This window comes from Kogia breviceps, chromosome 17, assembly GCF_026419965.1.
Source record: "Kogia breviceps isolate mKogBre1 chromosome 17, mKogBre1 haplotype 1, whole genome shotgun sequence".
Lineage (NCBI taxonomy): Eukaryota > Metazoa > Chordata > Mammalia > Artiodactyla > Physeteridae > Kogia > Kogia breviceps.
Genome location: NC_081326.1, coordinates 38,905,956 through 38,978,044, shown reverse-complemented (window position 1 = coordinate 38,978,044; position 72,089 = coordinate 38,905,956). Strand labels below are relative to the sequence as shown.

The 72,089-nt window shown below is 40.5% G+C and overlaps 1 protein-coding gene and 1 non-coding gene across 8 annotated transcripts; both read right to left on the bottom strand.

Moving 5' to 3' along the window:
- Positions 1–26,870: 26,870 nt before the first annotated feature.
- Positions 26,871–58,487, bottom strand: NDUFAF6 (NADH:ubiquinone oxidoreductase complex assembly factor 6). 7 transcript variants are annotated; one of them, XM_067017062.1, is made up of 9 exons: positions 58,393–58,487; positions 52,650–52,749; positions 46,481–46,603; positions 42,101–42,157; positions 38,041–38,143; positions 36,108–36,241; positions 34,963–35,064; positions 32,446–32,502; positions 26,871–28,283 (listed from the first exon to the last, which is right to left on the bottom strand). In XM_067017062.1, the coding sequence occupies exons 3-9, from the start codon at positions 46,565–46,567 to the stop codon at positions 28,155–28,157; spliced, it is 669 nt and encodes a 222-aa protein (XP_066873163.1). In that variant the 5' UTR covers positions 46,568–46,603; positions 52,650–52,749; positions 58,393–58,487; the 3' UTR covers positions 26,871–28,154. The 7 variants fall into 7 exon arrangements, with proteins under 7 accessions (XP_066873163.1, XP_066873162.1, XP_058898884.1 ...); XM_067017061.1 differs by having other exon boundaries at positions 52,646–52,749; positions 58,393–58,466; XM_059042901.2 differs by having other exon boundaries at positions 58,085–58,426.
- LOC131744309 (small nucleolar RNA SNORA14) lies at positions 34,288–34,359 on the bottom strand. The gene has a single exon (XR_009332096.1). It is a non-coding gene; the product is annotated as a small nucleolar RNA SNORA14 (small nucleolar RNA).
- Positions 58,488–72,089: the final 13,602 nt, after the last annotated feature.

Genomic DNA, 72,089 nt, shown 5'->3' with positions numbered 1-72,089 from the left:
AGCAGTCACCCTCCCCCAGGGATTTACCTGCCTTGGGCTAGAGCCTGGGACAGTCTCGGTGGACTGACTTTCTTTCCTATGCCCTACCTGCTCTGGCGCTCCACCCTGGGGATCAAAGGTCAATTGCAGTTAGATTGTCACTTTGTTAAGAGAAGGAGGCCATGGGAGTGGCTGTGGGTTACTGACCCCGATCCCTTTCCCCATCAGGATGACCCATGTCCCACCCAACCCTGATATCCTTCTTGCTCTGGCAGCACAAAGGAGACAGACAGTCTTCTCGTGGATCTCTGCCCTAAGTCTCTGGGTTTGCCCAAATCACCGGACTCTCCTCATTCAGCCACTGAGGCATACTTTGTAAATTAAACATAGATGCCTGCATGCAAGATGGAGAGAACCCTCTACCATCAAGGGTCAAACTCAGACACGTGAAGTCATATATTTTTCTTTTTTCTTCCCCCGCAACCCGACTCTAATTGTCACCTGTCAGGTGCAAACACACTTGAGAGAGAGAGAAGTCGTAGAAAGATGTGGAAAAAGTAGGGACAGCGTGGCCAGAAGGAAGTGGAGGGGGAAGGGGAGAAAAAAGGTATTTCTTTAAGGTCTAAAGAAGGACTTGATGAAGGGAAAACAAAAGAGAATAGCTTAGACTAATTAAGAGAGGGAAGAACCGTGAGTAGACTCTGAAGGGAAGGTGCTTGGCACTAAAAACTCTAGCTAAGATTTACTGAGCACTTACTATGTGTTAAGAATTGTTTTAAGGACTTTGCATCTTATCTCATTTAAGCCTCCCAACAACCGCAAAAGATAGGTTATTTGGGGGTTTTGCTGATGAGGAAACGGAGGCATAGATGAAGTCAGTTGTTCAAGGTCCCGGTGGGGTCAGGATACAAGCCCACCAAGGCTGACTAGAACCTGAGCCACATCTGTCCTCCATACTCCCCCCTCCCCACGCTTCCAGTTGGCTGTTCCAGGGATAAGGAAAGCTACCCAGTGAGAAGCACAGGGTGGGCACCATGGTCATGAACTTATTTAGAAGAAACTCAGTAAACTCAACATGTTTTCTATCATTCAGATTCTTTAAGGGCAAATGTTCTCATGAAAGTGCAGATTAGCAGAGAAAATGGATTTATTCTGGATACTATTTCTGCATGTAAGAATGGATACAGGAGACTTTGCTATTTACTGAAAAGGCTTCCTGAGGTATTAAATAACCCTAATAAAAGATGCTGACCAGTTTGGGGCCTGGCCCGGAGATGATTAGTATGGAATCAAATTATGTCAAAGGGACACTTGGGGCTGACCACATTCCAGACAATTCCATTTAGAGACAGCGGAAGGGGCTTCCCTGGTGGCACAGTGGTTGGGAGTCCGCCTGCCGATGCAGGGGACACGGGTTTGATCCCTGGTCTGGGAAGATCCCACATGCTATGGAGCAACTAAGCCCGTGAGCCACAACTACTGAGCCTGCATGCCACAACTACTGAAGCCTGCATTCCTAGAGCCCATGCTCGGCAACAAGAGAAGCCACTGCAATGAGAAGTTCGTGCTCCACAACGAAGAGTCACCCCCTCTCGTTACAACTAGAGAAAGCCCACGCGCAGCAACAGACTCAACACAGCCAAAAATAAATAAATAAGTAAATAAACAAATTTATGAAAAAAAACGATAGAGAAGTGGAAGACACGCCAGTGTGATTCAAAACTCTTGAGTGCTGTATGAAGGTAGGAACACCGGCCCAGGTGCAGTTAGGCAAACTGCCCAAGAGCATTACATAATAGGAAGGAGACGGGCAGAGTCAGGCTTGCTTTAAGGGCGTACAAAAGAAAGTGGAAGAGGAACCAAGGAGTTATTTTCATTTGTCTGAAGAATGCAAGGAAGAGGTTTTCTTGGGGGGGCGGGAGGGGTAAGTAAGATAAAGGGAGGTTTTCTGGAAGAGCTTCCGGGGGAAAATGAAGAAGATATATTTCAGCCTGTGGTGGGTATTTGGAGATGAAACAGATGACTTTCGTAATATTAAGCAATGAACCGGAGTGGCAGTAAGAAATAGCGAGTGGAGAAAATAGCTCTTGACAGGAAATGAGAGGACCATGACTAAAGTTTGTCTCAAGCCTGCAGAAGAGGAGGAGGGGAGGAGGGGAGGAATTAATAGGAGAAGGTGAGGGAGGAGAAGAGTCAGAGCTTCACTGTAGGAATCTCAAGTCGCCAAGAAAAGAGGTGTTAGACCAAGAGCTGGAGACACCAGTAGAACCCGAAATAAAGGCAGAACAGGATAAGCCAAATACAGGAGGAGAAGAGAAATCCAGAGCATGAACTAAAGAACAAAGTAAATACAATCACACAGATATTAACATTATAACACCTAGGTAGCAAGCGTACCACGTGTAGGAAAGAAAAATTCTAGAGAGGGAGCTTCAAGAGGGGAGAACTCCGATGCCATACAAAGAGGCCACAGAGAGGCAGCTGAGGGGTTCTCCCCACAATGGGAGGCCTCACAGCACTAAAGCTCTGAGGTTTAAGAGAATAGTTGGAGATAAAAATTGTGGAGGGAAAGATTCTGTTACGAAATGTAAAAAGTAAGAACACGGAGAACTCCCCCCTTCCTTTTCCCCCTAAATACTGTATTTACATTTCTTCTATATAAAGTGATACCAGAAGGGAATTTCAAAGGGATCATTAGGAAAGTGATTCGGCTGAAAATAACCTAAAGCTGACTTCTGAAGCCAAGCCTTAAGTCATAATGTGAGAACACAGGGCCCATATCAGAGGGAAAGTGGCAGAGAGGAGCTGCCCCTGCAGGCCCATCCTGCTGGGGTTACAGAGTGTGGGAGACTGCCCGTGGAGCAGGTGTGTTTCAGGGGTGGGAATAAGTGAAGTCGGGGTGGAAAGGTTCAGAGACCAGCCAGAGGAAGCACAGTGGAAGAATACTCACTCTTGCACAGCTTGGGGGTGGTAACGACTTTGATCCCACCAGTTCCAGTTTCCAGAGGGGATCTGGAAAGAACCTGGAGTGGGCAAGGGCAGCCTCACGTTAGGACCCATGTGGTGGGCATGCCTGTCTCTCTCCTGCCGGGGCACTGGAGGTCCAAGACGGGCGAGTGTTGCAACAGAGGTGGGAGAAGCAGTCGCATCTGCGACGCTGTCAACCCAGGTGGGCGGCCTGGACTCTAGCATCCTTGCAGCAATGAGGGCTGCAGGTGGCACTGCAGATGGCAGGGCCCCAAGAGCAGGCACCTGAGTGGAGACCCCTTGCTGGTGGATGGCAGCTGGCCCGAGGCACCTGCAGGGTTAGCTGCTCAGCGCTGCCAGGGAGAGTTGACGAGCACTGCCCTCTGCTTCCAAAGCCGCTGCCAACCATGCAGGTGAAGGCTGAGGTTTCCAGTTAACCGGGGGGAGGGGCGTCTTAAGAAACAGTGAGTTTGGGCTTCCCTGGTGGCGCAGTGGTTGAGAGTCCGCCTGCAGATACAGGAGACACGGGTTCGTGCCCCGGTCCGGGAAGATCCCACATGCCGTGGAGCGGCTGGGCCCGTGAGCCATGGCCGCTGAGCCTGCGCGTCCGGAGCCTGTGCTCCGCAATGGGAGAGGCCACAACAGTGAGAGGCCCAGGTACCGCAAAAAAAAAAAAAAAAAAGAAACAGTGAGTTTTGTTGTAATTGTGCATGTGCCACTCCCCAGCCCTGAATCGAATGTGAAAGAAAGACTGGAGGTTGTGAAATGCAACTCAGAAGTCACTGCCTGCAGTTCTGTGTTAAGAGTGGAAATGAAGGTCTCAAAAGCCAGGTGAGGGGCCAGCGTTGTGGAGCACTTAGCAACTGCGTGTTAGAAATGCAAAGTAAAATAAAAGGACAAGGGAAGGAATTGGGGATCTCTTTTCAAGGAGGCACAGAATGGTGAGAAATATTCCCCTTCCCCCCCCCCCCCCCGGTACGCGGGCCTCTCACTGTTGTGGCCTCTCCCGTTGCGGAGCACAGGCTCTGGACGCACAGGCCCAGCGGCCATGGCTCACGGGCCCAGCCGCTCCGCGGCACGTGGGATCTTCCCGGACCGGAGCACGAACCCGTGTCCCCTGCATCGGCAGGCGGATTCTCAACCACTGCGCCACCAGGGAAGCCCGAGAAATATTCTTTAAATGTTTTAAAATAAAAGTGCTAAGAAAAGGAGAAAGTTTTTAAACAGTAAATAGATTTCTGGCTGCACGGAACTTTAAATGGAAGCATGGGTCAAGGAAACAAAGGTAGAGAAATGAAAGGGCAGCTAGAAAATGTAAAGAACAGCTGTCAGAGCCAAATGATGAGCCAAGACAAAGGTCCAGGTAACTTTAGCGGAAAGGTGAAGGGGAACAAAGTGTCTTACTCCAAGAAAGAAAAATGTACAAAGAATCACAGAGATGGGGAAGAAGAAATGTGGACTCCTATAAATGTATAAGCAGCAGCCAGAAATAGAAAAAAAAAAAAAATATATATATATATATATATATATATGAAGGACAAAGGTGAACATTTAAGAATGAAAAGTTTTATTTGGCTCCTGGTAACTCCTCTAATCTGCTGCTGGCACACCCCTCCCTCAGGTAATGACAGCCACCACCCCACAGCCATAGAGTTCATTTGAGGACTTTAGAATGTATTGCCTGCTGATTGCATGCAGGGAGGGCACTACAAAGGAGCTGAGGACTGAGTACAGAGGGAAGCATCTTTTGTCAGCCTTGCATTCCCACCAAAGGATTCTGAGGAGGGTCTAAGGGAAGGGACCATTTCCGGATTGGTTGCCATTTCTTAGGCAGGATTAGGAGAAGCAGGGTTTAACTAAGGATTGAGCGCTATTTGTGGCTAAGCAATGGGCTATCCATGGCAATAAGTGAAAATAGGAAACTGGGTCTGGGGGTGTCATTGATACAAGTCAATCACTCCAAGAGGGGGTTATTATGGCATTTTGCATCCTTGAGAACAAAAGATGTTTTCTGCTCATTGCAGTTTGCTTTATCCGTCTCTGCCCTCCCAGCCCGGTTAAAGGCAGGGCTGTTTTTTGCTTTCTCAGTTTGAGCTGATTTTTATTCTTTCATTATTGGTTAGGTTTTTCTCTTTCAATCTTGTCTTGGCCAAGGGTAAACAATGTCAGCCCTTAGGACATTAATCTGTGAAATCCAGATCTTCCTCATAATCTGGGTCAACCTAAAGGCAGTTCAGAGAACCTCCTGTATGGTCAGATAAAAGAAAGCTCATTCCTTCCATTGTCCAATAAACTGTGGATCATCTCATAGGACAATGGCTGTGCGTTAGCATTTGAATTCTGGAGGCCACACATTTGAATACTGCAACACAGACGACACTAGCAGAATAGATTATGATCGGGGTGTATAATCTATTTCTTAACCAAGAGCCAAATTTACTCAGAATTGTATCAAGAACAGGTACCGTCCCCATTTTGCTGAGCCTGTAGAACCAAACACAGGGGTATTAGCTAAAGGGAGCTGAGTATGAACTCATGTTTAGCTTAATGCAAATACAGAAGGTTACGTGTAGAAATATTTACATAAATATTTTACATACTTGGCTAATTATACACATTTTTCTTTGCTCTGTCAGCTGAGGAGACCTAGAATCAACACTCCACTAACCATGAGTACACCTGTTGCCCAGATTTGGGTTTCTGATAAAAGAAATCAGGCGTCTTTGGAGAAATAGCTGATTCTAGGACTGGGGCAAGGAAATACAAGATAAACCTGGAACAGCTTGCAGTGCCAGAAAGTAAATAGGTGTTCCAGAAGGAAATAAGGAAGGAGAGAGGGAGGAAGAGAGAGAGAAAGAAAACACACATGTGCACACAAAGAAGGGACACAAGTCAACTGTAAACTTTGGGCATTTGGGCAAGTTCCAGCTTTCCCGATGGCCAAAGCTGGAAACATTTGATCAAGAAAATAAGGTACTGTTGGATTATAACTCAAAGTATAAAATAAATATCTATGAGTCTATGCTGATATAAATAAATGATTGAATAAATGAAAAAATGGGAGAGAAAAGACAAATCTCCCATGCAGAAGGATTTCAAAGCATTTATGTAGATACTTTCCCTCAAGAAGTGGAACATAATGCTCCGTCCTGAAATGTGAGCTGCACATGGTGACTTCCTTTCAAAGAACACAGTGAAAAGACAGGGGCAGAAAGTCACTTTACAGTGGAGAAACATGACAAAACTATCTCAGCCAGTTAATCAAGATTTACATCAGCAGTGGTAAGCCTTGTTGATGGTACCCTTGATAAGATGTGATGAGAATGGCACTTTACTCCTTTGATCTTCCTCCAGAAAACCCATAACCCTAATCTAATCATGAGAAAAACATCAGACAACTATCACTTGAGGGACATTCTACAAAGTACTGATAAAAGTCAACAAAATACAGCACTCCTCCAAACTTTCAAGGTCACCAAGGACAGGGGAAGTCAGATATTGTCAAGAGGAGCCTAAGGAGATGTGATGACTAAATGTATTTAATATGGTATCTGGATGGGATCCTGGAACAGAAAAAAGACATCAGGTAAAAACTAAGGAAATCTGAATCAACTATGGACTTTAGTTAATAATAATGTAATTAGAAGTTTATTTTTAAAACGGGGTGTGTGTTTCTACCCCTCCCCTCCAAAAAAAAAAAAAAAAAAGACTAAAAACCCCTGTATACTTCATTACCACAGGGACTTTTAGGGACAGTTTTCTCTTGATTAATTTCAATTTCATTTTCTTTTAGGGCATATATTTAAACTGTCAAAGCTTTACATTGTCATTTGTTAAAAATTAAGTACTGCTTTTGCCACAAATGGGCCCCCCCACCTCCATCTGTCAGCTAATTACTTTAATCATAATATATTCCATCCTCTTGAGAAAAGACCCATTGGAGGGTTTTGGTTTGGGTGTGTGTGTGTGTGTGTGTGTGTGTGTGTGTCCGTGTGTTTGCCTAAGTGCTGGTTCAGTAGCTTTCATCTGACTTTCCCTTCAGGTCACTTGTTAGATATGTGACTTTGAGCAAATTACCTAACTTCCCTTATATGCATGATTGGAATCTAGTCCTTCACTCAGTGAATATGTTCTGAGAACCCACTGTGTACCAGGCACTGTGCTAAGTCATGGGAAGACAGACAAGTACAAAATGGCCTCTGTCCTCCATGGAGTTTATGGTCCACGATAATTAATATTACTAATAATGAATCAAGTTATAAGCAAAAGCAAACTAATCACAACTGCAATACACACTACCAAGGTACAAGGGAGAGGATGTGCAGCCCTGGGGGAAGTGAGGCTCTGGAGAGATCCAAGGGACGAGATGGGACAGAAAGACCTGCCAGGCAGAGCCCAGGGAGCGTGGTGAGCAAATGCCCTGGCCTCCGCCTCCCCTTCATCTCTCCGGGCATCTAGCCAGTCCGTCCAATGTGCTGAGTCTGGGACGAAGGACACAAAAAAGGGCAAGTGTCTCAAACTTAACTAGCCACACTTGAAGTCCTCTCCCTACCACTGAGGAAAAGAAGCAAAGACTCCAAACAGGCTTCTCAGTGGCAGAGCCAGCCTCAGAGGCGGGCACTGGTCCCAGCAGGAGGCCTCACAGCCCTGCCCTGGGCTCCAGCAGCCCCAGGGTGCCTGCGGCTGCATTTCCACCTCTCAGTCTCTCTGCGGCTCCTTCGGCCCCCGTTTACTGCTTTTCTGACCTCTGCTGCGCCGCGTGGCTTTGCTTTATGAGTGGCCTCTGCTGGCTGCTGGCTGCTGGCTGCTGCCATCTTTCTGAGGCTCTCAGCTGCTTCTGCCCTGTTGGCCCCCCCACCTGTTGAGGGAGATGCACTTGGCTCAGCGGATCGCTGTCCATAAGCGCCCTCCCATGGGTGCACGTCTGCACCCATGGCCTGGCTGGAGCCGCTGCATTTAGGTCGGTGGGAGCAGGAAAAATGAGACAGGCATAAACACCTCTCGCGTCTGAGGGCCTGCCTCTGGCCACCCCCGCTCCTTTGGCGAGGCAGGCACTTCTCAGGAGTTTCACAACCCAAGGTAACTCCCCTTCACCTCCCACAATCGGGGTCATGGCACTCACAAGGCTATATTCTATTTGCTTCTTTTCTCATTTGTCTCCCTCCCTGGAGTGTGTTAGTTTGATAGGGTGGCCCTAACAAAGTATCACAGACTGGGTGACTTAAACAACACACATTTGCTTTCCCGCCGTTTTGGAGGCTAAGAAGTCCAAGATCAAGGCATGGGCAGGAAGCATGTCCTCTGAGGCCTCTCTCCTTGGCTTATACGTGGCTGTCTTCCTCAGGTATCCTCACATGGTCATCTCTCTGTGCAGTGTCTGTGTCCTAACCTCCCCTTCTTATAAGGACACCAGTCATATCGGATTAAGGCCCACCCACAGGAGCTCACTGGAGGCTCTGTCTCCAAATACAGACTCATCCTGAGGTACTCGGGGTTAGGACGTCCGCGTGTGAATTTGTGGCAAATGTGATTCAGCCCCAAATACCTCTCAAGGACAAAACCATATGCTGTAAGTCATTTTATACCCAGCCCTCAGGACTACCTTACACACAGTGCACTCAATTTTTCTGAAGGCAGGAAAAGAGACTAAGATGAAGAACAAAGAGCACGTGTAGGAGTGACGGCTCAGAGTCGGCAGCTTAACCCAAGGCGTGGAAAAAAGTGAGACGGCCAGCGTGAGGCAATAGAGAGAATGGCACGACCAAGACAAATGTTCATTCTGTTGAGCTGTGGGAAACGAACCTGAAGGTTAGGCCCAATTCTTGAAGTCCTGAGTGGCCAGATGAGGCACTTGGAATTTACACTGCGAGCAACATAGCTGCCCTGAGAGGTCATGAGCGAGGAATAACTTGAGGGAAATGGCATTTGAACGTTAGTGGAAATCTGGCATTTTGGAGAGCTTCTGCATAGAGGCATGCAATTTTTATTAAGAATTCCAGAAAATCGTGAACAGTGCAAGGAAAAAACAAAAACCAAACCCTGCCTCTTTCTGGTCAAAGGTTGATTTTTCTAATAATAAAGCATTAGGTAACAGGGCCATTAAGACCTCATTTAAAAATTGATCTTTTTAATGATATAACCAGGTCAATTTCTAGAGGGGTGGATCACCACCCTTGTTTAGAGCTTTCAAAGGGTTGGGTTCATTCCACTGGCCCTCTGGGAGATCCCAGCAAGTGGCTCTGTCTTCTTTTATTGGTTTGATTTTATATGGTTACCTTGCCCTGCTCAGCAGACCACTGATCTGTGTTTGACAAAGATTCTGTCATGGTAATTGACCAAAACCTCCCTGGAGCTAGTAAGGCAGAAAGATTTCTAGGCTTAAGTAACTGGTGAGATAGGGGTGCAGCTGGCCTCAGGCATGCCTGCAACCAGGAACTTTGGTCCTTCAAATCTCTCTTGTGCTGGCTTCATTCTCTCCGGCTGGCTGGCCGTACAAGGCTCACAACCTAAATGGCTACATCATTAACTTCCTTCCCTTCCTCACCAGAGGAAAATGTAAGAGTCTATCAACCAACCCCAACCTGTGGTCTAATTTGAATCCCAGTTCAAATAAACTGTGTTTTAAAAAATGAAAATTTGCACCTGACTTGGTATTGGATAATGTAAGAAATCGTTGTTAATTTTTAAGGCAGGGTGAGAGTATTTTATTGTGCTTATTTTTTTGAAAGAGTCCTTATCTTTTGAAATTCATACTGAAATGTTTATTGTGAAAGCTACGATATTGGGCATCTGCTCCTAAATAATAATGCAGGGAGAAGTGGGTGAGGGTTGGGTGAAACAAGATTAAAGAGGACCCTTCTTCACCAGAACCAACTGGAAAATTCCAGAGAAACACTGATTAGGTCATGTACCCACGCCTGCCCAAAAAGATGCTTATGGTTGACCTGGGGAGGAGAAAAATCCCTCCTCAAAAAAGGGGGTTGCTAACCTAGACTGATAAAATAATAAATGTCTGTTTTGGGGCCTCAAAGAAATTATTTATATTTTCAAGCATTTTGAGGCTGCATGTTTGGTCCTGGTGATCTGATAGGTTAAATTTTCCAAGACAGTCTCAACTTCATTTAATGTAATTTTTTTCTCAATAAAGTGTATAACTACATATGATTTGTTTGTGTACACCTTTGTACAATTTCGTATGAATTAGTTGAGTGACTAAATCTGAAAGTCATTTGTCACATCTGGTGTCCTTGGTTTCAAAAAACTGGGTGGGTTGCTCTACTGTTGAGCATACTGGCAAAATCAGCAAGAATCTCATGATCTTTCTTCTTTACTTCTGTCATTTGATCTCTTTGGGGTTTGCAGAGTCCAAATCATGATAACCCCTCTTAGGCTGCAACTAAATACAAGGCTCTTGATCTAACGGTGTCTCTAGTGGTTGGTGGCAGGGAGGAATGGCTGGAAGGAGGACAGTAAGGGCAGGAACTGGGCAAGGAAGTTCACGCACACAGGGGAAAACCACAGCTGGCATGAGACAATAGGTGTGAGAGTGGAAAGGAAGAGACAAGTCTGAGAAACGGTGAAAGAAGAATCTGTAGAACTTGGTGACTAAGTGGACCTCCAGAGAGAAGAGGAAGGGAGAGTCAGAGACCGCTAGATGGCTTTAATCTGTGATAGAGGCAAAGGAAATGCTCAACCTTTAACAGAAATGGAGAAGCTGGGAGTGAGAGCACGGCACTGTACAGTTTTAGACATACTGAGATCGGACGAGACAGAAAACCATCTCAGGTGGTTGGAAACCCAGCATCACTTGTTAATATTCAGGAGGGGAAGTGCAGAGAGGTGGAAACCTCAGCACCAGGTCAAAGACCAACCCAGTTAGGGGTCAGAGGGCACCAGAGGGGCCACACAAGTCAGTGACAAAAAGGATTCCCAGGTGATCTTCACATACTTGTACGTGGCCCTGAAAATGTTGCGATTAATCAGCTGGAATAGGTCTATTTTTATTCTCCTTTTCTCTTTCTTTTATTTTTTTAACTTCTTATTATGGAACGCTTTTAAAATAAACAAAAGTAGGAATAATATAATGAACCTCCATGTCCCTATCACACAGCCTCAATAATGATCAGGTTGTGTTTAATCTTTTTCATCCCAACTCTCAACCACTTCTCCCTGAATTATTATTTTGGAGCAAGTTCCAGACATCATAGCTTTCACAATAAATATTTCAGTATGAATTACAAAAGATAAGGACTCTTTAAAAAAAAAAAACCAAAAAACATAAGCACAATACCATTATCATGCCTTAAAAATTAGCAATGCTTTCTTATATTACCAAATACCAAGTCAGGTTAAAATTTTCATTTTTTAAAAAAAGTTTATTTCAATTGGGATTCAAATTAGTCTACAGATTGGGACTGGTTGAGAGGCTCTTAAGTCTCTTTTACACTATGGATTCTCTCTCCCCCAATATCCTCATTCCTCACCCCACCCCCACTCCCTACCCCCCTTCCAATTTATTTGTGAAGAAATGAATTTGTTTGCCCATAGGATTTCCCACACTCTGGACTTTGCTGGTTGCATTCCCTTGGTGTATGTTGGCATGTTCCTCTGTCTCGCTATGTCCTATAAGTTGGAAGCCTTGATCAGATTCAGACCCACTTTAATTTCAAATGTTATGCAAAAAGACGCCCAGTGAAGGTGTTGGAGGGAGAGCCACTGGCAGCAGGTGGGATCAGCGGGAAATAGTGTAAGGCGGGAGGGTTCTGAGAACCCCTGCGGCCCCTTAGGGAGAGCGACATTTAAGGGGCAGGCAGAGGAGGAGACTTCGGGTAAGGGGGGGCAGAGGCGCAGCCGGGCCAAGGCTGAGGTAGGACCTTGAGGCTCAGACCCGGTGGTAGAGCGCGCAGCTGTCTTCACCCCAGACCTGGCCAGTGGCAGAGCTGCTTACCCCTCTTTACCTGCAGTAGAAAGTAACCTTTCTTCTGCAGGGGCTTCTGGTGGCTCCAGAGAGAAAACAGGCAGAACACTGCCGGATGCATGGGCAACACGAGCCTCGGGGACAGGGCTAAGAACCAAACACGCACAGCTCCTGGCTTTGATCCGGCACCCGGGGGGTGGGAAGGGGAGGAGGCTCGCTGCCGGATGCCCCGCCATATGACGGGGCCAGGCGGTGTCCTCCTGGCCCTCAGTGTGGCCATCTCTTGCAACAGTCCCTGCATCTGCCTTTGCAATTACACCCTCGCCCACTGGCCGGCCTGGCGCCTCCCTGCAGAGGGCTCCTCCTTCTCCAGCTGGTGCCAGGCCTTCTCCTTCAGGTGCTAGAGAGATCCTAGCGATTGGCCTGCTTTCCCTCACTACTCAGGGACCCTGCTCTTCTTCAAGGTGTCCACTATGCAGTATCCTCACTGCCGTGTACCACTTTCTTGCTGCCTATGGCAGTATTTAAAGTCACCTTTGTGCTAGGCTTTCTGCGGGAGTCCAGCTCCTGCAGGTCCAGGAATATCCGAGGGATGGACAGCGTCGGCGAGGGGAAGTTAAATAAATCAATAACACTGTGTATGTACAAGCATGATCTCTCTATCTTTATTTTCTCACAGTCAGATTTATATACCCTAAGTGATTACATCATCAGGTGTTTAACTAAAACCTCAGAAGATATTCACAATAGATTGTACCTAATATTTCTAGATGTACTTTTAAAGTAATTCTAAAGGTTCTCAAAACATCATTGTATGGATGGATGACCAAATTTTGTTGAAAGTTGTGAAGTAAAGATCAGTTTTAAAATAAAAAAAAAATCATTGTTATTTCTTAGAGTAGGTTCAATCCGTACTAATAACAAAGCCAAAATCTCAGCATCAGTCACTGCTTTGCTTGGCATCTAAGGCCTCTGACAAGGGTAACTTGGATACCAACAGATGCCTGATAGCACTCATTAACCCCCAGTGTAGATCAGTATAAAGATTTGATTGCTTTAACCATGAATATCAAGACGTTCAGGAAATGGAATAAAGGATGGGGGCAGATAGGGTTCTGGCATGCGGAGCAGCCTTGCACAGATCTGGGTGTGTCTGCAGATGGGGGTGCCCTAACATGAAGGCCCTGGCTCTTAGTAAACGGCCAGGATGGGGGAGGCAGGAGATGTGGAAGGAAAGGAAACTGTCATTTTACTGAACATCGAGACAGGCATTATGCTGGTGCTGAGATACATGCAAAGACTAACTTCTGGGAAGGAGAGCGTTAAAAAGTAGGGAGGTGGAAACGGGTATTTTTTGTTACTCCTCTCCCCATAGAATAAAGCCAATCTGCGCAGAGTGAAGGAGGTCTTGAAAGAAAGTGGATGCCGGCAGCAGGAAACCCCTCTGCCTGGCACTGAACCCCCTGCCAACACAGCTCATTTCCTCAGCAAAAGCCCCTTAATAGGATCTCAGCCTCACAAGGCACAGGGCGTAGGGCTGGCACTGCTGATGCAGCTGCTTCCGAGGTGCCCTGGGGCGCTGCTGGAGCTGAGCCGTGGCTCAGGAATGACTTCAGCCCCGTGCTCTCGAGATTCCCGCAGGCCCCTCAGTCCCCACCTCTTAAAGAAGGAAGGACGCGCGTCTCACATCCAAACTCATCTCTGCAGGAATTCTGCCAGGAACTACTTACCGGCAAATGGAGCCAAACTAGGTATTTCCAGCACATGAACCATTCTCCCTGTGACCACTGAACAGGATGCAGTTTCCCTGAAGCCCTCACAAAGAAGCTGCCAAGGTCACTGGGTCAGGCCTGGTAAATGGCCAATGTCTTAAACCCTCTGTAGGCCCAGGAGCCCCCAGGACAGCCCTGGGTGCTATGCAAGCCTGCAAGCCTGGCTGGCTAGGGGCCCTGTGCTGATGAAGTCAGCCTTAGGCTTTCAGATAACCAGCCATATGGTACTAACAGTTGCAAAGCTAGTTGGTTTGACTGGGCAAGGAGGGTATATTTAACTTCTAAGTGATCTGGATTATCACCAATGTTGTTTCCCTGTTATAGAAGTTACTTTTTACTGCTTGTTGCTTTTCTAAAGTTATTTTCTCCCTCTGACTTAGACAAATAACATAGGGACGGTGATTAGAGGGGGAAAAAAAGGGTGGGGGGGTGGATCATGGGAGATATGCTTCAAAACCACAAACCTGAGGAAAAGGGGAAGTGAGGGAGAGAGGGTTTTTCTGTTTTTAATTGCAGTTGAACTGCACAGCACAGTGCTATAGAAGAGAATTATGACACCAGAAATTCTCTGCCCAGCTTCCGGTTGTTGATACATTTTAATTCTTATGTGTGACATTAACAGTTTTAGTGTATATTAATTATCTGCCATCTGGCCTATTTCTTTTAAACATACCTCTGAATTAATGGATTTTTATGTGCCTTTTGTTTTGTTTATATAAATCTTTTTTTTTTCTCAAAATTCAAAGTGGAAAGAAACCCAGCATTCATTTTTAGAAGCTCATTCTCTAAAGTTGAAGAGATAAAAATGTATTTCTTCTCTTAAGTTTATTTGTTTGATAATCTGAATTTATTAAAGCATCCAAAACGTAAAAGTCCAAGAGTCAAACCTTAATGGCAGTGAGATTCCAACAGATGGAAGTCCAGTGACCTGGTTTTCTCTTAAAGTGACAGAAGTATGTATATAAATAGATTAAAATAGCAAACACTCCTGTAGCATTTATTAAGTACTAGGCACTGTTCTAAGCACTTCAAAGGTATTGACTCATTTAGTCATTGTAAAGATTCTACAGACTAGGCACTATCATTACTCCATTTTAAGGATGAAAAAATTGAGGCACAGAGAGGTTAGATAACTTGCTAAGGGTCACGCTCTAGGAAGTAGAGGAGCCAGCACATAAATTCAAGCTGCCTGGTGCTAGAGCCACATTCTTGTCCCATATGCTATGACTTTCCAAACTAAAAAGAGCTTCCCTTAGGACACAGTGGTCCCTCAGGGGAGCTGCCTTGAACTCTTGAGCTTAGTCCTTGTCTGGATGTGAGGTTCATGAGTTGAGGGGCTCCTGGAGGCAAGAATAACGAAGGTGCAGAGATGCTGAGTAACTTGCCCCAGCCTGTGTGGGTGGTACGTGGCTGCACAGGTTTCAAAGTCATTGTATAACATCAAGAACATATTAAACTGCTTTTAGATATTTGTAAAGTCCTTAGAAAAAATTAATATGTAATAATCAGCAATATTTTAAAATCAACAGATTTTTTAAATCACCAACTATGTTAAAGCACATCTTTAAAGAAAACCTCCTACATAAAAATAAGGTGGTAGCATTAGTTTTATGGAAGTGCCACAAATTTTACCCTCAGTAATTGTAGAATTAATAGATAATTGAGATAATGTACATGAAAGTTTACAAGTTTGATTAACATTGTTTTTTTTGTTGTTGCTGTTTTTTGTTTGTTTGTTTGTTTTTGCGGTACGGGGGCCTCTCACTGCTGTGGCCTCTCCCGTTGCGGAGCACAGGCTCCGGACGCGCAGGCTCAGCGGCCATGGCTCACGGGCCCAGCCGCTCCGCGGCATGTGGGATCCTCCCGGACCCGGGCACGAACCCGTGTCCCCTGCATCGGCAGGCGGACTCCCAACCACTGCGCCACCAGGGAAGCCCTGATGAACATTGTTGAAATGTCATGTGGCTCCATAACTAACTGATTTGCTATTGTTGTTTGTTTGCTTTCTGTGTCTTCCACTAGAATATAAACTCCATGAGAATAAAGACCTTGTTTACCTTGTTCCCTGCTATACAACAATGCCTGGTACATAGCAGGTGCTCAATAAATGAATATTGAATGTATGAATGAATGAGTGTATTTACCAGCCTTGTTGAGGCTGTGAGCTTGGATAAGCTCTGTGAGTCTGTGGACAATGACAAGAAAGGAAGAATCTCGAGGAATTCTGCCATTCAGAGGATGGGAGTAAAAACTGGAGTCAGAAAGTAATCAGTGGGATGGAGAGCAAAGCCAGAAAGTGAAGGAGCATGAAAGTCAAGAGTAGGGAGAAGTTTGGAAAGTGGTGAATAGCATTAGGAAACTGCAGAGAAATTTTAAAGGGTGATAAAGGGAAGGCAGTGTTGCATTTGGTCTTTGGGGCTGAAAAAAAGGCAGCTGCAGAAGAGAAATTGGAGTGGAACCCCATTTGCACAGGAATTAAGGAATAATTAGGACACTAGGCAGGAAGCTTGGCAGTGAATAGAAGGAAAGAGAGTCGACAGCACTGGGCATTTGCTTGCAGAATGCAAGGACATTGTTAATTCAGTAGAAAAGTGTCATGTTGTCACTTTGTCACTGTCTCAAGTGGGGGCTCCCTCTCACTTGTCCTTTGTCCTAAAAGAACAAAAGGGGCCTTGAATTTCATGAGTGCCCCAATGATGCTTCTGAGAGCTCAGGCTTTGGAATCAGACTGTCCAGGTTCAGATCCTAGTTCTTCCTATTAACAGTTGAAGAAGAAGAAATTACTTAAGTCCCTAAGTTTTCTCATTGGTAAAGTAGAGCTTCAGTCACTGAATATTATTAAGTTCCTGCCATGTGCCAGACACAGTTCTAGTGAGGGAGTTAACATACCAGCGATCAATAGATCTCTGTACTATTCCAAAAACATGAAGTTAACTAATATTTTAAAATTATATCTTGACTTCTGTTTCCAGGAAGATGGAGTAGATATACTTTTCCCTGTTGCTAAGTAAAACTGAAAACGCTGGACATTGTATATAAGACATGAGAAGACTCTGAAAGGTGGAGAGAAAAAGACAGACAGGCTAGGGACTTTGGGATCTGAGGCACAACCTGGCGATGAGTTCCCTGGGTTTTCTTTTAGCTTCGTGGTTCCCAGATTTGGAGCTGAAGAAGCTGGCATCCCCTAGAAATGTCAAAAGGAGCAAACAAGCAAAATGTCCCCAACAAAAGTCAAAAGGAAAGGGGCAACTTAACAAGAGTACTCTTGTTAAGTACTCTTAACAAGAGTAAAAACTTTTAAACTGTAACCACTTACCCCAGGCAAAAGCCACAGAAAAAATGGTGGCTCCACTCCCACCCATACCAGCAAAGGGGGAGTGGGAGCCTAGACTTCCTGCCCAGCAGGGTATATCAAAGGACCCCAACTGCAACCCCCCCCACACACACACATATTGAAATGGTATAAGAGAAGCCCATAGGGAGCCAGACTTTCATCCCCACCTGACAGTAATGGGTCATGCCCATGGGGCATCTGAATTCCACCCACAGCAGCAGTAACAAGGCACCCCTCTCCATCCCTGCTGGGGTGGTGTCAAAGGCAGCCGAGTGGTGAGTCAGGACTTTCACTGCTGCCCAGAGATAATGAGGCCACCTTTCTATGGTGTCAGTAGTGGCCACGTGGGGAACAATAACAAGGCAGTCCTCCATCTCCCAGCCAGGGTAATATATATTGGTGGATGCCTCGTGAGATCCAAACCTCCCACCCCTGCCCAGCAGTAACTAGGAGCCCCTTTCCTCTCCAGTGTCAACAGAGATCAAGTTGTGAATCTGGACTTCTACCCCAACCTGGAAGCAACAAGGCAGTGTCCCTCCCTTCCTCTGCCAGGAATCAGAAGAGCCAGTTAAAACAGAAAGTTTAAGTAAGATCCAGAGTCTCATAACGTAATATCCAAAATGTCCAGTTTTCAACCGAAAATTACTCAAGAATCAGGAAAATTTAAACTTGAAAGAGAAAAGATCATCAATAGGTGCCAACACTAAAATGACAGAGAGATTACAATTATCTGACAAAGATTCTAGAGCAGCCATCTCAACAATGCTTTAACAAGCAATGATGAATGTGCTTAAAACATGAAAAGATAGAAAGTCTGAGCAAAGAAATGTAAAGTCTCAGCACAGAAATAGAAAATTTAAAGAAGAACAAAGTGGAAATTCAAGAACTGAAAAATATAACTAAAGTTAAAAAGTCAGTGAATGGAGCTTCCTTGGTGGTGCAGTGGTTGAGAATCTGCCTGCCAATACAGGGGACACGGGTTCGTGCCCCGGTCCGGGAAGATCCCACGTGCCATGGAGCGGCTGGGCCCGTGCACCACAACTACTGAGCCTGTGCGTCTGGAGCCTGTGCTCCACAACAAGAGAGGCCGCAATAGTGAGAGGCCCGTGCACCACAATGAAGAGTGGCCCCCACTTGCCGCAACTGGAGAAAGTGCTCGCACAGAAATGAAGACCCAACACAGCCAAAAATAAATAAAGAATTATATTTTTAAAAAAAAATTGAAGAAGAAAATGGCTGAACCAGTATCAGCAATAAAATCTCAGATACATCATTTAAAAAAAAAAGTCAGTGAATGGGCTCAACGGCAGAATGGAGGGGTCAGAGGGGGAAAAAATCTGTGAACTGGAATATAGAGCAATAGTAATTGCCCAGTTTGAACAATACAGAGAAAATAGACTGGGGAAAAAAAAAAAGAATGGAGGCTCAGGGACCTATGGGCCCATAACAAAAATCTAACATTGATGTTGTCCAAATCCCAGTAGGAGAGAAGAAAGAGAGCAAGGCTGAAAAATCACTTGAAGAAATAATGGCTGAAAACTTTCCAAATTTGACAAAAGACATAAACCTACAGTTTCAAGATGTAAGTAAATCACAAACAGGATAAACCCAAAGAAACTCCATACCAAGCTAAACTTCTCAAAACTAAACACAGTATTTCTTCTTATATTTATTTAAATGTAATTTTATGCCACTGAATATAATAATAAAATTTCAACAACAACAACAAAAACCCCTAAAGACAAAAAAATCTTGAAAGCTAAGAGAAACAATACCTTACAGAAAGAAGAAAAACAACTTGAATAATAGTAGATTTCTCATCTGAAACCATGGAAGCCAGAAGGAAATGGCATAACATTTTTGAAGTGCTGAAATAAAAGAACTGTCAACCCAGAATTCTATATCTAGTGAAACTATCCTTCCAGAATGAAGGGGAAATCAAGACATCGGCTGAAGAAAAACTAAGAAAGTTCATCATCGCAGACTTATCTTAAGAAAATGGCTAAAGGAAGTTCTCTAAACAGGAAAGAAATGGAAAAGGAAGAAATCTTGGAATATAAAAAAGGAAGATAGCACAAAAAGAGTAAAAAATATGAGTAAATACATTTCCTCTTCCTCCTAGGTTTTCTGAATTACGTTTGGACATTGGAACAAAAATTATAACACTGTATGATGTTCTTCTACATAGAGGAAATATTTAAGACAATTAGAAGCAGGGAAGGCAAAGAAATGTAAAGGGAGATAAGGTTTCTATACTTGACTTGAACGGATAACATATTGACACCATTAGATTGTAATAAATTATGCATATGTAAAGTAATACCTGGAGCAACTACTAAAACAGCTACAAAGAGATACACTCAAAAACACTACAGCCATAGGAAAATGTACAGATTAATGTAATTATGAAATTAAAATTAAAACAGTATAGATAAATAAAACATAATTCAAAAAAAGTTCAAGTAATTCATAAAAAAGCAAGAAAAATAAAACAGAAAAATAAGAAATAGAACAAACAGAAAATAAAATGGCAGATTTAAATTCTAACATCAATAATTACATTAAACATAAATGATCCAAATATACCAACTGAGGGACTTCCCTGGTGGCGCATTGATTAAGACTCCACGCTCCCAATGCAGGGGGCCTGGGTTCAATCCCTGGTCAGGGAACTAGATCCCACATGCATGCTGCAACTAAGAGTTCACATGCCACAACTAAGGAGCCCTGAAGCCACAACTAAGGAGCCCTCCTGCCACAACTAAGACCCAGCACAACCAAATAAATAAATAAACATTTTAAAAAATGAAATAAAAAAATATATATATACCAAAAGACAGAAATTGGCAAAATGGATTAGAAAATATGACCCAATTGAGTGTTGTCTACAAGAAACTCACTTAAATATGACTATAGGGCTTCCCTGGTGGCGCAGTGGTTGAGAGTCCGCCTGCCGATGCAGGGGACACGGGTTTGTGCCCCGGTCTGGGAAGATCCCACATGCCGCGGAGCGGCTGGGCCTGTGAGCCATGGCCGCTGAGCCTGCGCGTCCAGAGCCTGTGCTCCACAACGGGGAGAGGCCACAACAGTGAGAGGCCCGTGTAACGCAAAAAAAAAAAAAAAAAAAAAAAAATGACTATATATGTAGGCTGAAAGTAAAAGGATAGACAAAGACATATCATCCAAATATTAATCAAAAGAAAGCCAGAGTGGCTATAATAATATCAATAAAGAACACTTTAGAGCAAAGAAATTTACCAGAGATTCAGAGGGACATGACATAATGACAGAAGGATTAATCTACCAAGGAGACGTATCAATATTAAATATGATGGAGGCACCAAACGATAAGAGCTACCAACTACATGAAGCAAAAGCTGATAGAATTAAAAGAAGAAATAGACAAATACACAATTATAGTTGGAGAATTCAACATCCCTCTCTCAACTATTGATAGAACAACTAGACATAGAGTCAGCAAGAATATAGAACATCATCAAGCAACAGGATTTAATTGACATTTATAAAACACTTCACCCAACAAGAGCAGAATACATATTCTTTTCAATTGCTCATAGAACATATGCAAAGATAGGATTATATCCAAATTTCACATTTTAAAAAATCCACTAATCAGATCTATTGATACTTTAAATATCTAGATATAAATACTGGGGTTTTTTGGAGTTATTTTATCAAAAGCAAAGATTTCCAATGAAATTTATTTCACGTTCATTGGGAATGATGTTGACTGCATCTGCCATCACCAATAATTTCTTTCTTTCTTGCCCAGATGGGGCACAGCAAATTAAGGCAGGGGAGGCACTCACTTTAAATAAATAAAAGTTATGAAAATCTGGATTTTCAGAGAAGATACTTTCACATTCCCAGATGTTTTCGCAAAAGGTTGGCCAAAATATTGTTTTATTGGAAGCTCCCCAATTTTAGCCTAAATTCTCTCTCCTAACTGAATAGTACTGTTTACATTCCACTTCTATAGGCAGTTTCCTACATTAAGGCACATGTACAGTGGCTCTGATGAAAGTTTGTCATTTACCTTCCCTGGGCACACAAACATAAACTCATAAGCACACATTTGACCACTACTGTCACACAGCAGCAAGATGAAATTTGAGCCTGTTATTCAGCAAAGGATATATGCACATACGTTTCATTTCTTCAAGCTCTCAGCCCCTCAACTGACCAGACTGCTCTGGTTATGAGTGACAGAAATTCAAATCAAACTTGCTTAAGCAAAAGGGAGGAATTTCCCGGAAGGCCCATAAAACCCAACTGTTGGCAGGACAAGGGGTGCCAGTGGAAATCAGGGACAATGGAACTATGAATTAGATGTCTTTAGGACTTTCTCTTCCACTCTCTTTCCTTTTTTTCTATTTCTTTCTAAATAGGAATTTCATTTCTCAGATTTCCACGTGGCTGAAAACATGGCCACCAGTGGTTCTTGAGACTCACATCTCTTGCCATCTGTGTGCCTGTTTCCCCAGCTCCAGCTCAAATAATTTCAGGAAATGAGAGAGATGCTGGTTCAAAAGACAGCAGGTGGTAGATATATGCTATAGTCACACGGTTCCATCTGCCACAAACACCTCTTCAAACCCTGATCCCCCTGGTGAATACCTAGTTTACTTTAAAGGTTCCATTTAAGCATCATTTCCTCTAAGAAATTCTTTTCTAGTATCTTCTCCTTACAATAGAGTTTAACACTGTTCTTTGGATCCCTACACACCTTCTACGTATTTACCTCTATCATGGATCCGGTGATGCTTTATTTTGCTTATTTGTTTACAGCTCTCTTTCTACTGGACCCTGGCATCATAGACATCTTTGCTTTCCCAGCCCCTAACAGGGCAGCTAGTTTGCTGAATGATTGCCGATGATTTTTTTTTAAACAAAACCCATTGCACAACTCATTCCAGGTGTAGACAATGAGTAGTTGGAACCATCAATGTGGTCACTAATGTGCGTGAAGTAGTGACTACAGTAGCAGAAGAAATCCCCGATGTTCACCCAGGAAGAATGAAAAGGCCTGCCCCAGGCTAGGTTCACACTTAGCATTTAATTGCATTCTCTACTCCCTAGTGTGGTTTCCTTGGTTCAGGAGAGATAAAACTCCAAACAGAAAGTGTCACGTCAACCTAAATAGTGATTTAAATCACTACTAAATATCTAAGCAGTTACATCCCAGAAATGTCATTGAAAAAAATTCCCATCTAGAGAGTCTGCATCAAGATTAAAAAATTTAAAACTCAAGACACACACACACACACACACAAAGCAAAAAGGACCCTTCCCCTTTCTCCCTTGAACAAAGAGGGAAAAACATGAAGGAAGAGCCAAGTGATTTTTCTTTTTTCTTTAATAGTGGGAGAAAATTTACCACGGACAAGAGATGCCCTCTGCCCCAGATAATAAGTTCTCCACATCTTGGAGCTCTGGGCAACTGCAGAACCAAGCCCAGGCCTCCCAGTGGCCTATGGACTGCTCTGTGGATAAGACAGGAGAGTGGCCTTTCAGCAAAGCAGCCATCCCTCAGAGCCACGTCTGCCCCAATTTCCTTTTCCCTCCTGTTTCTCCATCCTGCTCGATGTATTTTCTAGGAACATTCTATGAGTCTGGACCAGTGCAGCTGCACTGGGGTGGGTGGGTGGGGGATTAGCTGCAATAGTAAAACCTCTCTGGTGGGAGCAAAATAGATATCTTTGACCTCCAGTTTTTCACCAGGACCCAGCTGGATTGGTTCGTCAGAACCCGTACTCCAAGACACAGAGTGGCTTAATTGTCCCTCTGACATTCAGGCAACACAGTATAAATTCCTCTATTGTTCATCCATCCTCTCTCACTCTCACTTACAGGCACAGACATGAAAAAGTCAGAGAGAATAAGAACTAGCTCCCCACAGCATGTTTACGAGGTGAGCTGAGCAGCTGGGTGGGGCAGCAGGGCATATAGGACATCACTAGGATAACTCAGAAATGCGTTTCCATGAACTCAGCTCCCACAAGCAATTCCTCACATAACCAGTAGATGTGAATTGGTCCCACGTCCACAGAAAAAGTGGGGAAAATAGTCCTCACCAGCACCAGATCCATCCACACTAAATGGATCTTGAAAATTTATTTAAATGAATATGAGTTTGGACGGACTAAATTATTAGTCTGCCTCATATTCCTTGGTCGAGTACAAGTGCCCACTTCTCTTGTTTATTATGGTTCATATCTGAGCTAACCAATCAGAAAACAAAATGGAAATCCTGTTTTACTTTGTATCTCTCCAAAGCCAAGAGAAAAAAAATTAAAAGAGAAAAGTGTCAAGATGATTTAGAACTCTATTTCAAGTTTTTGCTCAGAGGCATGCTAACTTGCAGTGTGGTTTACAGGCTTCTAGTTTACTCTCCTCCTCTCTTCTGTTGCCTCTTCACTGTTTGAGGAGGGGAAAAAAAAGAAACCAAGACGGTGAAAGAGAAAGCTGACAGGGTGGACTAAAGTTTGATGGATGCTCCAGAATATGCCATTTTGGACAAACAGTAATTTTTTAAAAAGATTTATGAAAAATGATCAAGTGTGACCACTCACTTCTCAGAGTCTTTTATTTTTAATAAAAGGGAGTTATGAGAACATTTCTTCAAGAAGTGACCTCCTCTAATGTATTTAAAATACACTTCAGATTCAAATACAGATGGGAATTGAATATATACCTAAGATGGGTGATGATATTGGTTCATGTGGATCTCTACCTCACATCTTGCTTCAAATTCATTCCATGTAAGAAAGCAAAACACAAAAAAATACTAAAAGAAATCATGAGAGAGAAGATTTTTTTTATAATCTTCAAGTAGGCAACGAATATAAAGAATTAAATCAAAGGATAATCAAATGGCTTTTACATATATGAAAAGATGTTCAAATTCATCCATAATAAGACAAAGTAAGCTATTCTGAGAAGTGATGTAAGTACATAAATCCTGTGTTCCATTCTACTCAGGAAATCCTTATAAATATTGACAAAGGCTATTATGCTGGCTTTTCACAGAACATTACATGGAATGCTGGCTTAAATGACTTTAGTTATTAAAGGAAGGTTTGACTTCAGAAGGCTGGAAGCCTTAGCTATATTTGGATTACAATTGCAAAATAAGAGAGACAACATATTCCCACTAAATTAATGTTCTTAGAAATATTTTTCCAATATGATCTTTTTCAAATTGTATTAAGCTAAAATGCAGACTAAAAAAAACCACACAAAATATACCAATTTTGTATATTATACGTATGCCAAGGAAAAAATTGTTAGGACATAGACTAAAACGTTAATGGTGGTTATTTCTCACCTGGTAAAATTATAGTTGATTTTAAAAAGGTTTTGCTTTATGCTTTTGTGTTTGTTTTTTCCCCAAGATTTCTGCAATGAGCACATGTAAGTTACTTGTGTAAAACGAAAATAAATACATTAATTTTAGAAAATGCTCTCTCAGTAAAGAGAGAATTATACACTCCCCTTAACCAAGACTCAGACAGATCTAATTCTAACGACCACATGGAACAGCTTACAAGAAAGGAGTGGAGGACGTATCTTCATGTTGACTGACAACTTTCTCAGCTTATTAGTCCACTTAGAAGATTAACATAGGATAAAACCACTGCAGCAAGAAACAAATGTAAGATATAGTAAAATAGCTTCTCAAAATCATTAATGTTGAGTCTTAAAGAATCTTTGTAGCACCCATAAAAGAGATCTTGTGGTTTTAAAAAGCTCTAAAACTTGCTCTCCGAGAAATTCAATCTGTAGGCCTGTGTTGAAACACACAGGTTATTGTTATATAACTAAGCAGCTGGGAAGATTAATCGTGATTAAAAATAAAAAGGAAAACACACACAGAACACCAAGGCAGGACTTGTTTAATGAGAGAAGGGTAACTCAAAGGAAAACAGTATTTGTACAGGGTAATAAAAAGTCAACCCACAGACTTATCAAATAAGAATAAAAATATTCTATCTCATATCTGATTCAAAAGGTACACTTATCAACGATACGATTACACTAGAAATAACGCAAATGATATTCATAAGCATATACACAAAATATATTATGGACCATTTGTGATTTATTTCCAAATCTCATGCCATTCTTCAAATCCAAACACCTTAATATGTCTATGATTTACTTTTCCAGCCTTACTTTTCTTTCCTCACACCCTGCTTTCCAACTGTACCTGATAATAGTTGCTTAAACACCATATACACTGTCTACTCACTTTTTTTTTTTTTTTTTTTTTTTAGCTGCTGTGGATCTTTCTGGACAAGGCAATCGATCAGGCCATGTCTTCAGGAAAGTCCTATTTATATGAGCTAAAACAAATCCAAGGACACCTAGGTATTTGGTGAAACAGGCAAAATATAAACTCCCAAGTCTGTGATCTTAAGTCAAAATGTTTCACTAAACCAGGAGATGTGGCCACTTTTTATTTACAAACTTTCCTAAGAACTCTGGACGTTACATTATATTCTTTTTACTTAGGTAAAGTTGAAGCCAAAAAATGAAGTCTTAGAGAGGCAATTGGTTTGGCCTCCTGGCCTTTGTTCCTACTGCTTCCTCAGTCAGGGCCTCCCCACAATATCTGCACCCCCTTCCCAAACCCTGCTTCCTACCCGACCTTCCTAAAACTCCTCACACGCCCCCTCCTCTGAGAAAACTTTGACCTCCAAAGTGGTTACGTGTTCTTCCTATATATACCCAGTGACCAGCACTTAATATCTATTTATTTCAGTTGTTTACTTATTTCTCTAATTTGTAGTTGGAATTTATGTAGTAATTATACTTCTTAACCTAATTTGTACCTGAAATTTATGCAGTAACACTTATTTCTGGAAAAAAAGTTAAGCTTTTAAACTTGACTGTTTATTTTACAATCTCAAGAATAGTAAAAATATATGGGTTGTGGGTTTTGGCATTGAACTAATGTGGGTTTGGCATCCAGCTCTAGTTCTAATGGCTGTGTGACCTTGAACTGAGGCAGTTTTATCCTTTGGAAAATAAAGACCTACTGCTCTGTGAATATTAAAGCTTAGGAGCACAAGAGCACATCACCTATCCAAGTTCGTGCTAAGTGTTAACTACTGTTGTATTTCTCAAGAGTAATTTAATTTCATCAAAAGGAGAGATTTAACCAAAAGAATAGAAAAAATAATGCCAGCTGATTTGGTACTCAAATGCATTTTATGATAAGCAATTTTACCTACATTGAGATTAATACTTAACATTCGTTATCTGTTGCTCTCTACCTATTCAATATCAAAATACATCTTAAATGGTTTGAAAATGTATCTGACTCCTTTAAATGCTCTAAAAAAGAGATCTGAAAAATGAAAAACAATGTTGGCACCATCTACGGGAGTATCTTTTATGCCAGGAAATTAATAGTACAGTAAATGTCACCGAATAAGACCCTATCTTAATCTCTAGGAGACTGGAAACATCAGTTCATCCAACTCTCTAAGCATCAAATTTCAAACAGCTTAGAAAGTATTTTGAAATTGTTTACTTAATGTAAATTGGCTTCTGAGCCAGTAAAAAATCCAGTAATCCCGTTGAGTGTTTAAACCCCTCTTTTTAACCCTTCTTAGATAGGAACTAAGATGCTTAGCAATTGATTGCTGCCAGATTCAACCTGGTAAGACCCACAGGCAATTCTTACTAATAAAGACTATCTCTAATGAACTTTTCAACTCTGGACCATTCAGAATCCCAAGAGGAAATGTGTCCCACTTTGCTGGATTTTCCTCTTTTAGATAAGCTTTAAGCTCTCTAAAGCTACAGGATTCAATAAGAGAATATTCTTTCATCATCAGTATAAACCAAAAGTACACGAACATAAACAACAGCATTGTATGTTCATTCATTTATACATTTATTAATCTCCACTTGCTCTAAATCAGAAGCCATACGAGGTGCTAGAGGAATCCCAAGATGAATAAAACAATGTTTTCTTGCCCTCAAGCAGCTCTCCATTTGAATTTTATCTGCAAAACTGTAATACTTTAAGCCATCATTAATTCACAATTGAAGTAGGCACTAATTCATAGCTGAAACCAAAGGCTTGAGACGGCATAGAGAAATGGTACAACAGAGGTGGGAGTGGTCAGGAAACACAACCACTAAAAAGAAAGGAAAAGGAAACCAGGGCATAATTCTGGTTTTAGGAGTCAGAGACTCATTCAGAGTCCAGATCTGCCAACTACCAGCAATGTAAACAATTTTGGTTTTTGCAACTAGTATGTATGTTATAATTAAAAAATTTTAATTACCAAACATGTTCCTTGTTTCACAGTTTTGAAGATCAGATGAGAACACTGGAAAGTATACAGCACAGAGCTTTTTAGTGGGAAGCTCAACTAGTATAGTAGCTTTTAAAAATGTAGTATCCCCTTAATGAATGTTCAGTATAATTCTGTTAATTTCATTTACATGAATACACATTTTGTTAATACAGTTCTGTTCATGATGATAATGCTCAGTAATAGAGAGTGAAGAAAAAGGGTAAACAAAAAAGTAAAAGTCTTCAAATTGGCCAGATCTAAAGTCTAATTAGGGTTCAAGCTCTTGAAAGAAGTTATTTTATCATCATGGACAAATTTTCACAGGGTGGTAAAGATGAAACAGAGATATAAGGCCCTCTACATAGCGACTGACACTCCTCAAATATTAACTTCACTCTTCATGATCCCCAAATAAATGCATTTCCCAGCTGTCCTGGATGCCTGGGTTTTGGCTGCTCAGCATGCAAACCTAGTACTTCTTGAGCCCCTTCCCCATTCTTCTCTAAGGGTGAGGACGGGAGGAGACGGGCTTCCCCCTGCCCTCTGGTGGCTGGAGCATGGCCTGCAGCCTAAGCACAGCTGAAAAACGATACTCCCTCCTGGGGCTCGGACTCTGCAGGGATGGCACAGCAGACACTGTCTGGGCTGCTGGTGACAAGGGCGGTGCCTGCAGCAGAATCTGGGCATCACGGCCCCACAGCAACTTCTCATTAATTCTGTGACCTACACACTCATCCAATAAGTGAATTTTCTCCTTATGTAAACAGTTCCTGTTATTTGTAAATAAGAACCCTAAACTAGTACACTTTTGTAAAACTAAAAAAAGTAAATATCAGTGCCACGAAATTATTTTAATATCTTTTCCTCCATGACTGAATATATAAAGATAATGGAAGTAAAGTATTCTTCTGCTGTAAAGATGGGTGGAATATATCAAAATCCACTTGTTGAATTTTCTTTAAATAGTCCTCCAGAGCAACCTGAAAAAAGAGAATAATGGTCACTAGATCACAGAATGATTAAGTCTTTAAAAGAAACAAAAACAAACCCAGCGGGTATTAAGGCTATTTTAGTTTTCCTGAGATGGTCTTCTACATACTAAGAATGTAAATGAAAATTTTAAAAGAGAGAGAGAAGACATCTTCTAAGAAGTTTTCTATGAAGCCAGTAAAACTATGTCACAGATCTAGTACTAGAAACATCAAGCCAATTCTGATCATAATTTAGTGTTCTGGTCAAAATGTAAAAGAGAAATTATTTGCCAGGTCTTATTACTAGATTCTGTAGAATACAAAGGGGTGTTTCATTTGAGGAAAATGAACCCACCCCCCCCTACACACAGAGAAACACACAGTGCCATGAGGGGGAGCTCAAGTTGTTTCTTTAAAAAATTATTTTGTGAAAAAGTTTAAAGGGTGTCTATGTTCTTGCTGGAAAACAGTTTGCAACCAGGGAGAACAATCACAGGTCCCTATAAACGTCACACCATGCTCCCCCCATCACACAAAACTTGACAAAGCTTTCTCTGGGACCAGGGGCCAGGATGGAAAACACTGATGATGGGAAGTACTCTTTAGGCTTTTCAACCTTATTAATTTGTAAATTGTTATTAAACAGAGAAGCCACCTACTTTTGCACTGCACAATGTGAAGCGGCCCCACCGCCTTCTCAGCCCACGTGCACAGCTCCCCCCAGAGTTCTGCAGAGCAAACTGTGTGACCCACAGAGAGCATGCTTGTCCAAAGGATTGTGTGTTCTCCCAGACTTCTATACACTATAAACGGATGAGTGTACATACAAACAAATTCACTCTCTACTTTTGAAACCCTGCACTTATATATATGTACAGCAACAAACATGTGCATTGATGTGCACAGATGCAAAAAACCTGGAAACAATCCAGAAGTTCTTTGACAAAAAATATAAATGTTCACACAATGAAATATTAAGCTGACATGAAATAAATGTAGCTAGATGCAATAATATGTATAAATCTTAGAAACACTCTGTGTGTGTGTGTGTGTGTGTGTGTGTGTGTAATCCAGAAGACATAAACAGAAAATGATCCATTTTTATACAGCTCAAAGAAAAAAAAAACCTAAGGGACTTCCCTGGTGGCGCAGCGGTTAAGAATCCGCCTGCCAATGTAGTGGACATGCGTTACATCCCTGGTCCAGGAAGATCCCACATGCCGCAGGGCAACTAAGCCCATGTGCCACTACTGAGCCTGTGCTCTAGAGCCCGCAAGCCACAACTACTGAGCCCATGTGCCAGAACTACTGAAGCTCGCATGCCTAGAGCCCATACTCCACAACAAGAGAAGCCACCGCAATGAGAAGCCCGCGCACGGCAACAGAGTAGCCCCTGCTCTGCGCAACTAGGGAAAGCCCGCACACAGCAACGAAGACCCAATGCAGCCAAAAAAAAAATAAAAAAGCAACATTTTGGTTAGGAATACATAAAATAGGGAAAAGCTTTTCTAGAATAAAAGCAAGATAATAATAAATACAAAATTTAGGATAGCTACTTGGAGGAGGAAGGCAGAGGCAAGGGGATGAGACTGGGAAAACACATGAGTCCAATTTAATGGTGACATTCTAGTTCCTGGATTAAGTGGTGAGTTCACGGGTGTTCATTATGTTATGCTTTATAATACATACATACATATATATTCATTTGTAGATATCAAATAAAAAACACATTAAGAGAAAAAACTTTCAAGATATTTTAGAGTACTTTCACACATTCTCTTTCATTTTTGGAAAAAAGAGCTCACATTATTCATAATGTTCTGTAACCTGCTTTTTTAAAAAATCAGTTTATATACTGTTATTTAACTTTCCATCTCTAAGCTTTATTATGTTCATTTTAATAGTTTTATAATATCCAATTATAAAGAATAGTTAATGGAATTAATATACAAGCAATGAGAGAGTATTATATAGCCATCAAATATTGTATTAATAAATATTTCTAATGATGTGGTTAAATGTTTGATAAATAGGACACTGCCATATAAAGTGTGACTTTAAATATACACAGAAATTCATCTAAAAGAAGGAACAGTGTAAACATCATTTACCTCTGGGTCTGGGAATTGTAGGTGATTGTTATTTTCTTCTAATATTCTTTTTATAAATTGTCCAAATCTCTATTATGAGAATGTAATGCTTTTATAATTAGGAGAAAATTCCATTAAAATACAGATGAAACATGACCTCAAAATTAGAGCGCAACTGGGCATTCACAAATTAGGATTTGGTTCATGGTTAACGGTAAATAAATTGTTCAAAGTAACAAATTCATTGCGAAATTCTCAAAGATGTTACAATTTCTGGGCTTCCTGGTGGCGCAGTGGTTGAGAATCTGCCTTCCGATGCAGGGGACACGGGTTCAAGCCCTGGTCTGGGAGGATCCCACATGCCGCGGGGTGACTGGGCCCATGAGCCACAACTACCGAGCCTGTGCATCTGGAGCCTGTGCTCCGCAACGAGAGGCCACGATAGTGAGAGGCCCGCGCACCACGATGAAGAGTGGCCCCCGCTTGCCACAACTGGAGAAAACCCTCGCACAGAAACGAAGACCCAACACAGTCAAAAATAAATAAATAAACAAACCAATGAACCGACATTAAAAAAAAAAAAAAAAGATGTTACAATTTCTGAATATAGCTTCTTAAAACCTCATCTATAGAGCACAGCATACTCTAGACTAGTCATTTTCAAACCATTTTTAAACAGCAAAACCTTTTCTTTGAACAAAGTAATTAACAGATGCTCCATATATAAAACAAATGAGAAGAGATGTGCCCCAGCTGGACTGAGGGCGTAGGATAGAAGCAGCTCCTCGGAAATCGCCATGTAGTCCCCTCCACTTTCTCCTGGCACAGACGGAAACAGAGCTGGGCTCCAGCCCCTAGAATTTCTGATCCATTAGGTCTGTGGTGGATCCCAAGATCTACATTTCTAGCAATATCTGAGGCATATATTGCTGACCCGGGGACCACACCACTAGCCTAAGATAGTGGTTCTTAGGCCTAGCTGCACTTCATGATTACTGGGGGAAATTTTTTTTTTTTTTTTTTTTTCGGTACGCGGGCCTCTCACTGCTGGGGCCTCTCCCGTTGCGGAGCACAGGCTCCGGATGCGCAGGCTCAGCGGCCATGGCTCACGGGCCCAGCCGCTCCGCGGCATGTGGGATCTTCCCGGACCGGGGCACGAACCCGTGTCCCCTGCATCAGCAGGCGGACTCTCAACCACTGCGCCACCAGGGAAGCCCAGAAATGAATCTTTAAATATATTTTAGGGAAAAATGTAGAAGGTATGTTTGGTACTGTAGAAAATGCATGAATTTTCCATTTTCAAACATCACAAATCTTTGAACCTTGGTTTCTATCTATAAAATGAAGTAAACCACTCCTAGGAATAATGTATGCAATGACCTAGCTCAGAACCTGTCCCACAGTAGGTGCTACTAACCGGAAACTATTTTCATTTCTTTATGCATTTTACCACAATGGTTCCTGAACCAGGCTATACATCAGAATCACCTGGGGAATTTTTAAAAATCACAGATCCTCTTAGAAACGCTCCCCTCCCCAACCTCAAGAGTCTTATTTAGTAAGAAGACCCCAGGAATCTGTATTTTTGAAGAAGCCTTCCAGATTATTCTGATGCAGCCAGCTCAGCACTGGTATGTGAACCACTTTCGGGAACCAGTGCTACAGTATGGTCACTAAGGAGAAAAAAAATAATAGACTATTAAGTCATACTTATATGGCTATAAGTAGCCTAACACTCCTATGAGGTGGTTTCTCCTATGATTCCCATCTTACCTATGAATAAACTGAGGTACGTAGTGATTAAGGAACTTGTTCTACAGCTAGTAAGTGGCAAAGCAGATTCAAACCGATGCAGTCTGGCTGCAGCCAGTGCTAATGACAATTCCACTCACCGGCCTCTGGGGAACAGAGGCATGACCTTCACCAAAAGCAGAATGTAACTAACAAAACATACCATAGGGAGGAAAACAAAACAAAGACTCCAAACTAAAGAACTGCACTGGGAACCTTATAAAATAGAAAAAAAAAATTATACACATCTGCTTCATTAATTAAACAACCTTCTCTGTTAATCTACTTACTGTCTGAAGGAAAGCAGGAAATGCTTTCACAGGAACATTTTTGTGGAAGGACCTAGCCTAAAAAAGGAAGACAAAAGGAAACTGGTTTGAAATACAAATATTTCTGGAAATAAACACTCTCCCTCTGAAAGTGAACACAAAGCAACACCAGCAGCTTAAATCATCACTGCTAGGGATGCTCTCGAAAACAAGAAAATAGTTCTCATCTCCTGCCAGTTGAGATTAATTTGCCAAACCTAAAGGAATCAGGAAAAGGTACTATATTAAGAATTCTCTTCTTTCTTACATTTGGTTTTGGCATTTCCAACTGCCTTATAACTTTGACACCCCCCCCACCCCGCTCTGTGGTAAGGGGTAAATGAAGACATACAGGTGACCCTAGAATAACATGGGTTCACTAACATGCAGATTTTTTTCAACAGTAAATACTACAGCACTACACAATCCTTGGTTGGTTGAATCCACCTTGGATACAGAAGACCACCTATAAATTATACGTGGATTTTCAACCGCGTGGAAGGTTAGAGCCCCCTAACCCCCGTGATTGTTCAAGGGTCAACTGTACTTGCATACAAGTCCCAGCACCTCCCCAGCCTGGATGTCACTCCCTCCTGTCTAGATGAATATAAGATCCTTCTAGCTGATCTTCCTGCCTCTGCGTTCCCCAACCTTTAACTCATGCCCCGGAGTCAAACAAATTCACGTCCTAAAGTCACTGTTTTACTTTTTCTTTCTTTAACTTAACTCCCTGATAGATCATGTCCCAACTATTCATCTTGGAATTCAAAGGCCTACACATCTTGAATCTAACCTCATCTACCCAACCTAACGCCCCACTACTCTGGACTGCAGAGCCCCGACCCACTCAGGCTGATGCCCATCATCCAGCCCTCACCAAGCCCACTTCTGTCTGAAGGTCTCTGTTTATACTGTCAGATACTGCTTCTTATTCCTGACTCACTTACCCCATCTACTACAACCGCTCTCTTCAAGATCATCCACAATTTACTAATCATCATACCTATCTTTTCTCTCAATCTCTCCAAGAAATGCAAAACTTCAGTATTCCCCATTCTTGGAACTTGCTCCTCCCTAGGTTTCCAAGACACTGACTGAGTTCTCCCACTTCTTTTGATCATTTCCTTCTCCTTCTTCCTATTAAATGGCCCTTCCTCCTTCTAGCTGAGAAATGGAGGTGGGCTCAAGGTTCTGCCTTTGGTCTTATTGTTTAAATGTATATTCTCCTTAGACAACAGCAGAGCCACACTTAGAGCTTTAAACATAAGCCTTCCACCTGGATGACTCCCCAATCTGTATCTCCAGTTCTGACCTCCTCTTAAAGTCACAATCCTACAATCTGCATTTTAGCCCACCTCCCTAAATGCCCTCTAATCCCTTTACATTCAATGATGTCCAGCAGCTACCAGTCAGCACCCAGCACACCACTGCTTTTTTATTGTAGTCTCTGACTGGCACCATCACCATCTATATTTGAACTCCACGCAGCCTTCGACTTTCCTGCTTCCTGATTCTGCTACAATCCAATCAGTTATCAAGTCTAGTTGATTCTTCCTCTGTTATATGTGTGTGTGTATGTGTGTATATATACATATATATATATACACATTCACATACATACATATACATATAAAACATCTACCCTCTCTAAATCACTCTTTATTTTTTGATGACTTATTATAGCTTAATTAGTTGGTAAGTTTTAATATTATAGCTTTAATATATTTAAGTTATATTAAATATGATAATCACTTGTTTGTACTTTCTGGGCTTTAATAACTTACATGTAAATTTTAGTTTCAGAAACCATTTTGACTGAACAACCTAGATAAGTTACATTCGCTCATATCTTGGAAGCATTTAGAATAAAGTTACCAAGAAGGTTTAAGAATGCAACAAATCAGACACTTCTTTAAGTGTGGCAGTAAGGAGATTATATACGAGAGATTATCATTAGAGTAAGCAGGATGAAAGCCAAATTATAGTATGGTGAATGGTGCCATGGTGGTGAGGGCCTTGAGGTAAAATGAATGTAGAACACTTATGCAAAAAAGGTTAATTGGGAGGGGAAAATAAGAACAGAAGGGTCCAATGGGCTGCCTATAACTTCAGAAGGCAGTAGCAACAAACCAGAAGATAAAAGGGGCAAGTTATCAGAAAGGCCAACTGAGAATACCAGCTGGGAACTGCTGACGATGCAAGGTCCTGGAAGAGTAGAAGAGGCATCAGCCTTGACAAGGCAGAAAGACACACCGTCCCCTGAGAGAGAAACAGTGAGTGGATGGATCAGAGAGGAGCCTAACTGAGGAAGCTGAGACGGAGAAGGAGATTTTTTTAAAGTAGAAAAAGTTTCTAATAATCCCTGAGATAAATCTATTGGGATTTCAGTGAGCGATGGATATGGACTGCCAAAGGGAGAACACTACAACCATGCTCTAGGAGTAGCCACAGCTAGAAATGATAGTTTCCTAAATGATTTGGCAAAAAGAGGCTACTCACATGCTTTAGGTGCAAGTGTGCCTGGCTGGCCATGTCATATACCACATCCCTCACATTTTTATCTTGGCTCTTCCGTAGAAAATCCTCTTGTGAAACACCATGCTGTGCGGGAAAATGTACATTACATCAGGATTCAAAAAGCACAATTAAAACTAGCTCAAGAAAAATGGTGATAGAACAGTATATACAGTATAATGCCTATTTTGTTTTCTTGTTTTTTGTTTTTTTTTGGCCACGCCGTGCAGCTTGTTTGATGTTAGTTTTCTTTTTTAAAAAATATTTATTTATTTATTTGTTTCTTTGGCTGCACCGGGTCTTAGTTGTGGCACACGTGGCATGCAGGCTCTTTCATTGCAGTGCAGGGGCTTCTCTCTAGTTGTGGTGCACAGGCTCAGCAGTTGCAGCGTGAGAGCTCTCTAGTTGCGATGCAGGGGCTCCAGAGCACACAGGCTCAGTAGGTACAGCGCTCGGGCTCTACAGCATACAGGCTTAGTTGCCCCGTGGCATATGGGATCTTAGTTCTCGAATGAGGGATTGAACCCGTGTCCCCTGCATTGGAAGGCGGATTCTTAACCACTGGACCATGAGGGAAGTCCCCTATTTTGTTTTTTAAAATATATCTATATGTATGTGAGTGCGCATATAGACACACACATAGGCACTCTCTCTCCTGGAAGAATATGCAACAAGATGCTAACTAATGACAGTTGTGGGTGAAACAAAATAAAGCAAGAAACAAACAGATAAGAAGTTTAATAGAACAGACAATAATGAACCTCCTCTCCAGAAAACAAAATTTCTCATAAACAGTATTCTTTTTTAATGGATTATTTCCTCCTTTAAAATAAAATAAAGAACAGGCTAAGGTGACCACTAGGAATAATTACTGTAATTGCTTGAAAGGGAGTAAGGCATCAACATGAAGGTACACCAAGTAAGGTTCTCTGAACTTTCTTACTCATAGCTCCACCACAGACCTAAAATGCCTGACTGATAAAATGCTGACTTGATAACTCTGGAGCATAAAAGCAATAAGCATGTGTTTCAAAATGGTCACTTGAATAGACTAAGCAAAGAACCAAGACAGGACGTCCCTCCCCATATTCTTGAGGTAAATAATTAGAGGGTACAAACAACAGCCTTACCAGCATACAAATATCCATGGGAAGGAATACTCTTCTTCTACTACCATGATACGGCGTTGCTCTCAAGCAAGTTACAATGCCTTGTGCTTTTCCAATGTGACTTGCAGCATGATCTGCATGAAGATCCTTTATACCTATGATTTTAGAAATCAACTGAGCTGCTCTTTTCTCTTTAAATGCATAACAAGTCAACAGAAGCAGCATAGAGAAATGACCTAAATATGTAAAGGGTGTTTCTCCCATGTTTTATATCTGAAAAACAGGATTTATGAGAGCAAAACTGGGCACAAAGACAAGCTGACCATTTATCATAAACAGGTTTCTGAACTTCAGCTTTTAAATAAAAGAGTTTTCCTCAGAGTACAGCACACCAAGAGCACATTTGGAATTTTAATTAGCTATCGTGGAAAAACACTGCAAGTCTTGCATTTCTTCTCCTCAGTGCAATTTCCATATGACCTCATTTTAAGTATATGCTTAACAAACATTCTGCTCTTTGCCCCTCCTTTCATTGTGTTGGCAAACATGTCACTGAATGTGCAGGCAGAACATGCCCGGCAAATTTGGTAGGGACTTGTGTTATTCTTTTAGGGTGACATAAAGACATATTACCTTCTTCAAATGGATGATATTGCCCTTGTCCCAAATAATTTCCTCATTACAATAAGACCTCACCAACTTAGAACAAAATCAAAGTAGGAAAAATACCATCTAAATGGCATAGTTTTTTTTTAAGACAAATCTCATAAAAACTTTTAGATATACAGTTTTATTTCTTCTATCTTTTGTTTTTAAACATGGGGAAGTATTATTGACAGAGAAGGAAGGAGTCAGGCCACAGGCCTTCCAAACTGTAGGAGATGCATAAAAAATAGAATCATCTGCAATTACCAGATTATTAATTACAGCATTCTCATGACGTAGCTAAAGTCCTTTTATGAGAGCCTGGGTATTGTGATTAGTCTACATTCCATTCCAAAGAAAGGTAAATATTATATTCCCCTTCTTACTCAAAAAAAAAAAAAAAAAAAAAAGCTATTCCTTTCTAGTCGGTGTAAAGAAAAACTTCAGTGTTAAACTGGTTAGATTGTCAAATTATGAAAGAGTAAAGTCTAAAAGGTGTTTTCTTAACAGTATGCAGGTTCCTTAAAAAACCAAAAATAGAGTTACCACATGATCCAGCAATCCCACTCCTGGGCATATATATCTGGAAAAGATGAAAGCTAATTCGAAAAGATACATGCACTCCAATGTTCATAGTAGTGCTATTTACAATAGCCAAGACATGGAAGCAACCTAAGTGTCCATCAACAGAAGAGTCAATAAAGAAGATGTGGGGCATGTGTGTGTCTGGGTGTGTGTATACACAGACACACACACACAATGGAATATGACTCAGCCATAAAAAAGAATGAAATATTACCATCTGCAGCAACATGGATGGAGATTATCATACTGAGTGAAGTAAATCAGATAAAGACAAATATTATATAATATCACTTATATGTGGAATCTAAAAAATAATACAAATGAACTTATTTACAAAACAGAAAGAGACTTACAGACTTAGAAAACAAACTTATGGTTACCAAAGAGGAAAGAAGGGGAGGGGGATAAATTAGGAGTACGGGATTAACATATAACACACCACTATGCATAAAACAGATAAACAACAAGGATTTATTGTGTAGCACAGGGAACTATATTATCTTCTAATATAGTTAATGGAAAAGAATCTAAAATACATATATATATATATATATATATACGTATAACTGAATCACTTTCCCGTACACCTGAAATGAACACAAATTAACACTTTCCTGTACACCTGAAATTAACACAATATTGTAAACCAACTACACTTCAATTTTTTTTAAAAAAAGGTGTTTTCTTTAAAAAAGAGAAGTATAAAAAAAACCAAAAAACTTACCCAATATTTCTAGCGTTAGATAAAGAAGAGAGCTCTGTGTGTTTTCAGCATAATTTTCCAGTTCCTGGATGTTACGATATGCTTTGTCATCCAAATTTTTTTCCTACAAACAAAATGCTTTATTTGCTTGATGAATTGTCAGTATTTTATTTTTAAAAGGCACAATTTTTTTGCCCTAAAGAATTGAGTAATAAAGAATAAAAACTTTTAGTATAAACTGTTTATTACACAATAAAATAATATTAAAATAAAATTAAAATATTAAAGTCCTACATGTTCAGTACTTACAAATCACCCCTCAAAATAATACCTCAGGAATAATCTCAATGCACAAATCGCCACAGACATGGGGTCGGCTTAATTTTTACTTCCTTCTAAAGCCTGAGGTATCATGAGAAACTGACAACTGAGCTCTTACTTAAGTACTTCAGACATTATCTCCTTAATCCTAACAACTCCCTCAAAAGGAATTAATACTTTTTTTATTTCGCAGATGAAGAAACTAAGTTACCAACAAGTTAAGGAATAGGCCCAAGGTCACATAGCGAATTAGTGGTGGAGAAAAGATTCAAACCCACATATTTTGACCACTAAGCCCTGCTCTTAATAAGGAAAAGGTGCCTAGAAAAAGAAAGGAGATTACAACCAGGCCCTGCACCCCATTCCCCACAAAATAAACTATGCTCAATAAACTAACAGTTGATTACCAGAACACACTATATTCAAGAAACAGAAAAATGTAAATCTTAGAACATCTAGCAACTTTTATAATAATACATTTACAAAGACTTGATGGCCAAGGTAATATTATTCCTCCACCCCTTCCTCCTTTTTTACAATCAGGAGAAACCGGCACCAGCAATGAATCCCAGGGGAAAAAATATGCTCCAGCTCCATTACATTTAAAAACAAATTGGAACATAATTCATACACCATAAAATTTACCCTTTTGAAGTATACAATTCAGTGGTTGTAGTATATTCACAAAGTTGTACAACTATCACCACTAATTCCAGAATGTTTTCACTTCATCACCTCAGAAAGAATCTTTATCTATTAAGCAGTCACTTCCCAGTTCTCCCTTTCCTTATCTCCTGACAAACCTCTAACCTACTTTGTCTCCATGGATTTGTCTATTGTGAACAGTTTATAAAAATGCAGTGGTACAATATGTGGCTTTTTGCATCTGGCTTCTTTCAATTAGCATGTTTTCAAGGTTCATCCATGTTGGCACATCTTTTAGTATCTCATTCCTTTTAATTGAAGAAAATATGAATAATATTCCATTGTATGGATACATACATTTTGTTTATTCATTCAACTATGAGTTGTTCCCACTCTTGGACTATTATGAATGAACATTTGTGCACAAGTTTTGTGTGGATACGTTTTCATTTCTCATACCAACCTAGGAGTGAAATTGCTAGGTCTATGATAACTCTATGTTTAACTTCTGAAGAACTGCCAAACAGTTTTCCAAAGCAGCTGCACCATTTTACATTTCCATCAGCATTGTATGAAGGGTTCCAATTTCTCCTCACCAACACTCATTATTGCTCACTTTTTATTATAGCCATCCTAATTGGTATGAAGTGGTATCTCATCGTGGTTTTTTTTTTTTTTTTTTTTTTTTTTTGTGGTACGCGGGCCTCTCACTGTTGTGGCCTCTCCCGTTGCGGAGCACAGGCTCCAGACGCACAGGCTCAGCGGCCATGGCTCACGGGCCCAGCCGCTCCGCGGCACGTGGGATCCTCCCGGACCGGGGCACGAACCCGTGTCCCCTGCATCGGCAGGCGGATTCTCAACCACTGCGCCACCAGGGAAGCCCTCATCGTGGTTTTAATTTCCATTTCCCTCATGAAAATATGTTGAGCATCTTTTCAGGTGCTTATTACTCATCTGTATATCTTCCTTGGAGAAATGTTTATTCAAATCCTTTGCCCATGTTTAAGTTGGGTTATTTGTCTTTTTCTTGTTGAATTCTAAGAGTTCTTTATATATTCTAGATACTACTCCCTTATCATATATATAACTGGTAAATATTTTCTCCCATTCTGTGGATTGTCTTTTTGCTTTCTTGAAGTTTTTACTTTTGATGAAGTCCAATTATCTATTTTTTTTTTTTATTGCTTGTGCTTTTGGTCTCATATCTAAGAAGTCACTGCCCAACAGAAAGTTAAAAAGATTTATGCCTAGGTTTTCTCCTAAGACTTTTACAGCTTTAACTCTTACATTTAGGTCTTTGATCCATTTTGAGTTAGTTTTTGTATATGGTATGAGGTAGGAGTTCAAATTCATTCTTTTCCATGTGGATATCCAGTTGTCCCAGCATTGCTTGTTGAAAAGGTTATTCTTTCCCCCACTGAATTATCTTCATACCCTTGTCAAAAATCAGCTATCAATATATGGGTTTACTTCTGGACTCTCAATTCTATTCCATGCCAATATATATGATCTATATGATCAGTATATATTGATCTATATGTCTATGGCAGGTCAATACTACACAGTTTGATTACTGTAACTTTGTAGTTAAGTCTCAAAATTGGGAAATGTGAGTCCTCCAACTTAGTTCTTCTTTTTCAAGATTCTTTTGATGATTCTGGGTCCCTTGCATCTTCATATGAATTTTAGGATCAGCTTGTCAATTTCTCCAAAAAAGGCAGCTGGAATTTTTATAAGGATTATACTGAATCTTTAGATCAATGCAGGGAGATTGATCCCAGTCCTTTACTTTTAAATATCGCTCCATACAAAAGCCAAATGTTATTTTCCATTAAACAATGGAAAAATTGCTATTTTTTCATTAAGAAAAAAAGAGATTTTCCATTATCTCTGTCTTGAGTTCTCAAATTTTCTTTACCTCATGAAAACTGAAGACACCTGAAAAATAATTTTCTTAGTACTAATTAATTCTATAGGCCAACTGAGCAATTTTTTAAATGTTAAAGTCATTATCTAATTTTTGCTTATATTATTACTACTATAGCCTATGGTTATTAATAGATTGTATCCAAATAAACTAAGTAAACTTACATTTTCAAGACAACAGTATGTGATAAATATCAGGCCAACAAGGACACTTAGCCAACAATGTGTCAGAAAGATTACACAAATCAGCCCAGGTCATCAAGCGATTTGCATGCTTGGTTAGAACTAGAACTTAGTTCTAAGAACTCAGTATAAGATTCCATTTGCTAGAACTGCTGAACTTTCCTTATTCCCTCTATTTGAACAGAGATCCAAGCACTGGGTATGCATAATGATATGTGTACAACTACTCAAGTTTTGATGATATTAAGGAATTATCCATACTTCTTTAAGGCCTGGTAATCATATTATAATTATGTTTTATACAAGTTTTTTTCTCTCTCTTTTAAAAAATTTTTATTTTGTATTGGAGTATAGTTGACTTACAATGTTGTGTTTAGTTTCAGGCATATAGCAAAGTGATTCCATTATACATATACATACATGTATTTTCAGATACTTTTCCCACTTTAGGTTATTACAGAATATTGAGTAGAGTTTCCTGTGCTATACAGTAGGTTCTTGTTGATTATCTGTTTCACACAAGTTTTTATCTTTTCAAGATACATGTATATGTACAGATCAAATAATAACATGTCTGGGGTTTACTTTAAAATAATCTAATAGGGTTTAGGGAGGGAAGTTGCTAGAATATAGATGAAATAACATTGGACATGTATTTATAACTATTAAAGCTGGGTGACAGACACATGAAAGTATATTACACTATTCTCTCTACTTTTATATAAGCCTGAAAATTTCTGTTTTAAAAAAACAAACTAGTAGAGTGTGGTGTGCACATGCATGCCTCTGCCTGGGTGCCTGTCTTTGCTTGTCTGTCTCTAGGTACGGGGGTGAGCGGCTGAGGTGGGTGGCATACAGTGATAGAGAATGGATAAAATGGTACAGTTCTCTAAAAGTTTCCTTCCTCCAAATATTAATACACATACTAAAACATTTCCTCTCTGAAGATTAGCTTAAGGATTAAAAAGGAAGAAAAAAACTTAAGACTTGAGCAATTTCAACTTACTCTTTCATCAATGATTTTCATAAGCCATCTTTTAGTCAGATTATATCTTTTGACAGCCTAAAAAAAACAAGAGTTGTAAGTTTTAGAAAGTACTGGAAATGACTTCTGTAGACCTGAATAACATAAACAAACCAAATACAAAACTAGGTAAGGGAGCACTTGTAATAACGCATCACCAGATAGATAGCTATGCTAAAGAACTAGGGAAAAAAGAGAATGTCCCTAGAAAACATTTCAAAACATTTCCAAGTAAGGATAATATATCCAAAATTTTTCCACTAATTTGTCTTTTTTTCCTTATATTATTGGTAATTTAGTGATTCCACTTTCAAAACAAAAACGAAACAAGAATTAAGCAGAGCAGAGCTTCTCTGCTATGTGATATGCCCTGACTTCTATGCTTACTTATTACACAAACTTTTTTCCATAAAAATGAAGACTCTATTTAATGAAAGTAAACACTTTCCAAAAAGAAAACAGTAATAAAGCTCCAAAGAAAACAATCTGCAGGGTACAGTGTTATCTTACAAGTAAAGACACTCTAGTAGGAAAGAGAACACCTAGTGCTCAGATCTTGGCCTCTAATACCACTCCCTGCAAAGGAAACAAGAGTCTAGAAAATGGGTGATTCCAGAGCTGGAGCAAGGGAGATTCAAGATGATTCTAGACTATTTTATTGCGCCAGAAAATAGAAAGTGCTCAAAACAACAATGGGAGGCATGTCAGGACACAGAAGCCAGTTTGAAGGGACTCCCACTGTCCAAATCAGGGACTATTTGAACACCAAAATAATTAAGTATAGTAATACATTATAAACTACTGAAAAAAAACAGGAATTCATGAGTTTATACCAATAATTAATAAACAAATAAATAATACAGGAGAGCGAGAGCATTTGCTTATAGTAGAGTGCCAAGTGGTAAATGTGAACAGAGCATCAGACTTGCGAAATTATCATTCTGCAATCATAATGGGAAAGACTGGATAAGACAAGAACCATCAATGAATGCAGGAAATTTCACAAGAAGTTGATGAGGAACAGCATATTTGCACTGTCTTAAAGTTGATTAGTTACAAGGGGAACTATAATTATACAGTAGATTACACACTGGAAAAACCAGGCAACATCTTTGACTGTTAACGAAAATGAACAATGCCAATAAAGGACAGATGGACAAAATGTGTCTCCAGATGTGATACCATGAGAATACATCACCTATGCAGTATTCTGGCTAAGAATGAATAACCTGAATCATTTAATCATGAGAACACATCAGATAAATCCAAAATGAGGAATGTTCTACTACCAAAAAATAAAGAAAGAAAAAAAGAAGGGGTTACATTCTTCAAAAATATCAATGTCATAGAAAACAAAGAAAAGCTATGGAAATGTTCCAGATTAAAGTAAGCTAAAAAGACATAAAAAAAAAATACCTGAGTGGATCCTACACTGGAGGAGAAAAATACATTAGTGGATATTATTGGGTCAAGTGACAAAATTGGAATATGAATGGAAAATTAGATGAAAAGTGTTATATCAAAGTTAAATTTACTAAAGTCAATAACTATTCTGGTTATATAAGAGAATGTCTCTATTAGGAAATACTAAAGTATTTAGGGACAAAGGGACATGATGTATGTAACTTATACTCAAATGATTTAAAAAACTTATGAGTGTGAAAATATATACAGAGAGCATGCTAGCACACACACACTTGAGTGAGTACGCAAAATGATTAACAAATGGGATAAAATGTTAACAACAGGTAAATTTAGGTAAAGGATATAGAAATGTTCTTATACTATTTTTAATTTTGTAACCTTTCTGAAATTTTGAAGTTATTTCCAAATAGGTTTTTAAAACATTGTTTTCTTACCAAGTCAACACTAAGTATAATATATTTTCACAATAAATAACTATAGTAGTGAACAAAGTCTTAGGAATATCCTACACTTCAACTGAGACTCTAAGATGTCACTGACACTAAAATGTAAAGGCTGACATGCTCATCAATACACATTTATGTGACAAAAGGTGGATCTGTGGAGAGTGGAACCCACTTTGCCCTACAGGAACTTAACAGAAGCTAAAAGGGCTACATGGAGTTGGTTTCCAAGTGCTCTCAGCATTATTACAATTACATAGCGGGACTCTCTACAGGCCTCTCTCCCCAGTCCCAGGAATCAGCCTAGGATACCTCAGTCATTAGAGTCCTGCTCTTGTTTTATTTTGCACATGTCTGAGTAGGGCAGGACCTGTTTGATCTTTGTAACCACATCATCAAGCACCATTCCTGGCATAGAAAAGTACTCAATAAATACTTAACCACTGAAAAGTCAGACTCCTATTCACTCAAAACTGATGCTATAACAGCTGCAGTTCCTTGACCACAAAATATAGCTCTCTTGTCTGATTCTGAAGGAAATTGGAGATCAGGATAAAAAATAAATATTTATAAGAAGCTGTAAACCTGCTGAACAAAACTATCAAAACTTTGGAAATAGAAGCCAAATAGAACAAAAACCTTGGCTATAAATATTAGAAATTATAGATATTCAACTATTTTGTACCCTAAAGGCACCAATGAAACAGTGTGGCAAGAATGTACTCTTTGGACAACATGTCACTGTTTCCCTATTTAATCTTCTAAAGAACCTGAAACTCTTCAAAGAATCACCTGAAAGTTAGACTGGACAGTGGTGCAATAAGGGTATGTTCCAACAGAATGGGGAGGGGTAGGGAATCTGCAGTCAGGACAACTGGTCTGAACACTACCTGCTTCTTTCAAATACTCATATTAACCTTCAATACCTGTCATATCAGAAAGCTGGCCAGGGACTTCCAGCCAGTGGCACAGTGGTTAAGAATGCGCCTACCAATCCCTGGTCCGGGAAGATCCCACATACTACAGAGCAACTAAGCCCATGTGCCACAACTACTGAGCCTGCGCTCTAGAGCCCGCGAGCCACAACTACTGAGCCCATGCACCTAGAGCCTGTGCTCTGCAGAGAAGCCACTGCAATGAGAAGCCCACGCACCTCAACGAAAAGTAGCCCCCACTCACCACAACTAGAGGAAGCCCGTGCACAGCAACAGAAACCCAATGCAGCCAAAAATAAATAAATTAATTAATTTTTAAAAAAAGAAAGCTGGTCAACATTAATCAACAAAATTTAAGCAGCTATTAAAACTGGACAAATTGGCATACACGTAAACATTGTGTAATTCAGATGTTTTCCAGAATTTTTTTAAGAGAAGCAAAGGCAAGATAAATTTGTGTTAAAGAAATATCTGACCTTTCACATTATTTCCTGACAAAGGTCAGAATCTTCAGTGCAAGTTTTAGCATAAATCTCTAATGCAGTCAGGTTAGTATATAAAATAAATAGAGTTTCTGGATTTTTAGAGAAACTTTTTTCTAAACTGAGTCACCTAGGATGAGATTCTTGAAGTGGGATGAGTAAAGGTAAACAACTAATCTAATACTCACAAGCTTCCCATTCACTCTTTCTTCTCAGTCCCCGGTGGAGGGGCCTGGCTTTCCATCCTTACTGAGGCTCTGTGAAGTCAATCTGGGGCCCACAAATGGGGCCTGCCTCTGCAGCGGCACAGACCTGAGAAGAGGCGTACCACTGTCAGGTCTGTCAGTGGCTCCTGTGACGGAAACTATCTTTTGGCATTCATCATATTACAATGGGGACACAGATCAGTGATGAAAGGCATCTAATTCCCTTTCTCTGTTCATAGTTCAGCATATTTCTAAACTGTGCATGGCTGTTTGTGAATGAGGAATCCATACAGCTTTAATGTAAAACTAATTACTAAATACATCTAGTTTACAAATAATACCCTAGCCCATAGGTGTCCATTCTCGGACACCTAAAATTCATCAACAAATACACAATTCTACCAAACTAGACAAGGCAGTTTTAGATTTGTGTCTGGACAATGATGACAGCACGTCCCCTGTCACAAAAGATCAATGCGTGATTTTCTACAGCCCAGAATACGGATTAAAGCACTGGAATAAGGAGCTGCTGGGCAGTCAGACAGAAGATGTACCTGCCACTGCTTCAAAATTTGGAGGGTTTAAATTCTGCAATCAAATATGTGGAAAATAACTTATAACATAAAGAGACCAGATTCCTCCTTCTTCCTTTAATAAAGAAATACACTGAAGATGTGTGCAAATTATTCGTGGATGATTTTAAATTCTGTCAAATCTAACATATATCTGAACATTACATGAGCCTAAAATTATTTCAGGATAGATTCCCCATTGACACTATCCAAATTGTATGTAACAAAAAGCATGCTCAAATAACATTCTTACAAATGAAAAGTAGGGGTCTTTTCTGGGGTTTTGGTTTTTTTTTTACCTTCCATAGTTCAATGGCCACAGGCTGATGTGGTGGTCTGTCACAGTATACATCATCCACAGTTTTTTTCCAAAACTGCATTCTCATCAGTCCAATTGTTTTCTCAGACACGGAGTCCTTAACCTGTAAATAGTGTTTAAAAACTTTAATAAATGCACTGTTCACAGTCTCAAAAACCAGCATTTGTAACTGCATAATCATATAATTCAGCCAAAAATTAAGTTTCTCTACATTTAATTTTTCCTTGAAGTTATGTATCATTTAAATTATCATCATTATGAGTTTCCTAAGTAAAAGCTACAAATTATTTGGTGCTTATTCAAAAATATTTTCAAGGTCTGCATTCAAAAATAGGAGCAATTCTTCTAGAAAAAAATTGCAAGAAAAAACAAAGAGAGGGAGGGGGATCATTTCGTTTAAAAGACATTTAAGAAAGAGATCAACCAGTCACATGTAGACCTATTTGAATCCTAATTTAAAGAGACAGAGACAACTAGGAAAATCTGAACACCAGACGTTTAATGATATTAAGAAATTATTGTTAAATTTTTAATAAATAATAATGGTATTGTGGTTATTTTTTTTAACTGAGTTCTTTTAGAGATGCAAACTGAAATATCTGCAGGTGGAAAATTTTGAGACTTACTTCAAAATAACCTGGAAGTGGGGAATGAGGGGGGTGGTGAGTAAAGATGAGAAAACAAGATTGGCCATGAGTTAGTAACAGCTGGAGGTGGGTGATGAGGTATATGGGGGTTCATGATGCTTCTCTCTCTACATATGAATATACTTCATGCTGTATATGACTGAAGTTTTCCAAAACAAAGTTTTAAAATAATAAGTGGAAGAGAAGAAAAACAATCCTCACTGGGTTAGTGACAGTAAAAATATTTTTAAGTCTGAAGATAAACGTAGGAAATAGAACCAGAGGCTTTTTAGAGGAAGCAGAGAAGGAACTAATATTTATCAAATGTCAACAAGTACCAGGTACTGTACCAGCGGTTATCTGATCACAATCCTCACAACAAACGCACAGGGTCCTTACGAATACACCCATTTTACAAACACAGAAATTATGGCTCAGAAAGGTAGAAGTTTATCCCATGCTCTGCACACTCACAGCTCTTATAATCGAACCAGAAGGCTATGTAAAAGATTGTGGGAGAGGGGAGGGGTTGACTACAAAGGGACGCATAAGGGTTGATGGAATTGCTCTGTATCACGACTCTGGTGGTAAATACGTGACTCTAAGCAGTTCTCAAAACCTCTAGGACTGTACACCACAAAAAGTGAATTTTACTGTGGTACATTTAAATAAACTCATTTATTTATTCACTAAGTAACTTTTTAAAAGAAGATTATTAGACTCTCTCCCTCACTTACTACTTATTAAGAATGGCGCTGGGTCAAGAAAGAATCACCAATGCATGCTAAATCTAGGAGGTAAATTTTTTATTTTTCATTGAGCTATAATTGACATATAACAGTATCTTAGTTTCAAGTGTACAACATGATTTGATATAGGTATATATTGTGAAATGATCACCATAGGTCTAGTTAATATCTATCACCACACATAATTAGGAATTTGTGTATGTCGAAACTTTCAAGATCTACTCTATTAGCAACTTTTAAACACATGTATTAGCTGTACATTACATTCCCATGACTTATTTACTTATAACTGGAAGTTTCTACCTTATGACCACCCTCACCCATTTCACCCATCACCCACCCACTGCCTCTGACAACCAGCAATCTGTTCTCTGTATCTATGAGTTTGGGGGTTTTTTTGTTTTGCTTTTGTTTTTGTTTTAGATTCCACATATACGTGAGATCATATGGTATTTGCCTCTTATTTCACTTAGCATAAAGCCCTCAAGGTCCATCTGTGTTGTCACAAATGGCAAGATTTCTTCTTTTTTATGTCTAAGTAGTTTTACATTGTGTAGATATACCACATCTTTATCCAGTCATCCACCAATGGACACTTAGGTGGCTTCCATGTCTTGGTTATTGTAAATAACGTTGCAATGAACAAGGTGGTGATGTATCTTTTCAAGTTAATATTTTCATTTCCTTTGGATAAATACCCAGAAATGAAATTACTGGATTATATGGTAGTTCTAGTTTTAGTTTTTTGAGGCACCTCCATGCTATTTTCCACAGTGGCTGCACCTATTTACACTCCCACCAACAGTGCACCAGGGCTCCCTTTTCTCCACACCCTCTACAACACTTGTTATTTCTTGTCCCTTTGATAACAGCTATCCTAATAGGTGTGAGGGGATGTCATTGTGGTTCTGATTTGCACTTCTCTGATATTAGTGATGTTGAGCACATTTTCATATACCTATCTGCCATATATGAGGTAAATTTTGATGAGGACCATGGTCTTTAAATGTCTCCTCATATTTAACAAGGAAAAAAATGTTAACATCTTGACTAGTGACCAAAATTGGTATCGCCAATAAGAGGCATACAGACATGTAATGCCTCCTTGTGATTCCCTGAGAAGGACATATACCATTTAGGTAGTTAAGCATTAGACTAGATATATATAAATATAATCATGACAAAAAATAAACTCCAAATGAGAAATACTCAATTTTTGAAAAGGAACAATATTGTTTTTAAAATATCAATGTAATAGAAGAAAGTCTGTGGAAATGTTCGAGATTAAAGGAGGTCAAAGAGACATGAAAACTAAATGCAATACGTTATCCTAGATTGGATCCTGTACAGAAGGGTTAAAAAATGCCATAAAGGGCATCATTGAAATCACCTGACAAAACTGGAAACCAGAAGGTAGATTAAATAAATGTACTGTATCCATCTCAAATTTACTAAAACTGATAACTGTTATGTAAGGGAATATTCTTATGGTAATGAAATACAGCTCAAGTTTACAGGGATAAGGGCCATGGTGTAGTCAAGTTACTGTAAAATGATTCATAAGAAAAACAGTGCAGGTATGTGTGTGCATATTTGTGTGTGTGTGTGTGTATACACAGAGAGAGACGGAGAGAGAGAGGGAGAAGGGGAGAGGGGCACAATATGATAAAGCAAATAGGGCAAAATATTAACAGAAGGGTATATGGGTATTTGTACTATTCTTACTTTGGTGTGTGTGAAATTATTTCCCAATAAAAAGTTTTTTGGTTTTTTTGTTATGGTCTTGGTGCTGGGTGGCTCTCTTAGCAATGCTTAGTGTTCAGATCCCATGGCATATGGTCTATTCTCAATACAGCATCAAGAGTAATCCTTTAAAGAAGATGTGGTGTACACACACACACACACACACACACACACACACACACACACACACACACGGAATATTACTCAGCCATAAAAAATGAAACAATGACATTTGCAGCTATAAGGATGGACCGAGAGATTATCATACTAAATAAAGTCAGTCAGAAAAAAGACAACTACTACTTACCAAAGTGATATCATTTATTTGTGGAATCTAAAATATGACACAAATGAACTTATCTATGAAACAGAAACAAACTCACAGACATAGAGAACAGACTTGTGGCTGCCAAAAGGGAGGGATGGATTGGGAGTTTGGGACTAGCAGATGCAAATTATTATATACAGAATGGATAAACAGCAAGGTCCTACTGTATAGCACAGAGAACTATATTCAGTATCTTGTAATAAATCATAATGGAAAAGAAAAAAATTAATAAATACTTTTTTTAAAAAGAGTTAATCCTTTTAGGAGGGAGATCAAGAAGGCAGAGTAGGAGGACACTGAGCCCACCTGACCCCATGAACACATCAAAAATACATCTACATCGCTGAAAACAACCTGGAAACTGGCAAAAAGGCTCTTCTACAACCAAGGCTGTGAAAAAAGATGCACATGGAGTCGGGGAGGAAGGGAGGAGAACCGGTTAGGCTGGGACCCAGGCCCTCAGCAGGGGGCACGAAGAGGAGGGGGATATCACACACAGGCTCAGGGAACCACCCTGGGAAGCAAGGGGTTTGAGCCACACATCAGGCACCCCAGCCCAAGGGTATGAAACCGGTAACACCATTACCCTTAGCTGGTTTGAAAACCAGCGGGACTTACTGGAGGGCTTTAAGAAACCAAGACTCTGCTTGTGAAGAGTGTGTACACACTTACTTATTTCCGGGAATAGCATGGAGGCTGCAGACTGAAAACTGTCTGCGGCTCTGACCAGCTGCCTGCTCCAGCCTCTCCGGCTCCAGCACTGCTCTCCACTAGGGCGAAGGCTGTCATTGCTAAGGGGAGCGCATACACTTAAAGAAAAGGAAGCCACCTTGGACCTGACTCTGCCTCTGAATAGGGTGAAGGCAGCCATTAACAGCATGCACATCAGGCTGCAGGCTGAAAACTGCCTGGGGCTCTGACTGGTTTCCCAGCCCATTCCAGCATGCACCCCAGCCCACACCAGGCGCCTGCTCCAGCCCCTCTTGCTCGCGACTGGGGCTGAGGTGCCATTGCTAGAGGAGTGCACACACAGAGAAGGATGGGAGCCAGCTCAGACCAACCCTCAGGGCTTGTGCTCCAGCACCTTGGGTGCCAAAGTGACTGAAGTGGTCTCCAAGACCTTACTTCTTCTGGCCCAGATACCTCTAACGTAATCTCCTCCTACACTCTCCCTCCTTTCTCTGTTGTGCCACACTGGCCTTCTTGTCTTTGAATATGTCAGGCACATTTACATCTCAGGGCCTTTGCACTTGCTGCTCCTTCTGTCTAGAAGACTCTTCAGCCACGTATCTCACTCCCTTGCCTCCTTCAAATCTTTGCTAAAATGCCATCATCTCAGTGAGGTTTTTCCTGATCACCCTACTTAAAACAGGAACCCCTGCTATACCTAGCCTTCCCTATCCTCCTTAATTTTTCTGTATAGTATTTACTTGTTCCTGGAATACAGGGACTTTGTATGTTTTATTCAATGCTATAACCCAGTACCTAAAATAGTGCCTAGCATATTTTGGACAATATTTGTTGAATGAATGAATGAACAAGACTGTGTGTACAAAAAAGCAGTAAGACAGACAGCCATCGGGAGATGGAAGTGGCATCTTGTGCAGGGCAGTGGAACCAAGGGGCAGCCAGGTGGACACTGCCTGGAGTGGCACACAGGTGCAAGGCTACCTGCACAGTTGAATTTATTTAAATTAAAAAAAAAAAAAGCAAGACATTCCTATAAGGTGACAGAGAATCAGGGAAAATATGGAAGATTTATTTATTAAAAATGGAATTTTAATTATTTTAAAGTTATAATGGAAGATCACATTGGGTACTATTTATTGTTAAATTGTGACTGACTTAAGATGCTTAAGTATAGTTTATACCTGAAAAAGGATGAAGTAAAAAAATATAGACCCATGACTTCTAGAAATACACCGAGGACAAACAGCCAGACTCTATTACTCTCTGCAGATTTATAGTGTTTAAGACAATTATGCCTCAGTACTATACTCACATCCTTTCATGTGCTCCTACTTCATGTCCTATCATATTCACCAGAGAGGCTGTGTCAAAACTTGTCATACTCTTGAAGACTCCAAACCCTCCCGTGCTCCCTCACTCTCAATAACTAACCTCTCCATTTCATTTACTGAGATCAACGCAATTCTATCTCAACTCCCTCATTTACATTCTCCATTTCAATTTATCTTATATCAGCACACATTCTTTCCAGTCTAAGAAAAATAAGAGTTGCTCCTTTGTTTGTAATTCTTTAGAAAAAAGTGAGTTAGTATGATATAAGGTCTGGGTTTGCTATAATTGCTTCAATTTCCATTTCACTTTAAAGCTAAAAACTCAATTTAAAAAGTGCTCTGAAGAACTGCTATATACATGTAAATTATGCAAATGTTGTAAAGAATAAGCAGTAATACTCTGATTAACCTATTCAACTAACAGACAAATATGCAATGTTAATTGCACAGTTTTATAATATCCTTAAAAAAGGAAATTCCAGGATGGTCTTTCCGAAAACATTAAGTTCATTAGGCTCGTTTTATTTTTGGAATTGAATTGTTAAGTAGGAAAAAGAAATCACCAGCAGAAACCTTAAACACATCTAACATATAAATTACTACTATATTTCTTTATTGTTCAGCATTAAACATATTACATCACTATTTTTATAAATAATTTTTAAGGTATTTTAATACCAGCCTGAGCCAGTTCCACATTGAAAGCTCTCAGTGCAAAAGCAGAGTTTCTGGATTCTGCAGGGAATAGCAGGGAGCATAAATAGCCTTCATAATCTCGTTTCCTATAATAAATAAGCAAAAAAGAAAATTACTTTTCACTTTCCAAACTGCACACAAAAAAATACTGACCAAAATGAACCAAAAACAAGGCTTCAACTCAAAACAGCCCCCAAGTTTCCTATATTTTATATGTTTCTCTACAATTATAAAAAATTTATCTGCTTCCAATCCCAGACCAGTTAAAATGAATAATCAATCCCTATTAATTTATTTTGACTTATATAATATATATATAATTTTAACTGTTTCAGAATCACTTTGGTTTTAGTAAGAATTCAAATGAGTTACAGACGTAGAAATCAAGAAAACAGTGCCAGCAAGTATTGGTATGAACTCATGGTTTTGAATGCATAGATAAATATATACATAAAACAAAGACAGAGAACAATATGGGGGGTGTGTGGGAGGGTGCGCCTGTGTGTATGCGCGCACACACTCACACTTACTTCTATCTCCCTACAGCGTCTGCTGACAAAGCCTAGAAACAATGATATCCGCCCCCATACCCGCAGTGTCAGTGAACACACCTTGATTTCTCCGCTGAAAGAAACTAAGGCTCCTTGAAGGAATGACTGTCTCCAGGACTGGTGGAAGGAAAATACCAAATAAGCCTGAAACATCTTCTTGAGCAGAAAGTAAACAAATGTTCAAAGAATGGAGTGACTTGTTAAAAGGACAAAGAAATTGGCTTGATGAAATTCTATTGGCCAAGTCTGGGATAATTTGAGCATCAAAAAAATAATGACAGTAAAAGATTGTAACAGGACCCCATGAACTCATACCAATATAAATGAATGAATAAACACAAAGAGAAGAAAAATTTGACAACCAGTACAATGCCAACTGATAAACCTAGAAGACATGATTGAATTTTAAAATCACCACTTGATAACTATTAAAGTAAAAACTGATTCAAGCAAATATCAATAAATGTCTGAAAATGTTAAACAGGTGAAAGTTTGATAGAAAAAGAATATTTACATAGTATTAAAGTATCTTATCACAAAATAAATACCATTTGCTAACATTCTTATTAATTTAAAAGGGAGAAACCTGAAAGACACTTGAGAACCAAGTAACAAAAAGTTCACTCCACAGTAATAGGATAAATCAACACCATGTGCTTTCTGACATGATACTGAGAAAAGCACAGCATAACTTCTGTAATATTCCTGCAAAAATTGTGTAAATCATGAGTAAACATTAAATAAACCCAAACTTAAAGTATACAAAGTAGCCTGTCCTGTTCTCTTAAAAAAAAAAAGTCAAGTTCATGAAAGATAAGGAAAGACTGAGAAACTATTCCAGATTGGAGAAGACTAAAGACACATGACAACTAAATGTAGCACATGATCCTGGATATATGAAAGACATAACAGACTAATTAGCAAAATGTCAATGGAGTCTGTGATCAGATGGTAATACTGGATCAATTTTAATATCCTGATTTTGATGGTTGTACTATGGTTATATGGGAGAGAATCCTTGTGTATTAAAAACACACACCAAAATAATAAGGGGAGTAACGGGGCATCCACATCTTATTCTGAAGTGGTTCAAAACGTTAACAGTGAGGGAATTTGGGTGAAGAGTACATTGGAGCTCTATGTACTATTTCTGTAACTTTTATGTGAATTTGAAATTACTTTAAAATGAAAAGTTAGGGCTTCCCTGGTGGCTCAGTGGTTGAGAGTCCGCCTGCCGATGCAGGGGACACGGGTTCGTGCCCCGGTCCGGGAAGATCCCACATGCCGCGGAGCGGCTGGGCCCGTGAGCCATGGCCGCTGAGCCTGCGCGTCCGGAGCTCCGCAGCAGGAGAGGCAACAACAGTGAGAGGCCCGCATACCGCAAAAAAAAAAAAAAGAAAAAGAAAAGTTAAAAAAATATAATCCTCAGTATATTCATTCTAGGATGACTTAAGTATAAAGTGCTTACCAGGGCTTCCCTGGTGGCACAGTGGTTAAGAATCTGCCTGCCAATGCAGGGGACACGGTTTCGAGCCCTGGTCCGGGAAGATCCCACATGCCGCAGAGCAACTAAGCCCGTGCGCCACCACTACTGAGCCTGCGCTCTAGAGCCCATGAACCACAACTACTGAAGCCCGTGTGCCTAGAGCCCGTGCTCCACAACAAGAGAGGCCACTGCAATGAGATGCCCGCGCACCACAACGAAGAGCAGCCCCCGCTCACCACAACTAGAGAAAAGCCTGCACCCAGCAATGAAGACCCAGCGCAGCCATACATACGTAAATAAAGTGCTTACCAGACTGCCTATTGACAAGGCTACTTTCACTGTAATACACTGGAATCTTAATATAACAGTATTTCCTATAAAACAGTACTCAGTATAAAGTGGGTCCAACCTCATTCCATGGAGTTTAGGTTTGAAATTCAGACTACTCCCACTTTTCAATTGGTTCACACTTTGTCGTGTGGCTAACAGAGAACTTAAACCTTCACAATTCCCCCAACTTCCACATAAACAAAAGGGAGAGATCATGAATAGATAGCAGTAACCTTGTTATCACAAGACAGCTCTACTAAAAAAACTCACCATATGTGGTTTCAGCTACAATATGGAGAGTTCAGACAAAACTTTATAGCTTATACTTGTAAATATATATAGATGTAAACATTTTTAAATTTTATTTTGTTATAAAGTCTCTAAACTTCAAAAGTGTTTAAAACACGTGAAAGTTAGTATGAGACAGTAAGAAAACACTGAATAGGAATCAAACTACAATCTTAATTTCCATCCTTCACACAAATGATACCAGTAATGTCTACTTCCTAACTTGAAAAATGAGGCTTGATATTCTACCTGTTTCATTATCTCCTTAAAAATAACCAACATGTGAAGTACTTCAAGTTTCTTACACAAAAATGAAAAATGAAATGAAGACATAACAGAACTGTAACAGTCCTTGGGAAATAAGATATTCTACACAGCTAATGGTTTGCCCTGTTAACAATTTTTAAAATACTTTGGAAATTTTTCTAAACAATATTACCCACTTCTTTACATTAAATAGGATATGCTATTTAACCATTTCTTCATCAATCAGGATCATTGTTATCAACATTGATTATTGGTATACAAGGATAACCTATAAATAGCTAACCAAGGTCCAGTTACCTAAGAACTGTTCTAGATAATGAGAAATGCTATGCTATGATGGCTTTATACAGCAGCAGGGTCAATAACCTTTCATTCATTCATTCATTCAAACATTTATTCAGTGCCTAGCACGTGCCAGGCACTGCGCTAGACACTGAAGATAGGTATAGACTTCGGTCTAGCAGGGAGAGACAGACATATGAGAAGTAAGCATATCTAGTGCTAGGACTGCTATGCTAATTCCATGGACCTGTGCCACTGAAGCACAAAAGAAGTGGTTCCTCAGGTGAGGCTGGAGAACTGCACTTCTAGATATCACCACTGCCACCACCTCATCTTATTATAACACTAATCCCAAGGCCTGAGGCAGTGTTCCTCAAACCAAACCCCAAGAAGCCTATCTAAATTAGGATTCAGATTTTCCCAGGAACCTTGATTCCTAGAAGATCCTCGGCTGGCTAATCTGAAGTTATATATCGTGTCTGATATTAGCATCTTGTCTGATATTTGGAGGCCTTGCATAAGACATATGTCCAAAACAACCCTGCACACACAATTTCGGAGGCCAAATCTTGCAAAGATTAATGGACAATTAGAAGCTAAAAGTTCTAATCTTCCTTTCAAGTTTATTTTCTTTTTATTTTAAACTATTTATTGAGCATTCATTATGTACCAGCATTTTTATATACATCATGTAATTTAATCCTCACAACCATGTTATAAAGTAGAAATAGAAATCTACAAATGAGGAAATAGCTGAATCTTAAAGTAATTAACTTTCCCAAGTGACAGAGCTAGGATTAATAAACTGATAAGGTCTGCCTGCTGCCTGCTTTTCCATAAATCGCTAGTCAACAGCCTCCATTCCACTTAAATACCAATACGGACAGACTAAGTATCTGGCCATTTATAAATATAAATATATATTTATAAATATAAATATATATTTGAGAAAAGCTGTTATGTGATATCCATAGGCTATTTCTAGAAGAATATATAAGAAATTATTAGTAAGAGTGATTCAACCCTGGATAGGAAAGTTAGGACACTACTGGTGTCAAAGAAAAATTGCACTGAACAAGTGGATATGGATGGTATACGTTTTGGTAACTTAAATGTCTTATCATCAAAAAATGATAACTTAAAAAAATATATAGATGAATATAATCTTTTTGGCTTTTACAATTCTTAATGACCTGATTTCCACTAATGCTACCTTGTTTCTCCTACAAGCAATCAACAAGTAAATAAGGTGGGGTAGGAACACTATTTTTAAAAGTGATTAAAAACGAAACAAAATACTGAAATGCATGGGAATGTTGTCGGTATACTACATTTTGCTACAACAGAATTCAAAAAAATTGGATGTATATACTAGCCCAATCAAATTCAAGATAGTTTAACTATTCTAGCACTTCCAGAAGTCCTTGAGACCAGGTAGTTTGAGACTTTTTGCCACTGTTACGAATTAAGGGCAGCAAAAGGGCAGCGGGGGCGGGGCCGGGGGGTGGTGGTGGTAAGCCATTCACTCCTGAAGTCAGGCCTGGATTCCAAGGCAGGCCCCTGCCCACATGTACCAGGTAACCTGATTCATCCAATTTATCCCACAAATGATTAACAGCGACTCCTATGTGCTATATCTTTCGCGTATTACCAGAATAACTGACTTTATGAGGCTTAGATTCCACTGAACTCAGGTAAATTCCAGAATCTCTCTAAACCTTCATTTCCATGTCTGTTAGATGAGATAATAAAGTTTATACCGTACTCACTGTACCCCTGCTTTGTGCCAGGCATTATTCTAAATGCTCTAATCCACATAACTGTACTACAACTGTTCCCTCATACTTTGTAACGAAAATTAGATAATTTACTTGTAAACTACTTTGCATAGTACCTGACACACAGGAGGAACTCAGAGTTAACTACTGCTTAATTAAAATTAGTTACTAGCCATCTTTCGAATTTTAAAAAGCTATTCATGCAAAGCGTTTAATTAGGTAAAAGTTAAGGCTCGGGCAAGGTGACAGACGAAGGAATTTTGCCACAAATTTGTGACCAGTGTGAAAGCTCCTGTTGCCTCACTCCCCCATACACCCGAGCTCACACGCTGAGGGACACAGGGAAGGTGCAGGTCCGCCCCGAGGCCCGCCGCACCCACCAGGGTCCCTTTCGGCCTGCTCCCCGACCTCGCGGCCGGGGGCAGTCCGGCTCGCTCACCGCAGCAGCTCCAAGCAGTAGCGGTCAGTACCCGAGACACCAGGTCCGCTAACCGCGGTCACGCTCCGCCCGGACCCCGCGGGCTCCGGGAGCCGCCATGCGTGCGCCCACAGGCCCCTGGGCGGCCGGCAGCGGCACAGGCCGGGGACGCCGGGCCGTAGTGGGCCCCACGCCGACACCAGGGTGGCGGCCGCCATGACAGCGACGCCGCCGTGCCCTTCAACCTCGCGCTGTTAGCGCGCGGACACGCCTAGCCTCGCCCCGCCACGCCACGCCACGCCACGCCCCCGGCAGCTCTGTCTGCGCACCTCTTAGCGGCGGGAAGGAGACCGCTGGGCGCCCCGTGGAGGTGAGACAGGTGGCGCTGTGGTCCCCTGCATTTGCGCCGCCCCCGCGCTCCTCGGGCCTTATAGGTTCCAGGAAAGCCACGCCTAAATTAAACGGATCTCGCCCAGGCTCTCCCCCTTCCTTCCAGGTCCTTCTGAAGGTGTATTGATATTTATCGAGGCAGTAGGAAAGAGAATAATTTGACAGTTTACTAGCTTGATTTATAACTTTTAAACCTTTATTCACATGGTATGTGAGCCTCCTTTGGCACTTGTACCATCAGATCTCTCAGATATTATAGTTGGTTGGGTCTAGTTGCCACGACCTGACCTGGTCCAAGCCAGCAGCTGCCTACATCTGGATCCCAGTAACACTCCTGCCTCCAGATTTGACCAGATTTTTCGCGCTGCAGGTACACTTGTTCTTCCTAAAGGGTGCCTCTGATCATGACCCCTCCCTGCTTGACCAGTTTTACTGCGTGTTGGGTAAAGCTCCTGCACGATAGTAGCCTCTTTTTACCTTTCAGCCTCAACCCTAGCTATCTGCGTTTGTGACTCCATTGTAATGTTTCTCCTTAAACCCATGGGAGAGTACTCTGTTATCTGGACCTAAGAGCTCCAGCCAATTCACCCTGCTTTGGTTTTACCCCCTGACACTGGCTCTCTTCAGCCTATACAGGACCTCAGTCCCTCCTGCATAATATTCTCTTTTCTCTCTGGACTTCTGTCCTTTAGTTCTGACAGACACACACTAGTGTTTCTGATACCAAAGTTTAATAAACCTGCTCAATTAAAAAAAATCACTTATCTACATCTCTAGTTCTGGTCTCCTGCCTAGCTGGACTTTTCCATCTCCACATCTTGCCATTACTTCAAAGTATATGTCTAAAAAACAAATTAAACTAACTCCTCTTCTTAGTCTTTTTATCTGGACAGTGTCCCCCTTCTCACAAGCAGGGGAGACACTTTGGAGTCACCATTACTCTTCCTGCTTCTATATCTAATGTAATCTAACTTGTCAGGTCCTGTCAATTCTTTTATCTTCATATGCTCACATCCATGGCAGCATAACTTGTGCAAAACTACCTGGATTCAGATTCTGGTTCCACCTCCTACTATCACTGTGACCTTGGGTGACAGACTTACCTTTTCTTGTGCTTCAGATCCCTCCCCTGTGAAATGGTAATAGTAATAGAAGCTGCCTCATAAAGTTCTTGTGAGAATTAAATGAGTTAATATCTTCAAGGCATCTAGGGCAATGCCTGGCCCATAAATAGCACTCAAAACAAGTCATCTGTGTAGGGAAAATATGAAGAAAGACTGTTTATAGGGACCAAAAAGATTGTTGGGTGTCTTAATGGAAAGTTAGACATTGTCCAATTTATCTGATTTTATGGGGGTTTTGTGCCTTTCATTGTCTTTGAACCATTTTACAATTCTGTAAGTTGCAGAATATTGACAATAATGCAAATAATTCTTGTCCATAACTTATGCAAACTATGTCCATAGGAGATTCAGTTGATTATTGTTCTATGGATATTATCTGTTTTTGCCAGTTTCATATCTATTAAGCAGATTTACTTAAGCATTCCTGACTGCCTATAGATATCAAGTAGTTTGAATACTTTTTTTTTTAATACTTCTTTGAATTGGTTGCAAAATCTTACTGGTTTCCCCACTAATTAATGAGTTAAATGAAATTTTTAACATGTGTTGACTTTATATCTGTATGAGATCATGACTATACAGTTTTGTTAAAAATTATTTCTTAACAGTTATCATTGGCTATTATTAACTTCTCTTTTGTTTTATTTCCCGTACCCAATTTCACATCTTTCTGATGGACCTATTTCATTTGTTTTCTTGTCTCCAGGCCAGTCAATCTATATCAAAAAATATAGCCATTTCTAATAATTCACATAATCATAAATGTATACTAAAGATGTTATGAGCCTTTAGATATGTAAACTTGAAGGCAGAATTTCAATTAGTGGCAATAGAGGAAAAATTAAGAACCTTTAAAATTATTCTATGGATAACACACTGTCACCAACTAACATTTATTGAACATATATTATTTGCCAATCTTGAAGTTAATTTTTTTTAGAATTATGAATACATGAAAATATTTCCTTAGTGTAATTTCTTGGTATTAAAATCAGTATATTTGAAATATGCATACACTTTTCTTCAATCAAGGTTATAATCAAGGCAGAAGCTCAGTGCTTAACCAAAAATTTAACATTAAGAAATAAATGCCCATGACTATAACTGATTCATCTGTGTAATTGTGAATGAAATATAATAAAATTTATTTCCAAGCTTTAGCCCAATAAAGATTGTCCTATGGTTGTTGCTACACTGTAAAGAGCTATGCATTATTGTTCTAGAATATTGCTCCACCTCTTATTTTTTTCCATTGCCTCTGTTAAGAAGTGAGTTTTGGGCTTCCCCGGTGGCGCAGTGGTTGAGAATCTGCCTGCCGATCCAGGGCACACGGGTTCGTGCCCCGGTCCGGGAAGATCCCACATGCCACGGAGCGGCTGGGCCCGTGAGCCGTGGCCGCTGAGCCTGCGCGTCTGGAGCCTGTGCTCCACAATGGGAGAGGCCACAACAGTGAGAGGCCTGTGTACCACAAAAAAAAGAAGAAGAAGTGAGTTTCATTCTTTATGTTAAGGGTCAGGCTGGCCTGTTGGCTTTTATATGACACCTTGAGTATCTAAAGGGTCTGAGAGGGTCTGCACCAGACCACAGCTGGTTAAATCTCCCCAGACAAGAATACTCCACACACCTCCTCCAACTTCTCCATGGCCCTCAGGGATCAACTAACTTCTCCTCGGTCCATTTTGTTTTGTTAGATGTTTTTTATTGTATATATATTTTCTTTTTCTTAAATCTCATTAAAGGAAATTTGGAAATTATAGGCAAAAGTAGGAAAAAATCATGCTAAAACCTATCATTCAAACAGTTACTATTCACATTTTGTATTTTCTTCCAACTTTTTTTCCTATGCCTAGGCTTTTTGCTTGTTTTTACATACTGCGTGTACAGTGTTATTTTGTTTGTTTGTTTTGCGGTACGCGGGTCTCACTGTTGTGGCCTCTCCCGTTGCGGAGCACAGGCTCCAGACGTGCAGGCTCAGCGGCCATGGCTCACGGGCCCAGCCGCTCCGCGGCATGTGGGATCTTCCCGGACCCGGGCACGAACCCGCATCCCCTGCATCGGCAGGCAGACTCTCAACCACTGCGCCACCAGGGAAGCCCTGTACTATGTTATTTGATTAGCCTAATATGCTCAAACACATTTTCTTATGCTATTATTTCATTCATTTTGAAACATTTATTAAGAATCTACTCTGGGCCTACACTGTACCAGTTGCTAGGATTCCAGAGTGAACAAGTACCTATGCTCCACGTCCTCAAAGAACTTATTCTTTAGTGGTAAAGACATTTAAACAAACAAAAATCATCACAAATCAATATATAATTATAAAATATAACTGCTGTTGTATTAATAAGGATATAGGCTCAGCTGCTCAAATAAAGACACAAAATAACACTGCTGTAAACAAAGTAGACATTATTCTTCTTTGAAGTAGCAATTTGGGTATAAGCAATCTGGGGTTGCATGGAGATTCCAGGGTCCCAGAGACATAGGCTCTTCCAGTCTGGCTGTTCTATCATCTGAAGAGGTGTAATGCTCACCTGTGTGTCCAAGATGGCCCATTGCTACTTCTACATGCCAGTCAGCAGCGAGAGTGAAAGGGGAAGGGGCAAAATGCCCTTCTCTTTCAGACAGGAGTTCTTTAATCATTTTTGTGCCATGGCATATATGTGCTTCTTTAAGCGTTAAATAATAAGATTTAGCAGTGAGTCTAATTTCAAGTTTCATAGTGGTGATGAACATAAACAATATTGAAAAACTATTTGTGATTTCATTTGGTGACAAGATCACAGTTACTCCCAATACTTTTGTGCTTTGTTGCCTATATTCATAACTGAAGCCAATGCTAAATTTTAGTTAGCAGTTAGTAAAAACATGTAGTTTTTTTTTTTTTTTTTTTTTTTTCCTATTCAAGGTCATAGACCCCTGTGAATTCTGTCCACAGCTTCCTTGAGTTAAGAACCCTCTGCTTGGGCTTCCCTGGTGGCGCAGTGGTTGAGAGTCTGCCTGCCGATGCAGGGGACAGAAGTTCGTGCCCCGGTCCGGGAAGATCCCACATGCCGTGGAGCGGCTGGGCCCGTGAGCTATGGCCGCTGAGCCTGCGTACCAAAAAAAAAAAAAAAAAAGAACCCTCTGCTTTAAGGGCACAACCCTGAATTTGCACGTACCGCATCTGCTCATATCCCATTGGCCAGAATTTAGTTTACTACGGTGGAAGCTGGAAATAGTCTTTATTCCAGGCCACCGTGTGCCCAGTTAGAAATCAAGGGCCCTATTATTATTGAAAATGAGAGGAATGGATATTGGGGAACCACTAACAAAAAAGAACCAGATACTATGAAAGAGTTTAAAAGGGAGTCCTAATCCAGATTATGGGGTCAGGAAAAGTATCGCTGAGAAAGTGACAGTTAAGCTGAGATCTGAAATAAAATTCATAGTAATAGTAACAATACCTGTTACTTATTGGGTGCTTACCATGTACTAGGCATTCTTCTAGATAGTCATTCAGTCTCACAACAGCCATATTCAGTTTAGGGTGCCTGTTCTGGTTTTAGCACTGAAAGTCCTGCATCCTAGGAAACCCCTTGGTCTGGGGCAAACTGGATGGTTGTCACTCTACTGGTACTATTGTTATCATCCCCATTTTACAGAAAAGGAAACTAAGGCATGAAAAGGTTAAATAATTTGCTAGTAATTGGCAGAGGCAGGATTTACACCTAGGAAGGCTGCTCCAGAGCTCACCTGCTTAACTACTGTGTTAGTTTACTAGGGCTGCCTAGCAAAATACCACAGATGGGTGGCTTAAACAACAGAAATTTATTTTCTCACAATTCTAGAGTCTAGAGGTCCAAGATCACAGTGTTAGCAGAGTTGATTTCTTCTGAGGCCTCTCCCCTTGGCTTGTAGATGGCCGCCTTCTTCCTGTATCTTCACATGGTCTTCCCTCTGGGTGTGTCTGTGCCCTCATCTCATCTTCTATGAGTATGCCAGTCATATTAGATTAGGACACACCCTAATGATCTCATTTTACCTTGAATTACCTCGTTCAAGATGCTCTCTCTAAATAACAGTCATATTCTGAGGTACTGGAGGTTGGGACTTCAACATACCAATTTGCATGGGGACATAATTGAGCCTGTAACAATGGCTATATAATACTGCCAGGCAAAGGGGGTGAGGGAGGGGTGGTGTCTCATAAGAGGGAGCTGCATGTACAGAAGTCCTGAATCAGTAAAGGGTTCAGCACACTCAAAGAACAGAGTGAAAGCCTGCATAGCTGGCACTTACTGAGTGTGCTGGAGGGTGGACCATCTGAGACTGGAGAGGTCTCAGATGGTGATGTGACGTTTTGTAAGCTAGATTGAGATTGGAGGATTTTATCTTAAGTGCCCTGGGAAGCCACTTAAGGAATTAAAACAGGGGGTTGACATAATGGGACTTAGATTTTAAAAGACAACTCTGATGACTGTTTGGAGAAGAGATTTGAAGCAGGGAGACGGGTTAGGAGTTCATGGCTGCAAACTGGGCCAGAGCTGTTGGTGACTTGGACAGGTGTAGTAGTGGAGATGGAGAAAAGTGGGTGGATATCAGACATGTGGTGAAGATGGCACCAGCAGAACACAGAAGGGGTCAGGGAAAAGATACTGCCTGCTTCTTCCACCTGGCAGAACCCTCTCTGTGCGTTTACATGAGGAGCTGGTACCATCCTCAGCCCACAGAGGAACATCCAATGAGCTAATGAACCTAAGCATAGTGTTTCGACTTGCATCACCAATGACTGGTCCAGGACTGTGGGTGTTTCCCCGCTCTGGCCAAGGACACTAATGGAAAAGTCCACTATGGGGTTTCTGAGAAAAAAGCCTCACTACTAAAAGGAGACATAAGGTACAATATACTACTTATGAAACACTCTTGCCAAAAAGATTTAACGTAAATCTAATTAAGCTTCTAAATCTAATTTTGAAGTTTATAAGGAATACAAAGACAAGAGGAACAAGATAAATGATACCGTGGGGAAACATATCAGAATAATTCAAAAGAAAAACTCAGTGAGAAAGCAAACTGGGAGAATGTTCTAAATTTAAAAGGACCAAAGAAGTATAAACCAAGTGCAATGTTTGAAATGTGATTGGATTCTGGCTTGAAAAAGATAAGCTATAAAACACATTTTAGGGATAACTGAGGAAATTTGAACTTGGGACTGGACATTAAGTAGATGTTAGGGGATTACTCATTTTTCTTCAGTGTGATATTGTGGTTCTACAGGAGACATCTACAGGAAATATAGGCTGAATTACGTAGGGGTAGAGTGTTGTGATATCTGCAACTTATTTTCAAATGATACTGGAAACAAAATATAAATATGTATACACATATCAATCACAGAGTGAAGAAGAGAGATTAAGCAATCGCGGCATGTGGCAAAATGTTATCAGTTGCTGAATCTAGGTGGAGGGTATATGGGTAGTCATTGCACCACTCTCAACTTTTCAAAATGTTTACAGTTTTTCAAAACAATACCTCTCCTTCCTCTGGATTTCTGAATGAGACACCTGTAACTGAAGCAACCATACTGCAGCCATGAGCAAGACTAGTCTGACGATAAAGCTGAAATGCTGGCATGGCTCTGGGTCCCTGCTGACATTAGTGAGTAGATGCATTTTCAGCCACCAGAGCTGCCCTGCCTCAGAACTTTTTGTTCCGTGAAATAATCCATATTCCTTACTGTTTAAGCCATTTTGAATTGAGGCATTATCTCTAGTGGAGACAGGAAAAAAAGACTGAAAATAGAGTAGTCAGGAAGGCAGCAGGGAAGCCAGGAGACAGTGGTGTTACAGATATAAATTGTTAATTCACATACAAGTTTGCCCTCTGTTTTTTAAAATATTATAACATGAATTTTCCCATATCATTAAGATTTATTGATACATATTTTTATTTAACATGTTTGAATAGGTAATATATTCCTGTGGTAGATTGTATATGACCACAGATTTTTCGCAGCTACTCTCATCAAGAGGTAGAGTCTGTTTCCCACTCCTAGAATATGAGCTGTCTTTGACATTTGCTTTGACCAATGGAGGATAACAGAAGTGACGTTGTGCAGGGTTCCAGAGTCTGCACTTCAGAAACCTTGCAGCCTCTGCTTTCCCCTCTTGAACACTTCTCTGAGTCTGCCATTAAGAAAACTGATTTAACCTATTAGAGGAGAAGAGGTCACGTGGAAGAAAACCAGGCAAGAGCCAAGACCAACTGCCAGACATATGAATGAAGTCCATTTGGACCTTTGTTCCCACCAGATCTCCCAGTAGAGTTCCACCACGTGACTGAGGCCAGGTAAACAAGCAGAAGGGCAACCCAGCCAACCCACAGAACCAGGAGAATTAATAAATCATTGTTGTTATAAGGCATCCAGTTTTGGGGTGGTTTGTTACACCGCAGTTGAGTACTAATGCAATTTCCATGGTGCAAAATATTTTAAATATACAAATATACACGTGGGCTTCCCTGGTGGCACAGTGGTTAAGAATCCGTCTGCCGATGCACGGGACACAGGTTTGAGCCCTGGTCTGAGAAGATCCCACATGCTGCGGAGCAACTAAGCCCATGCGCCACAACTACTGAAGCCCGCATGCCTAGACCCCGTACTCCGCAACAAGAGAAGCCACGGTGATGTGAAGCCCACGGACCACAAGGAAGAGTAGCCCCTGCTCGCCGCAACTAGAGGAAGCCTGCGCACAGCAGCAAAGACCCAACGCAGCCAAAAATAAAATAAATTTCAAAAACAAAAAGAGAGAGACAGATTACTTCTCTCTTGAGGACCAACATCTGCATTCCTATAAAAAAAAAATATATATATATATATACAAGTAAGGACTTGAAGAGACATTTGTACACCCATAGTCAGAGCAGCATTTTTCAAAATTGCCAAGCAACCCACATGTTCACTGACTGATGAATAGATTAAAAACGTGGTATACACACACAATGGAATGTTATTCAGCCTTAAAAGGAAGGAAGGAAATTCTGACACACGCTACAACATGGATGAATCTTGAGGACATTATGTTAAGCAAAATAAGTGAGTCACAAAAGGACACATACTACCTAATTCCTCTTATATAAGGTACCTGGAGTTGTCAGATTCATAGAGATAGGAAGTAGAATGCAGAGGGAGGAATGGGGCATCACTGTTTAATGGGTACAGAGTGTGTTTTGCAAAATGAAAAGAATTCTGGAGATGGAAGGTGGCGAAGGTTGCACAACAATGTGAATGTACTTAATGCTACAGAACTGGATGCTTTAAAATGGTTAAGATGGGGCTTCCCTGGTGGCGCAGTGGTTGAGAATCCACCTGCTGATGCAGGGGACACGGGTTCGTGCCCCGGTCCGGGAAGATCCCACATGCCGCGGAGCGGCCGGGCCCGTGAGCCATGGCCTCTGAGCCTGCGCGTCCGGAGCCTGTGCTCCGCAGCGGGAGAGGCCACAACAGTGAGAGGCCCACGTACCGCAAAAAAAAAAATGGTTAAGATGGTAGATCACAGCTTTTTCCCAGTTTGGTTTTGGTTTTGGTTTTTCTTGTGGAATCTTGCCATGTAGAAATTTTGTATATGTTTATGTAGTCAAACTTATCAATATTTACTTTTATGGCTTCTTTTATGTCATCATTAGAAAGGCCTTCCTGATTTAAAAATTTTTTAAATAATTTTTCTCCCTTGTTTTCTTCTAGTACTTTGGTTCCTTCTATAGGGCTTCTACAGGTCCAATTTATATATGTGTGTGTGTGTATTTATTTTGGAGGGAGTAATATTACAAAGGCATGGATCCATGTTTTTCCTTTATATCGATCTAGTTGCCTTACCATCATTTATTCAGTAGCCCACCTTTTCCTCCTTTGATTTGAGATGCTTCCTTTTTCACAGAGTAAACTCATGTATGTGTTTTGTGCCTATACTCTTCCATTTGTCTCTCTATTAACATTCTAGTGCCACACTCTTTTAACCACTGACGGTTTAAAATATGTTCCCATATATATCTGGAACTATTAGTCCTTATTGCTCTTATATCTTCCCAGAGCTTTCCTGGCCATTCTTGTTTATTTTTTCATTTGAGTTTTTGGATCAGTTTTTTCTACTAAAAAAAATTCTGAAGGTAGATTTATTGGAATTATGTTAAATTTGTAGCTAACTTATATTTTCTCCAATTTTTGTTTTTATAAATCATTCTTAGATAAGCCATTATATTTAGTTGAATCGTTTCCCATAGCTGTAATTATTGCCTTATGATAAATTTCTAGAAATAAAATGTGAGCTTTTGAGATATCTGTCATTGCCAAAATTCTTACCAAAGAAATTATATACTCCTACAAACTGTGGATGAAAATGATAGATTTATTAAATTTTTTAAAAAGTCTTGCTACTCTCATAGGCAAAAAGTGGTATCTCACTTTTCATTTTCACTTATCTGATTATTAGTGAGATAGAAAATTTTTTGTGTGCCACCTATTTGTATTTAATTTTCAGTGATTTAATATTAACATCATTACCCATTTTTTGGTTAAAAATCAAAGTTTTATTTCAAAGTACAACTTTCCTTATGTATTTTAATGCTGATGGTCTTAATGTTTTTCTTTTGAGCTTATATGCATATATGTATTATGTCTATCAAATCTATTTTAAGTGTTTATCATATTTTATCATTTTTTATTTTATCATATTTATATTTTATATTTTATCATATTTAAGTGTTTATCAAACATTTGCCATTTGTTTACTTTTTGTTGTTTACAGCGTGTTTTATTGTATGTAATTTTTTAATTTTAAAAGTTGTATAGGACTTCCCTGGCGCTCCAGTGGTTAAGACTCCAAGCTTCCAATGCAGGAGGTGTGGGGTCGATCCCCGGTCGGGGAACTAAGATCCCACATGCCACGGGGCACAGCCAAAAAAAAAAAAAAAAAAGTTGCATATATTCACTGAATAAATTAAATAATACAGAACCATTTGTTTATACTTAGAAAGACATTCCCATACAGAAGTCAGAGGTGGAGGGGAGACAGAGCGACTATGGAGAAGCCAGTAGGTGGGCTCCTGAGGTTGTCTGGGCATGAGATTATTGTGGCTTGGACTGGGATTGTGGCACAGAGAGAAAAAGAGGTGGACAGATCAATATGTAATTTGGGAGGCGTCCCTGGTGGCGCAGCGGTTGAGAGTCCGCCTGCCGATGTAGGGGACATGGGTTCGTGCCCCGGTCCGGGAAGATCCCACGTGCCGTGGAGCGGCTGGGTCCGTGAGCCGTGGCCGCTGAGCCTGCGCGTCCGGAGCCCGTGCTCTGCAATGGGAGGGGCCACAACAGTGAGAGGTCCGCGTACAGCAAAAAAAAATATATATATATGTAATTTGGAGTTTGACTTACAGACTGATCAGTGGGAGGAGGTAATGAAGAAAAGAGAGAAATAAATGATGGCCTAGATTTTTGGCATAAGCAACTGGTGGAATGGGGGTATTTTTTCACATTCTTGAGCTAAAGAATGTGAAGTCTTTATGGGGTGATTAAGGGTATTTTGGTATATGATACTTTCCCAACGATATTAATCAACGTGTGATCCCCTTTAGCAGCACCCTTAAATATGGCCTGACACACCCCTCAACTCTCTGTGGCTGCCCTCTTGGACCTGCCATGTTTTAATGTGCCTGCCTACTTTGTAGGAATCTTCTTTTTATGTTTGCAAAGTATTCTTGAGTTTGTCACGCATTCTCTTTGATGACTTCTTTCTAAGTACTGACGTGGGCTAACGTTTTCTATTCCCCAGTCAGTGGGAGCTTCAGAAGGAGTGTTTTGGGCACCAGAGGACCGCAGCACAGGCTGGGTGGCACTCCTCAGCGCTTTCTGCGGTTATCAGATTGTTGCAGTGCAGGCCCTCGGGCAGTTCCTGAGAGCCGGTGCTGTAAAACTCACCGCCATCTTTTATTTCAACATTAGGGTCATCAAAGGAGAACTTGGTTTATGAGTGTGTGGCCTGGAATAGCTAGTCTGGAACTAATCAGTAAAAACGGCGTCAGCGGGTTTATTGTTGGTGTTGCTATTGTACAGAACAGTGCCCAGTGAAGCTTCTAGTCTGCCTTGAACTCCACAAACAGGTTCAGAGAACACCGTCATTTCAGAACATCATGGCAATGTCAGAGAAAGAAATAAAGTTCTAGGGGAAGAAAGAAAGTTCATTGCCTCTGACCCTTGCGCCCCAGTACAATCAGTCTGATGCCTGTGTATGACTGCTCTCCCTCAATGACCCAGAAAAGACATCCCTGACTTCCTGCCAAAAGGACACACAGAGAGCTGCTTCTCTGAGAGTGACAGTGGCTTGTGTGGAGCTGTGTTTTCTAACAACCAGTAGCATGTGCTAACAAGGGAAAAGGTTTATTAGAGTTAGAAGTGTCATCTGTGGTCTTGGAACAGCTTTTCTGGGCAAAACTTACTGACCCTTCTAGGGAAACAGCAATCTAGGGCTTTCAAAACTTACATTCTAGCTAATCCACAATTGTATTGCATAACCAAAGGTCACACCTGCAGGCAAATTAAATGTTTGTCACTAAGGATATTTCCATCTGGCAAACAAAATACTGTGGGATTATGCTACTCCCTCTTCCTGGAATATCCTCGTATGCTGTATCTTCAAGGAGGCCATTTGGCCACGCTCCCAAATCCCCAACCTTTGACCAGCCACGTCCTGCCTCCTCAGGTGCCTGAGAGAGAGCTATGCAGGGGGACAGTCCTGGCCAATGAACACTGTTTATTACTCTGTTTATACAAGTCCCACTGCCGAGCTTGTCTGGATCACTTCAAAGGCAAAAAGAGCCATAGACAAATCCAACAAAAATGGTGGGACCCAAGACCTAGATCAAAGGGATAAAGCTGCAACTGAAGCTTTATTGAGTTTGTGGGTACCAGAAGAAACTTTCGAGCTCGTCCTTATCACCCAAAGTCCCAATACCCTTTCCCACCTCATAAACGTCCACTCATCACACATGGAACCCCAATTCAAATGCCTCTTCCTTTCTGAATTTTCCCTGACTGCAGCCACATCCAAGAGAAATGAGTGGTTCTTTCACTTGTGATTCAACAGCAATCTCTGTGTGTTTCTCTTTGATCACTTTACTAGGTCTTATTGTGGTAATCTGTTTACATGGCCCTCTTCCCAGTCTCCCAAAGTAGACTCTGTTTTATTCCTCTTTTTATTTCCAGTACCTGGCTGAGTGCCCAGCATTGGGAGGTGTTCAGTGTATTGTTCTGATGCCAGCGCCATGTTTTTCTGGCACTGGCATCAAGGCACCTGGTTGTGCAGTTTGTGCACTGAACAAACATGCCTGGGAGTGGGGGTGAGTGGGGCTGGTGTATGGTGGTCTGGGGCCGCCAAGAGTGAGGGGAGTCTTCCCCTCACACGGAGGCACAAGTTGGCAGGGCTGCACGAGCCCCGAGGGGGGCATCTCCTGATTTGCACCAAGATGCTGTATGGGCTTGCACTCTTCCTTATTGGAAGAGCAAACCAGCCACTTTAAGAATGGCAGAATGTGAAGAAATTCAAGCTTGAAAGGAGTAGTTCCCTTTGTGAAAAGTTTCCACTACTCATTTAACAGTCAACCAGTGACCTGATTTGGGAGAACTTATTGTCAATTACGAATAAGAAGAACTTGAATGCATCATGCTTTTCAGTGTAGAGTACTTATCCTCAATTACTATTTGTTTAAATACACAACTATACAGTTTTAGTCCTGAAAGAATGTTATCTACTGATTTTTTTTTTCTGAGCATTTTAATGCTGGCTATATGCTTACTACGGACTAGGCACTAGAAATTGTAATAAAACTGGCCAAAGTCAAACACTTAATTGGTGGTGAGTTTCTCATTGGCTAAAAAGGTGTCTATCATACATTTCTATCAGAAACAGTAAGAGGAGGGACCTCCCTCCTCCAGTGGTTAAGACTCCACACTTCCACTGCACGGGTCACGGGTTCAATCCCTGGTCAGGGAACTACGGTCTCACATGCCAAGTGGCGTGGCCAAAACCAAAAAACAAAACAAGAAAGAAAGAAGAGGCAAAGTGGTCACTGTGTTAGTGCAATTGCAGTTTTATCCATTTTACTCTTCAGTTTCCACTGTGGCCTTATATTGCCCATTTTTCAATGAAGAAGCTGCTGATTCTTTAGTTTGTCTGTTTCTCTCTGTGTTCTCACCCACCTACCACAAATATGCCATCAACCATTCTGGGGATAACACTGCCAAATACTCCACAAAATCATGTCTGTGAAGAAGGAAGACAGATGGTGGCCCCTGCACAAGACACAGACATGACCTGTCATGGTTGTCATGTGGTTATGGTGAGTTGCCTCTGCACAAATTGTTTTGAATCAGAATTTACAAATCAAAGTTTGAAAATAGTTTGCTTTTCATATATTTTAGAGATGATTCCAGGTTATCCTTCTGATAATGTCATTCCAATATGGGAGAGAAAAGAATGGCG

What these genes read in the sequence shown, in the direction of transcription:
- NDUFAF6 (XM_059042901.2), bottom strand. Translation starts at nt 58,281, where the DNA reads ATGGCGGCCGCCACCCTGGTGTCGGCGTGGGGCCCACTACGGCCCGGC. An exon ending in CCATGGATATTTGTATGCTG is followed by an intron (nt 35,065 to 36,107) that starts GTAAGGCTGTTG and finishes TTTCCCGCACAG; the next exon opens with CATGGTGTTTCACAAGAGGA. An exon ending in CACACTTGCACCTAAAGCAT is followed by an intron (nt 32,503 to 34,962) that starts GTGAGTAGCCTC and finishes TTCCTTTTTTAG; the next exon opens with GCTAGGTCCTTCCACAAAAA.